The sequence below is a fragment of the Amblyomma mixtum genome, chromosome 7 (genome assembly GCF_055824585.1).
Source record: "Amblyomma mixtum isolate Tamu chromosome 7, ASM5582458v1, whole genome shotgun sequence".
Classification (NCBI taxonomy): domain Eukaryota; kingdom Metazoa; phylum Arthropoda; class Arachnida; order Ixodida; family Ixodidae; genus Amblyomma; species Amblyomma mixtum.
The window spans coordinates 135529218-135601306 of NC_143018.1; the positions used below are offsets into that span (position 1 = coordinate 135529218).

At 47.3% G+C, this 72089-nt stretch overlaps 1 long non-coding RNA gene across 1 annotated transcript; it reads left to right on the forward strand.

Annotated features, from left to right (window-relative positions):
* Positions 1-41054: 41054 nt before the first annotated feature.
* Positions 41055-50690, forward strand: LOC149337657 (uncharacterized). The gene is made up of 3 exons (XR_016284416.1): positions 41055-43595; positions 44856-44963; positions 50564-50690. It is a non-coding gene; the product is annotated as an uncharacterized LOC149337657 (long non-coding RNA).
* Positions 50691-72089: the final 21399 nt, after the last annotated feature.

Sequence of the window (72089 nt, forward strand, 5' to 3'; positions counted from 1 at the left end):
TTGTAATGTTTGTTGGTTCATAACCTTGGTACGGAGCGTTATAACTTTTTGATGCGAAAGGCGACAATATCGATCATGATTTGGTTTATGTGTTTAACGTCCCAAGACGACTCAGGCTAGTGGGACGCCGTAGTGTGAAGGGCTTCTAAAATTTCCACCTCCTGGGGTTCTTTACCGCCCACTGACACCGCACAATACTGTCGTCCAGAATTTCACCTCCACCAAAATTTGACCGCCACGGCCAGGAAAAGCCCACGTCTTTCGGGTCAGCAGCCGAGCGCAATAGCCATTGAACCACAGCGGCTGCTTTTATCTCGAATTATCGCCGTACCGCGCCACCGCTTCAACGACGTGCGAGATAACAGCCACAGCATTTGGACCTTACCTCGAAAGTTAATTTGCCAGCTTTATATTTACCGCAGTTGAGAGCAGCGGTAGGTTGCGTTCTTTAACGACCGTAAAATGTGCTAGCTGCTATCGCTTCCGCCGTACTGTTAAGTACAGTCATGAAGTTGATGAGCGTCATGAGGGGAGCATGTAGCAGATAGCCTCGAGCCCTACTTGCGGCAATACGCCACGGCTGCTTTTAGCAACGTGGTGGAAAGGGTTGTGCCGCCATGCCTGCTCCCGGCACGCCGAAGGACACAGCTCCTTTTCCAGTTTGTTTACGAAAGCGGCCGCCGCGTGTGGTCACGAGTAGAGTTGGAGGCTATCGGGCACGCGCTGCTGTGTTCACGCTCATAAATTTAATGACTGTACTGTTTCGATCACATTTGTATAGAGCGCACCTGCGGGCTCTCGAGATAGTCACTTTAGCTCCGAACTGCGCGTGCGATGTCTTACGGCAGTCATTGAGTTCGAATTCGCTTGGTCAAATGCGTCACGAGAGCAGACGCTACAGCATTCTCGGCGGACCAAGATACAGGCTTGCGCAATTTGCGGGTCGAGATTGCCGAGTTTCCAAGATTCTTCACTGACGAAAACGCGGAACGACACTGCATTCCACTGCGACGACTCCGCACACGAAGTTGAGCCCGAAATTGACGCGATGAGTCTCAAAACACGCGAACGAGAAAAACTGGGACGACATGCCCGAGCCATAATTCGTTACGCGACCGAGCACTGACCCCTGCTCTGAGGCCAACGTGCATTTTGAAGGCAACCACCGACACTGAAGTGGAATTTCATGGCCGCAAGGTTACCGACCGGGTAGTCAAGAGAGGCGATACTGCGCATTTTCTCTGCAGCCATCATGATTAAAATCATGTTTGTTCACGACAGACCCCGAATCCACACTGCAGAAAGGGTACTTATGCGCATTAAAGAGCAACTGCACCACATTTCGAGATTTGCCCGATATTGAAACATTCAAGTCCATATAAGCTGTAGGTAAAGCGTGCCAAGTGTTTTGGGGCTTGCATTAAAATTGTGACGTGATCGGCGATGGAATTTTGGGCTTCACGTCAATGCGCGTGAGAAGAGCGGGCAAGATGGGTACGACGTGACGGAAGGGAAAAATTCAAATTACCACTGCCTTCAAAGAAATCCTCCAGCGCTTCGTTATATGCTGCCAAATAACCCTCAGTGGCTTAGCCTTTAGTGGTGTTGGCTTTTTCCTTTAAAGGAAGCGCTTACATGTTTCAAATGTGCCATCAGCAACGAATGAAACACGAAGAAGAAACCTGAGATGGCAACACAAAAACACCAATGTATTAGCTCCTGCATTAGAAATACAAGCGCTGTTGAATTACACTTCTAAAGAAGAATCTTCATTCCTTCGAAATTTAAATAGCAGGAGCTGGTACACAGCTTCTCTTGGCTAAGAGCTGCACATTTTCCAGTGCGTGGTTGAATTGTCTTGTTCGCGTTTCATTTCTTGCTGATAGCGCACGTACCTTCGATGACGCCATCGTGCGCCCTCCCACTAGGCGCTGCAATCTGTGGAGAAGCTTGAATGCCATCGAGATTTTCATCGGCGATTACGTCCGCCCAAAAATGCTATCCCAAGAGGGTTTTGCATGGTTTTCCTGCAAGTTTCACACATTCGACTCCTTAAAGTGCGTCAACATCTACAACTTATGCAGTTGCCCTTTAAGAAGCATGTTTTGCTCTAGTGGTGGTGAATGGACGTAGGTTCTTGCCCGGCGACCTAGGGCATAGGCCTCCTGATTGAACGTAACAAAAGCAATGACCTTAGGTCCAAGTACGGACTTTCCTTTTAGACGACCCCATATTCTTCGCGAGGAGTTTCGATGAACGCCCAAACGCACGAGGCGGTTGAAGCAAGTGATAGAGGCAGTCATGTTTTATGTATTTACGCTGAAGCCAGAAAGGTTCCGCATCGCCTACCTGAACTTGTCCCCCGTTGTCAGCAAGAAAAAAGTGGGATCTGGCTAAGGAACGGCAGCCGATATTTCATATTTCCCGAGTTGAACCGACCAGGAAGGCGTTTGGAGATGATTTTGGGCTGCACCTCTATCCATGCACATCGTTTCGTAAACTGCCATTGTCGCATTGCCTTTGCTTTTGAGGCACGTGAGAAAAATAGACCTAACGCTTGTGACGCCAGCTTCAGACCCAGACCTTTCTCACCCCCTCTCGTCTTTCCCTCCTCCACCCCGGAGCGTACTGCGGAGCCTACAGCCCATGAGCCGACTACGCCCATATCCTATTCTATTGTCCAGCACACTATCTCCCTGCCTCTTGCCACCTAAACATTCCGCGGCAGTGGGAGGCTGCTTGTCCACCACCGAGCCGAATCTCCATTTTCGGCTTATGACCTGGGCAGAGGACGTCGCGACTATAGGCAAAGCCTGGACGGCACAACCGACAGCCTGAGGGCCACCCGAAATGCTTCATAATTTTTTGAGGCCTTCAAATAAAACATTTTCCCCACCACCACCTGTTTCAAGGACAAACACCGAAAAACGAAAGGTTCAAGGAACTACAATCCCGTTTGCAAACACCACCAGTTCCCGCCCACTTTAATGAAGAAGCCGAAGCCCTCATTCGTACTGACACAGGTAGCTAGAACCTAGGCACCTTGCTCATTCAATGAAAGCGCGGACTAGAGCGAGTAATTTCCTGTGTGAGCTGGGAATGAGAGGCAGAGCGTGACTAGTTAACGCCTGAAAAATAGTATCCCATGATGATCTTCTGTACGTACGAATTCCACTCTTACCTGTACGAAAGACCATTTAAGGATGTCGGCGACCATCAGGCGTTATGCTGCGTTTCTAGTTTGAAAGATCGTCCGCCGCGGTGGCTCAGTGGTTACGGCCATCGGCTGCTGACCAGAAAGACGCGGGTTCGCTCCCGGCCGCGGTGGTCGAATTTCGATGGAGGCGAAATTCTAGAGGCCAGTGTACAATGCGATGTCAGCGCATGTTAAAGATCCCCAGGTGGTCAAAATTTCCGGAGCCCTTCACTACGGCGTCCTTGATAGCCTGTGTTGCTTTGAGACGTTAAACCACCATAAACCATAAACTGAACCTTCACGATGGTTTAGCCTGAAAAATAAAAAAAAAAAACTCTGAAGGAGCAGGATAACAAGACTTTGCTAGGCTAAACCATCGCGAAGCTACTGCTTCTTAGTCGGTGTAACCAAACCTAAACCGCCGTTAATTTTTTCCTTCTTCCGTCATGTACTAAGTTACAGAAGGCGTGACGTCACAGCCTATTACGTAAACGCCGTGTTTAGGCTCTTCGGCAAGCCCAAAGTCGATCACCTGACCAAATTTTAGTTTACCTTGACGTGACCTTGACGTCCCCGGCTTGACCTTGACTTGGCGGCGATATGTTAACTAACGCGAATAAAACATTGGACAGAGACAGAGAATGCGACGGGACAGCGTCCCAGCACCAACGAGCCTAACTTTCTTGTTTAATAGCTGACGGTAATTTGACCTTGGAATGACATTGATCTTGGCCCTTGACGTTGACCCTTGACCTGTCCAATCGCTTGACCATTGGTCTGACCATTGACCATCTGCTGGTTCTCCAAACTTAAAGAGAAGGTTTTACCTTGGCTGAGCATTGAAGGTCATCGGCATGCACGGCTATCTGCAGCCCGAGACTTCTTGTAGTAAAGCGACCGCTTCAGAAGATGTGAACGTCAGACTGCACAACTCACTGTGGTTTCTCCCCGCATAATGTCATGGATGAGGCTGCCTACGTCGGGTGTAATATCAGAGCTGCCTTAACACGCTGTGCAAAACAGCATAGATCAAGGTACGGTGGATGATGTACTACGGTCGCTATCTTTAAAGCTTTCATGAGTACACTCCTGAAGCGCTCGTGTTGTCTCAGTGTGTCTCTCTTTGTCCCTTGTCTGTTTTTTTTTTTTTTTTGCGCTGAATTCAATTTAACATGCTTCACCAACTAGCCCGGCAGCTTGCTCTCCTGAACTCCTGAACTAGACGCCTGCAGAGTCTAGTTCTTACCTTTGTATCTGATCTGCACTTAGATTGAGAACTAATTGACGCCGTGGAAAGCATTCGTGTGTTAGGTGTCCACTCTACGAGTCATTTGAGCTGAGATCACCATGCGACCGCAGTAATAACAAACCTTTCTCGTAACGCATGGTTTATAAATCGGCATAGGCGTCTATATACATATATCTAAATTAGAGCTTCTGTTGTATCGATCTTTATTTTTATACTACCTGAATTACTCCTAGCCTGCGTGGGCAACAACCAGTGCGTTAATAAGAACAAGATTTATCTCATTGAGAAGAAAGTTTTGCGTGCGATATATAACCAGATTTTCTTCGCCCACACAGCGGAGCTTTTTGATCAGTACAGTCAAAATATCTGGCCTGTAACTCTTAAGACTGCTTGACACTTGCAGGACTGACCTAGTTAGGAAAAATATCACAAGCGAACTTTAGGTTTCTCGGGTGCAGTAATGGGAAAGCATTTCTCTTGATGCAGCTGGTTTGGTTCTATGTCTCGTTGCTAGAGCGTCTAGTAAGCACACCCTAGCACTAATTCATTATTAAGTACTTGAGTGAATCATCAGATTGAATTTTATTTCCAGTGAATGTGAGAAATAGGTCACTGATTGTAATAATGAGGTCAGATATTATTGGAGCAATTAATTCAATTCCTTTATTTAAGTGATTAACTGAATGCAAATGAAATTATTGGTTATATAATTATGTAACTACTGATTAAATGAATGAACTAATACACTTTAATTTGTGACAGTAATTCACTAATTCAACTGATTACTTCGTCAATTATTACCATTTCATTAATTACTTTTGACACAAAAAAATGGTTTTGCGTCAACAGCAACCACCTCCGCCATTTAGAAGACCTTCGTACTTACAACCTTCAGTTTCACAACAGACACCCTGAACACTGGTATGTTAAAACAACTACTACATATAGTCCTTTGAAATCCATGGACCCAGATCTGAAGCTCCGGCTTCCATACGGCCTACCACGACGTGATGAAACTTTTCTGTGTCGCCTGTGGCTTGGGGCAGCTTTCACCAACCATTACTCTTTCTTGGTCGGTATGGCTGATAGCCCTGCATCTGCCATCTGCATGTATGACGAGACTATCACACATTCTTCGTGACTGCCCTGCCTACTGCGTCGAAAGGCACTCTATCAGCCGGGCGGTGGAGCGTCTAGATCCACGCCCACTGATGGAAAGGAAGATTCTCGGCCACTGTCCGCGGCGATCGTCGGCGGTGACGGCCTCAAAGGCACTGTTACCCGTTTCTTGCGGACTTCTGGACTGCATGACAGGCTGTGACTTCCCGAATGCTGACTTTGACGCGACTTCAATTTCCTGTTACTCTGCTTTCTGTTTCAATTTCTTATCCACTCACCCCCTTCCCCCCGTGTAGGGTAGCAAACCGATAATTCTTTCGGTTAACCTCCCTGCCTTTCCTCTTATCACTCCTCCTCTTCCTCCTACACATGGTATATAGTGTATTAAAAACACTTAGCCACATACTTCGAACAAACTAAACGCTGTTGATGTGAGCATGGCTGATATATCGGGCAAATCACTCTGAAACTGATCGTAGTCCTGTAACTACATTGAAACTGCTTTCTTTCCCTTGGTTTTCGGTACTCTTGCAGCTCCTATACTCGGCCGTGCCCAAGTGACACTGGGAAAATAATTAAATTCACTTCCTTGAGATGCTGACTTGGTGCGTTTCCTAAAAATCTTCACCTCCGGCATGTTAATTTAGCATCAATATTTGCGAGACTTATTGCCAAGCATGCCAACAATCTGGCATGCTTGAACCGTTGCAAAAAATATTGTCACAGGCCAGACGGAGCACAGTCGTAGACGTAGAGGGGGACCGCAGAACGGCCGAGGCTTTTAATCGCCCAGAACAAAGCCAGCTCGAGGACGCCTCACGCGAACGCGACCACTTCGTCCTCGTCACGGCTTTGTGCGCAGGTAGCTCGAGCTAGGTCCGTGGCATTAGTCCCCCGAAAAAGAGCATCCTCTCGATGCGAAGGTATGTACAAAACAGAAAACGAACAGGAAAAGCAGGAAGACAGTGGAAAAACACGAACAAAAAGTACCCGAACACAGTTTAAAGTGGAGCGTCATCGCTCTCACGCGAGAAGCATGGCTTAAGTCGCATCACATGCACAATGTCAGTCCGTGGTTGCCGATGACCGGTTGCCACAGTTCCAAGCGGAATAACCTCAGAATCCACGTTGCCAACACGACGGAGCACCTCATAAGGTCCGAAATATCGGTGAAGCAGTTTTTCGGACAATCCCTTTTGGCGGACGGGGGTCCACACCCACACACGGTCACCGGTGTTGTAGGGAACCCCCCTGTGGCGCCGGTTTTAACGTCTGAAGTCCGTGTCTTGTTGAGCTGTGATGTGCAAGCGAGCAAGCTGGTGAGCGTGCTCGGCTTGTTCGACAAAGGTGCCTGCATCTGGTGTCAAGTCACCATCCGCGCACGGGATCATGGCGTCCAGCATCATCCGCAGTTCTCTGCCGTAGACTAGACGGAATGGTGTAAAGCGGGTTGTTTCTTGAGTCGCAGTGTTGTACGCGAATGTGATGTAAGGGAGTATTTGGTCCCAGCTTCTGTGCTCCACATCCACGTACATGAAAATCATGTCAGCCAGTGTTTTATGTAGGCGTTCTGTGAGCCCATTTGTTTGGGGATGGTATGCTGTCGTAGTTCGATGGCTGGCGTGACTCAGCTCAAAGATGTCGGGGACAAGCTGAGCTGTGAATGCCATGCCTCGGTCTGTGATGACGACGGACAGAGCGCCGTGTCGAAGCACTATTGCACGCATAAAGAAGTGCGCAACTTCAAACGCTGTGCCTTGAGGGAGAGCCTGCGTTTCGGCGTAACGTGTCAGATAATCGGTTGCAACAGCTATCCATCTGTTTCCTCCCGACGACATGGGAAATGGTCCGAGGAGATCCATGCCGACTTGTTCAAAGGGTGTGTTAGGAGGCATGATAGGCTGCAACATGCCAGGCGGTTTCAGAGGCGGCGTCTTCCTACGCTGGCACTCACGGCAGGTTCGAATGTATCGCTTCACACATGAGGCCAGGTTGGGCCATCTGTGACATCTGGTGAAGGTCGCTTGGGTATTCTCGGCTGATGCTGTATCCTTCCTCGGAGAGCCGAAGCACAAGCCCGGTGCCTCTTGTGCGAACCCCCGTCCATCGTGTCAGCCGCAGGCTCCGCGGCTTGTCTCCGGAATTCGGACTTCGGCCTCAAGACAGCGCACCCATGGTTGCGCCCACGGCAGCAAGGTCAGACACCGCCCCGTTCATTCCTGGCTTGTCTACGGAATTCGGACTCCTGCCTCAAGATAGCGCACCCATGGCTATGCCCACCGCGGCAAGGTCAGACAGCGCTCCATTCATTCCTGCTTCTTTTGTTAGCCTGCAAAATCCCCGGATCCCGAAGCCCTTTCACGGCGGATACTCGGAGGACGCCCAAGACTGGCTTGATCAGTTCGAGCGCGTTGCGCGTTTCAACGGCTGGGACGACAGTGCTAAGATCCGGAACGTCTACTTCAGCTTAGAAGACGCCGCTCGGATCTGGTACGAAAGCCGCGAGACGAGTCTTCCGACGTGCCAGGACTTTCGTCGCCAGCTGTTGGAGACTTACACCAGCAGCGATCGCCGTGAACGGGCCGAGCGTGAATTGACCGCTCGCATTCAGCTACCAAACGAGAACGTAGCAATGTACGTAGAGGAAGTGACGCGCCTCTGCAACCGAGCGGACCCGACCATGACGGAGGAGAAAAAGCTGAGACACCTGATGAGAGGCGTGAAAGAGCAATCGTTCTGCGGTCTTGTGCGAAGCCCGCCCAGAACAGTCGCCGAGTTCCTCTCCGAGGCTGTGCTCATGGAGAGGGCGCTCCAGCAGCGGTACAATTTCTACGACCGGCAGCTAAACACTATCTCGGCTCTACACCCCCTAGATGCTGCTTCTGGGGCCAATACAAGCCCCCTTCGGGACATCGTGCGTTCTGCGTGAGGAGCTGCAGAAACTTAAGGGGATTTTTCCTGTTGACTCTCTGACTAGCGTCATTCGGGAGGAAGTTCAGCAGGCGCTCAGACCACCCGTCGCTCCAGTAGAGCCACCAGCACAGCCAGCTGCTTGGCCGCCAGCGACGTATGTGGAGGTGCTGGGCCGTCCTTGCGGCGGTTCCCTGCGCGCCACCGTATACCCCTTCGGTAGTCGCAGTACACGCCGAGCAGCCGGTTCCCTACTGGCAAGCTGGAGGACAGGCGCCGAGAAAGACCGATATTTGGCGTGCGCCAGACCGACGTCCCCTGTGTTACCACTGTGGCGAGGCCGGTCACATCTTCCGGCGGTGTCCATATCGGCCTCTGGGATTGCGGGGCTTGTCTGCAGGTAGGCCCCGTCCGCGGCTTGCCGAACAGCCTCAGGAGATTGACGAATACGTCACCCGCCGGAGTAGTTCACCACCTCCTCCGCGCCGAACGTCCCGATCGCCTTCACCACGCCATCCCTCGCCTCATCAGTCCGGCTATAGACCTGGTGCACAGCGTGGGTCCTCGAGCCCGCACCGGGAAAACTAGAACAGTCGACCTTTGGAGGCGAGGCCTCCGAACGCCGTATTGCCGAAAAGCTTCCACCGACGCGCCGACTGACCCTTCCCGAATCGACGACCACGATACCGACGACGACGACGACCAAGATAGCGCCGACGACTGGGTCTGGTAAGACCAAGGTTTCCCTTGACATACCCGTGCTGATTGACTCTAAGGAGGTTAGCGCACTAGTGGATACGGGTGCGGACCGCTCAATAATGAGTGGTAGGATGGCTAAGGTGCTGAAGAAAGTTATGATGCCGTCGGAGGGGTCACAGATACGTACGGCTGGTGGCCACGTGGTTACGCCGCTCCGAATGTGTACGGCCAGAATTACGGTGCGCGGATGCACGTTCGTAGCAACGTTCCTCATTCTGCCTGAATGCTCACGAGACGTTATTCTCGCTCTCGACTTTCTTAAAAAAAAAATTACCGACTATTACGTTACTTCCTAATGCGAAATTTGAGCGCAGCAAATAAGCTGTTTCACCTTTTCGATAGATTGAGGCAAAGAAATCGAGCAACACATGTATGCGCTATCACAGAGTTTTTTTTTTATTTTTCACACGTATTCGCAATTTCGGCTCGGGCGGTGCACATATACAGATCCGCCGCCACCGATCTGGCTCTCTGATTGCCACCGCACAGGGGTTGCATTGGAGGAGGAGCGAAGAAAGGAATTAAGTTCGAGCCGGCGCTTTGACAACCGGAGACTCTCAGGAAGAAGGGGGGGGGGGGTCGTCGTGTACACCCAGCGGCAAACGATGGGGGCAGAAGCGCGCGCAGCAAGCGGACAACACGATAAAGGGAGGAGGGAAGAGATAGCAGCGACTGACTGATGCCGCTGACGCCGATAGCGCTGGGGGGATGAAAGGGGGGGCGGAGCTGGTTACGAGGCCGACGACGACGCAAAACCCAGGAACGGACGCCAAAGAGCTGCGCTCTAAAATGGTGCGACTATAGACCTTCGAAATCGATTGGTTACATTTTCAACTGAACTCGCTGCCACCAAACCCGCCCCCGAGACTTGCAGAGCCGCACTGCGTATATCCGACGACGCCGTAACGGTGCCTCCACGGGCGAGTATTCTGGCTAGGGTCACTTGCGACGCGACCACTTCGTCCTCGTCACGGCTTTGTGCGCAGGTAGCTCGAGCCAGGTCCGTGGCAATATTGCGAAGTAAGTCGACAAAAAAAGAATATCCCTAATGCCACACATTCTATTAACTTTATTTGCAGAAGTTGTGTGTTTTCCTGACTACTACTGCAGAAGCTGTGTTCTGGGCTCATTTGCGGACTACGACCATCGTGCGAGGGTGGCGAACACTACCTGAAAAGACCCCTAGCGCCGTATTCACTGATGGAAAAGAATTCGTTAGGGGGGCAGACACCTTCATTGAAAGGAGATGTGTTCATCTGCCCCTTCTGCGGCTACGTTTCAGCGAACGTTGCCGATGTTACGAGAAACATGCACCCTGAGACAGGAGGGGACCCATTTAAATGTTCCGAGGACGCATCGGTGTTTGCGAAATGTGACGGTAAGAGAGATGTGCGGTCTCAAACAGGAGGACGACCGTATGAGAGCACTATGCGGCCTGTTACAGCTGAAGACTCTACAACGCTAACTGTGCACGAACTACGCAGTGGCGGAAATGACTTCAATCTCGACGCGTGTCCTTCTACAGCTGCAGACTCGAGAAATGTCACTCCACAATATAATATGCGCTCTGGCGGAAGCCCCTTTAATCGCGACTTGGGTCCTTTTGCACCTGCAGAATCTAGATGTGTGACTCCACACGAGAGGATGGACACTGGCGAAAGCCCCTTCAATCCCGGCACGTGTCTTTCTACAGCTGCAGGCTGGACAGATGTCACTCCACACGAAAGTATGTACACTGGCGAAAGCCCCTTCAATCGTGACACGTGCGCTTCAACAGCTACAGAAACCAGAAATATCACTCCACAGGATAGTATGCACTATGTCGAAAGCCCCATCAATCACGAGACGTGTACTTCTACACGTGCAGAGTCTAGAATTGTCTCGCACGATAGTATCCACTGTGGTGAGAAACCAAAGTTCGACATGTGCCCTTTTACAACTGAATACTCTGCAGCCTTAACTCGACACAAGCGTATGCACACTGGGGAAACACCGTTCGCGTGCGACATGTGTACTTTTAAAGCTGCTCGCTCTGGCCATCTAGTTGTGCACAAGCGGAGGCATACTCGCGAGAAACCCTTCATTTGTGACATGTGCCTTTTTAGAACTACGAACGCTAGCGACCTCACAATACATAAGCGTACGCACACAGGCGCAAAACCGTTCAAGTGCGATATGTGCCCTTTCACAAGTGCAGTCTCTTCAAACTTAATTTCGCACAATCGAATTCACACTGGGGCGCGACCGTTCAAGTTTGCCATATGCCCTTATGCAGCCTCTCAGCAAGGGACTTTAAACCGCCATATGCTGACGCACGCTAGAGCAGACGGCTATCGCTGTACCCTGCACTCATTTACAAGTTCAAATAGGGAAGACCTCAAAGAGCACTCGTTCGCTCACAGGCAGTGAATGGTTGAGATGGGCGCGCCAGTGTCAGGAATGCGCTTGCCGCTTGAGTCTAGCCCTATGCGCCTTATCAGACAAATAAGCGCCCTCGATGAGTCGTGACGTGAGACGCATTGTTCTTGAAATGCGACTGCCGTCCGTACTCTACGAAATTGTTCTTAATGCCGGGAGATAAATGCAAGATTTCGCACCTTTTATTTATTCATTCTCGATGCGCATTGCTTCAGTGTTTTGCTGATAAGTGATATTTTAGAACTCGACACAGCATCAGTGCTTCGATTTTTATTCGAAGTGTAGAAGTTTGAATACTAGAGGACATTTGAAGCAAAAATTTGGGAGGGCACTTATCACTTGTAACGTGTTTAGAATTTGAGAGCATCGTTTTTTCTTTCTTTTATTTTTAATTTTTATATACATTGCCATTAATTTTGCTTCCTTTTTTAATTAGACACCTATTCGTTAGCATACAATCGTCAGGCAACACATATTTTACGTGCGCCTTCGTTCGCCAAGAAGCAACATGTTTTTGAGCGTATGGGTTGCATGATCTCCTCGCAATCTGAAAGTCGGAAATCTTCGGAATAAATGTTATTTTCCTGTGTACACCACGGTGACGTCATCTGGCAGTTTTCTGACCACTGCTGCTGGTCAACGCTGACCCCGCGTTTCGTTCCCTGTGGACCGCGCAGTGCTTTCGCAGACTACAGCCACCTTGGCCGCTCAGCGCACGCCTTGTTCCTAATAAAGCGTCACTTGATGTATAACATCCATGACAATTGCAGCCGTATTCAGTGTCGCTACGCAGAGCTCGTTTCCGATTACTTGCTTACAGTGAGAATGCTGCGGACATTCGGCATGTTGCAATAAAATTACCACAGCTCGCTCGTGCGTTGACTTCGGCCTGTGGTGTCTACCGTTGTATCTACGCTGCTCATTTGTACTTCGACATTCAATTAAAGAAAATATTTATAAGTACTTGTCGCAAGAATGTATTACAAGAAAATCGTCTGACCATTCGACATTGGTTGGATATGCAGAACAGTTATCGAACTTGCTTCACTACACTATGCATATTCAAAACATCGATCTTCTAGCATACGCGAGGAGTCATACGAAAGCGTACAAGTGTTTCTTCGTTGTAGCTGAATGAATACAACCACAGAAATGAACAGGTGACTACGACAGTCGGTAATGCGAAATTTCAGCGCAGCTCTCTGCACGCCACCTGCCATAGCTGGAAGGTTGCGTGTTACGCTGCCACCCACCCTCCGGGATCCTCCCGTGGCAGCCACCTTCTGGTTCTCCGTTCCTCCGCTATCCCTTTCCCATCAGGTGGCGTTTCGCTCTGCTGCTACCTGCAATGGTTGCCAAGTGGTTCGTTAAGCCAGCGCTGACATAGTCGACTATGATGAGGAATCCAGAAACGGGAGCTTATAGTGGTCGATGTGGAGGTCGCCCAGGAGGCAACCGGGGCCACGTTTATTTGAAGGCTGCCGGAGGCTGCCACTGGTGTACAATCCCATGCGCTTTACAACATAAGCGTCCATGATTAGCCTCGATGCAAGACGTATTTTTCTTGAAATCTTACAGGCATCCAGTAATGATGACTTCGTTACTAGTGCAGACAGGTAAATGCAAGATTTCGGAGTTTTATTCTTTATTCAGCGTTGCAAACTGCTGCATTGTCTTGCTAACAAGTGATCTTTTGCAACTGGACACAGCATCACTGCTTAGATACTTTTCTGAAAGTGAGTTTGTGTACACAATAAGGTATGTCGCAAACTTAGCGGAGGGCACTTACGTCTGTTTGTGTGCTATAATGCCGAAGCATCCTTTTTGTATCTGAATTCCTTTTATTTTAGTTACCTTGTTATTATCTTCTCTTCCTTTGTAATGAGACACCTACTCATTAGCATACAGTCGTAAGGCAATGCATCTACGAAGTTCACCTTTGTTGGCAAAGAAGCAATGTGGTTTTATGGCCTATGGGTATACGCTCGCCTCGCAATCTGAAAGACATGAGAGAAATTCCCAGCACCTTGGGAAGAAATTTTTGTTTTCATTGATATCACAGTGGCGTCATCGGGTACTTTTGGGAGCAGCGCAGCTGGTCAGCGCCGACGCCGCATTTCGTTCCCAATGAGCCTTACAATGATTTCGCATTGATAAACTGCAGACTACAGCTGGTTTGGCCACTCAGCGCATGCCCCGTTTCTAATGGAGCCTCATTTGGTTAAAAGATCCATGACAACTGCGGGTCGAAATCAGTGTCGCTAAAACGAGCTCGTTTACAAATACTTCCTCAGAGTTAGAATGAGAAAGTCGGGCTGCTGACATCTTCAAGTTGAAATAAAATTGCCAGAGCAGTTCGCCACGACATTCATGTATTGAGTTCATCCTGTATTGTCTGTTCTTGTATCTAAGGTACTCCTTTGAACTTCGATATTCAAATAAAGAACACACTTTTCAGTACATGTCTCTAGAAAGTGTTGCAAGAAAATCGTACGTCGTACTACTTGACATTGGTTGGATATGGAGCATAGTTCTCACACTATGCTTACCCAGCACATCTATTTCTTGCCCATGCGGATTGCCAGCTAAAAGCGAATAAACGATTCCCTGTTTACGCTAAATGAATAAAACCACAAAAATTGAAGGTCCGCTACGATAGTTAGTAATGCGAAGTTTCAGCGCAGCTCTTCGCACGCCACCTGCCACAGCTGGAAGGTGGCGTGTTACGCTGCTAGCGACCTTCCGGGATCTTCCCGTGGCAGCCGCCTTCTGGTTGTCCGTTCCTCCGCTCTCGCCGTGGCAGGTGGCGTTTCGCTCTGCTACTACCTGCCATGGTTATCAGGTGGTGTGTTAAGCCAACGCGGACTCAGACGTCTACAATGAGGAACCCAGGAACAGGATGCAAATGGTTGGTTTTGAGGAGAGGAAATGACGCACCAACTGTCTTGCATATCTCCGTGGACACCGGAACCGCGCCGTAAGGGAAGCGATAAAGGAGGGAGTGATAGAAGAAAAGAAGAAAGGCTTGCTGCGGTAGAGGTCTCCGGAATAAGTATGACCATCTGGGTATTTTTAACCTGCGCTGACACCACACAGCACACGGGCGTCGCCTCCATCAAAATGCGGCCGCCCTACTCGGGTTCGAACCCGGGTTCTCCGGTTCAGTAGACGAGCGCATGATTGATGGGGGGGGGGGGGGGGGGTTGAGGAGAAAGATCTAAGGTTTTAAAAATAAGTTGGGCATAATTCCTTATGCGAGCCTTACATTGCATTGGATAATAAGCGCTACGAAGCAGACGTGTACCACTCCACCAGAACAAGGGCCTAATTTCCGCACCAATTTAGTGGAAAAATATTTTTTGACAGCCGTTTGTCATTGCGTCCCAGGCTTCTCATAGCGTCAAAATACCGTCTTGTCGCACCTGCAGTGGTACTAGCATCCCTTCCGCCCTCCGAAATGGCGTAGTTAATAGGGCGCTCGGCTGGAGAAACCGAGGATGTGGGTAGAACCCAGCATTGGAGGCTTCCTTTAAATGGAGGTGAAACGGAAAAGAATTCGCGCGATGTCAGGTGAAACTATCCACGTGATCCAAAATATTCTGAAGCCCTCCAGTAAGGCACCTGTGTATTTCGTTGTTTTTCCACCGAATGTTTTGTATGTCCAACTTAAACACAAGAAAATGGTTTTCACTTCACTTTTATTACGCACTCCATACGGCACATTGTAAGCACTGGAAGGAGAGCATTTCGGGAGAGATCTGCCTGGTCGAGATCCGAATTATAAAGAAAAGACTAACGGTTCAAACAAATTCTGCAGTCCGGTGCCGACTGGGCACCTTCTTTAAGGTTGATAAGGGGCTAAGATGGGAAGACTCACCTTTATTGCGAAAGCATTACTAGTCCCATTAGAAGAAAAACAGGCAGTGTGTGCGTGTCGCGGTGGGGCTGTGGTTATGGTGCTCGGTTGCTGGCGCGAACGACGCGGGTTCGATCCATGCCGCAGCTGTCGCATATCGGTGGAGGCTAAACGCTAGAGGGTAGTGTTTTGTGCGATGTCAGTGCGCGTTAAATACCCACAGGTTGCCTAAATTACCTGCAGCCCTCCACTATGGCGTCGTTCATAGCCTGAGTTGCTTTGATACGTAAGACCGCATAAACCATCCTGCCGATGGGGTTGCTCATTAGTTATGGCGCTTGGCTGCTGACCCGGAAGAATCGTGTTCGATCCCGGTAGCGGCAGTCTCATTTCGATAATGGTAAATGCTAAAGGCCCGTGTATTGTGCTTTGTCTCAGCGCTTCAGAGAACCACAGGAGGCATAAATTACTTGGAGCCCTTCACTACGGTGTCCCTCTTGGCCTGAGTTGCTTTGGTACGTCAGACCCTATAATCGATCCTGCCGGTGGGGTGGCTGTGTGGTTACGGCGCTACATTTTTCATGAGATTGTATTAGACATAACTAGAGTATATACTTCTGCACAACGCCGAGTAGATTTGGTATAGGGTCCGCATACGAAAAGAGACGTTAAAAGTCTAGGGAGCGGGGCGGGGGTTAAAAAAATGCACAGCGATTTGTATGATAAGCCTACTGAAGACAGGTATCGCTATCTAACCTTCTCAGCCGCTCCCATTTGCTCACCTATGAATCTCGCCATTTGCCCGCCTTTGAATTTCGTCTTTTAGCATACGAAATAAACCAAAAAGAATTGAAGTCTTATACGCAGTATAGCAGAACACGAAAGAACATGGGCAGTAATATAACAAAGCGATTGCAGTCCCTCAGGGCAGAACCAATGCATACAAGATCTCTCTCTTTTCAAGTACGATAGCCTATTAGAATTGGTTACTCACGATGTGGCCACCCGATCATCACCCGAAGCATTTTGATCTGCATTTAGATCAAGCCAGTAAGTTTTATGTAGTTGGATTCTTTCTTGGGGAGTATGTTTTTGTTGTTAACTGCCGTGCATGTATCTGTGGCTCTTTTTTTATTTTTGTTTCTGGGCTGGTTTCTTCCGCAGAATTTGAGTGTATGCCCATTTTCGTTCTTACCATGTTGTTTGTTATCTTTTGAAGACCATGAATTTGTACACCTCATATATCCGCTCCTTTTATGGCTATTAAAAGGCGTAGGGCAGCATTGAATAAAAGAAAACAGGACGAAAATAAAACGCACTGAGCAGCCTTGTTGCTCGCGGTGGCCGCATGGTGGCACCACAAAAAAGACTTGAGACAACAGGGGCGTGGTGTTCAGACAAACAGTACGGGGCGCAACAGAGAACCACAGAACTTTTTAACACTGGCGACGGTGTGTGTAGCAGCCGCACTGGCTGCTTAGTGACGCATTTGTAGCGCGTAGTACAGCGTCCACTTTACACTGAGTGAGCAAGGAGGACTTGAATGCCGAAGACCCAACTCTAGGGAGACCCAGTGTGTCTTTTACGGATTGTGCACTTCCTTTCTTTAGTGCCCGGGTAGTGTTTAGCTATCTTTCAGCGCGAATATCTATTCCAGGTGACATGAAATGAATGGTTTAGTGGAACTCAGTGTTTCTACCGTCTCTGTTCATTGTTGACATGCCTGTCGTTGTTGCCCTGTTTTATGTGAGCGTACCAACTGTTCCTACCCAGTTTACGGCTGCATAACGAAGTGTGGCCTAACCCGCGCCCCGCAGTGTTGCTTCGTCCTTGCCCTTGGTATGGATCGGCAGTCAGAAAGTGAACTTTTTCTCTCGCGTGGCTTGTCCAGATGCTCCACAGGCAGCCAACCCAAGCTATTCTACCTCGATCTGCAGCGCCCACTTTACACTTGAAGAACCAAATAGGACTGGGACGCCAACGACACAACTTATGTGAGTACATCTGTTCTCTTGCACATCGCTCGGTTGGCGTTTTTTGTGCGGATGTCGCCGAAAGCCGGTCGCTCTCCTACCTGTCCCATACAAGCAGCACGCGTTTTGTATACAGCCAGGAAGCCTTCATCAACTATCATATTTTCTGCCCAGAATATTCTCGAGAAGTCCGGTGCGGGAATAGAATTGTGAAGTTCCTAAGATATGCGTTCTCTAACCTAAAACTGGTGCATCAGCTGTCATTCAGCGAATGCGTTCCGGCGATGAAAATTCGGCGTACATTTTTAGCGGCGGCTTGTTGAATTGTATAGCGCGAAGTCAACAGAAGAAAGAAGTTGCGCCATTATTTGTGCATTCAGTATATGATCGTGAAGTGTTGCATTGTTTGTTCGTTTATAACCTTGGTACGGGGCTTTATCACTTTGTGACGCGAAGCGCGACCATATTTATCTTGAATTGGTTACGGGTTTAACGTCCCAAAGCGACTCTGGCAGTGGTGATGCCGTAGTGAAGGGCTCAGGAAATTTCCACCAGTTCGGGTTCTTTAATTTGCTCTGACATCGCATAATTCCCCTACTTCCAGAATTTAATCTCCATCGAGCCGGGATCGATCCCGCGTCTTTCGGGTCAGCAGCCGAGCGCCGTGACCACTGAGCCAACGCGGAAGCTTTTATCTCGAATTATCGCAGTTAGGCGCTGCCGCTTCAACGTCGTGCAAGGTAACAGCCATAGCATTCGGACCTTGCCTCGAAAGTTAATTTGCCAGCTTTAAATTTAGCGCTGGCTGAGAGCAGCGGTCAGTTGATTTCTTCGACGAACGTAAAATGTGCTAATTGCTGTCGTTAAGTGCAGTCAAGATGTTAATGAGCGTCAAAACGGGTGCGTGTGGCGGATAGCCTCGAGCCCTACTTGTGGCAATACGCGACGGCTGCTTTTATCAACGTGGTGGAAAGGCTTATGCCGGCTTGCCTGCTCCCGGCAAGCTGAAGGACGCACCTCGCTTTCCAGTTTGCTTATGAAAGCGGCCGCCGCCCATCGCCACGAGCAGGGTTCGAGGCTATCGGGCACGCGCTGCGATGTCCACGCTCATAAATTTGATGACTGTAATGTTGCGATCACATGTCTAGAGCGGACCTGCAAGCTCTCCAATAGTCACTTCAGCTCCAAAGTGCGCGTGCGACGTCTTGCGGCAGGCATTGGGCTCGAATTCGCTTGGTCAAATGCGTAACGAGAGTGGATCCTACAGCATTATGGGCGGACCGAGATACAGGTTTGCGTGATTTGCGGGTCCCGAGGGCATAGTTTCCAAGATTCTTCCGAGGAAAAAGCGGGACGACACCGCATTCCACTGCGACGACTCCGCACGCGAAGTTGAGGCCGAAATTGACGAGATGAAAGTATGAAATGACGTGAACGAGAAAAAATACATGCCCGAGCCATATTTCTATATGCGACGCAGCACTGACCCTGCTCAGAGGCCAACGGTCATTTCGAAGCCAATCATCGAAACTGAAGAGGTATTTCATGGCCGCAAGGTCACCGACCTGGTAGATAAGAGAGACGGCGCTGCCATCAGCGCACTCCCTGCAGTTATCATGATTAAAATCAGGTTGATCCCCAACAGACCCCGAATCCACAGTGCTGGAAGGTGTCTTAATACACATTAAATGGCAAGTGCGCCACTTGTTGAGAATTCCGCGATATTTAATGATTCTAGGCCCTATAGGCTGAAGGTAAAGCGTAAGTGTTTTTTGCACTTGAATTAAAATAGTGCCGTGACCGCTGATTGAATTTTGGGCTTCTCCTCTTTGCGCCAGAGAAGTGCGGGGAAGGTCGGTGCGACGTCATGGAAGGGAATATATCAAATTACCTCAGCCGTCAACCAAATCCTGCTGCGCCTCGTTTGATAATGCCAAATAACCCACGGTGGCGTTGCCTTCAGTGACGTCGGCTTTTTCGTTCAACGGAAGCACTTACGCGTTCGAAGTGTAGGTGGCAACACAAAAGAACCTACGTATTAGCTCCTGAATTGGAAATACAAGCACGGTTGAAGAACACCTCTAAAGAAGTCTTCGTAGTCTTCGTGCCTTCGAAATTAAAATAGCAGGAGCTAGTGCTCAGCTTACCAGGATAAGAGCTGCACATTTTGCAGTCTGTGGTTCTGTTGTCTTCTTCCCGTTTCATTTCTTCCTGATAGCACAGGTACCCTCGATGACGTCATCATGCGCCCTCCTACTTGGCGCTGTGTGCTGCGGAGAAGGTTGAATTCCATGGGTATTTTAATTTGCGGTTACGTCAGCATTTGAAATGCTAGCCCAAAAGGATTTCGCATGCTTTACCTGCAACTTCCACACCTTCGACCCCTTAAATTTCGTCGATTTCTAAAACCTATGCAGTTGCCCTGTAAGGACCATGCTTTGCTCGAGTGGTGGTCAACGGACGTACTTACTTGCCGTTTGACCTTTGTTGTCCTGCGGCTGTGTTCCCAGAACCTTATCGGGGCATAGGCTTCCTGACAGAACATAAAAAAAATCAATGAGATTAGGTACAAGCACACCTGCCTTTCGACGGACTTTCCTTTTATAAGACGCTGCATTCTTAGCGAGTAGTATCGACGAACGCCCAAGGAAGCTGAAGCGAGTGAAAGAGGCAATCATGTTTTATAGAGTTAAGCTGAAGGCAGAAAGGTTCCGCATCGCGTACCTGAACTTATCCCTCGTTGTCATCAAAGAGAAAGTGGGATCAGGCCAAGGAAGGACAGTCGCTGTTTCATATTTCCCGAATTCAACTGCCAAAGAAAGCATTTAGAGATATTTTTGGGCTCCACCCCTACCCATGCACACCGGTTCGTAAAGGGCCATTGTCGCATTGTCATCGTTTTTGACGATGGTGGGAAAAATATCCGTAACAATTGCGACGCCAGCTTCAGACCAACACCTTTCTCACCCCCGCACGTCTTGCCCTCCTCAACCCCGGAGCGTACTCGCCGGCCTGCCGCTTTGTGCCAGCCCAAGAGCGGACTACGCACATGCCCTATTATCGTGCCTAGCAGACTTGCCCCCTGCCTCTTTACACATAAACAATTCTCAGCAGTGGAAGGCTGCTTTGTCCAGCACCATGCCGAATCTCCAGCTTCGGCTGATTACCTGGACAGAGAACATCGCGATAGGCACGGCCTGGGCGCCAAAACGAGCAGCCTGGAGGCCGCCTGCAATGCTGTTGCATAATTTTTTTAGGCCTTCAAATACGTTTTTCACCACCACCACTAGTTTCGATGGTAAACACAGCATATCTTCAGGTTCAAGGAACTTCCATCCCGTTTGCAAGCACCACCAGTCCCCGCCCAATTTAATGAAGAAGCCGAAGCCCTCATTCGTACCGACACAGGCAGGTTAAACCTCGGCGTCTTGATCAATAAAAGAGCGGACTAGCGCGAGTAACGGCAGCTTCAACCGACGCTGATCGCTTCAATTATAAGGCTAGAGCGTTACAAAAAATTGACGGTGCTTTATCTTTGGTTAAACCGAGTGAGAAGCGGTAGCTTCACGATTGTGTTCGAAGCCACCGCGGAGGCTCACTGGTTACGGCACTCGGCTGCTGACCCGAAAGACGCGGGTTCGCTCCCGGCCACGGTGGTCGAATTTCGATGCAGGCGAAATTCTAGAGGGCCATGTTCTGTGCGATGTCAGCGCACGTTAAAGATCCCCAGGTGGTCGAAATTTCTGGAGCTCTTCACTACAGCGTCCCTCGCAGCCTAAGTCGATTTGGGACGTTAAGCCCCTAAAAACTATAAGCGAAACCTTCATGATGGTTTAGCCTGGAAAATACCCAAAAAAAAAAAACGTTCAACGAACAGCATAAGAAGTCTTTGCTGGCCTAAACCATCGTGAAGCTAGCGCTTCTCAGTCGGTTTAACCAAATCTAAAGCACCATTAATTTTTTCCAAGTCGCGTCGGCGCTCCTTCCGTCATGTACTAGGTTAAAGGAGTGACGTCACGCCCTATTACGTTTTGGCTAATTGGCAAGCCCAAAATCATTGACCTGACCAAATTTCGGTTGACCTTGACGTGACCTTTACGTCCCCGTCATGACCTTCACTTGGCTGCGACATGTTAACTAGCGAGAATAAAACATCGTACAGAGACAGAGAAGCAGATGGGACAGTGCCCATCGCCAACTAGCCCAAGTTTCTTGTTTAATTGCTGACCTTGACTTGGCTTGATTTTGAAATGACATTGATCTTGTCTCTTAAACTTGACCCTTGACCTGATCAATTCCTTGACTGTTGGCCTGACCACTGACCATCTATCGGTTCTCGAAACTTAAACAGAAGGTTTGATCTTGGCTGAGCATTGAAGGACATCGGCAACGAATGGCGATCCAGCCAGAGACATCTAGTGGTAAAGCTACCGCTTAAAATGATGTGAAGGTCAAACTTCACCGCACTGTGGTTTCTCCCAGCACAATGTCATGGATGACGCTGCCAGCTTTGGTTGTAATATCAGAGCTGCCTTAACACGCTGTGCAAAACAGCATACCTCAACATTCTGTGGATGATGCACGACGGGCTCTAGTTTAAAAGCTTTCATTAGTACACTCCTGAACTAGACACCTGCAGAGTCTAGTTCTTCCATTTGTATCTGATCTGCACTTAGAACGAGAACTAACTGAAGCCATGGTAAGCATTCGCGTGTTATTTGTGCACTTTACGAGTCATTTGAACTGGGATGACCACGTATCCGCAGTAATAAGAAAGCTCATATCACATGCGTTTTAAACCAGCATAGGCGTCTATATACATCTAATTTGCAACATCTGCTGTGTCAACCAATATTTTTCTGACCCCTGAATTACTGCTAGCTTGTTATCTTCTGTGGGCGGCTACCGCTGCATTAATAAGAACAAGATTTACCTGCTTCAGAATATTTTTTTGCGTGCGACATGTAACCAGAGTTTCTTCGCCCACACAGCCGATATTTTTGGTCAGTATAGTCAAAATATCTGGCCTATAACACTTAAGACTGCTTGACGCTTAGAGAACTGACCTGCTTAGAAAAAGTATGAGATGCACTTAAGTTTTCTTAGTTGCAGAAATGGGAAAGCATTTCTCTTAATGCAGCCGATTTGGTTCTACCACATGTTCACATGTCTAGTTGCTGGAAGGTGTAGTAAGCAAACCAAAGTATTAATCCATTATTGAGTAGTTAAATAAATAATTAGTTCGGTTTAATTACCGATGACTATGAAGTAAGCTACTAATTGAATTAGTTAGGCCGGTTATTTATTCACACAATACATCATTCAATTCATTTGAGTGATTATTTTAATGTAATACAAATTAATGGTTTATATGATTCTTTAATGACTTGTTCGCCGATTCTGTTAACACATCTTAATCTGTGGCAGTAATTGATAAAATCAACTAATTAATCACTTAATCCAATTATTTCTATTTGAATAATCACTCGACACAGAAAATGCTTTCGCATTATTAGCAACCACCTCCGCCACTTGGAAGACCTTCGTACTAACACTCGTCAATTCCCCCGCAGACACCCTGAACACTGTTATGCTAAAATATCTATTACATATGGTGCATTAAGTATCAAAATCATATTACGACGTACTTCGAACAAACTAAACGCTGTTAATGTGAGCATTGCTGAAATTTCGGGCAAATCACCTTGAAATTGATTGTACTCCTGCAACTACATTGAAACTGCTTTTGTTTCTTCCCTTCGTTTTCGCGCACATTTTTCTTCTTTATTGTCCGTTTCTTTTTGCTGTCTCACACTGCAGGGATGAGTGACTTCTTTTCATCTCTGTATGTTTTGTATCAGAGTGCTTATTTTTGAACACTGCTGTCTGCTGAAACGCTCTGTAGAGGGCCGCCGCGGTGGCTCAGTGGTTAAGGTGCCCGGCAGCTGACCCAAAAGACGCGGGTTCAATCCCGGCCGCGGCGGCTGGAATTTCTTTGGAGGAGAAATTCTAGAGACGCGTTAACTGTGCGATGTCAGTGCACGTTAAAGAACCCCAGGTGGTCGAAATTTCCGGAGCCCTTCACTACGGCGTCTCTCATAGACTTAGTCGCTTTGGGACGTTAAACCCCATAAACCAACCAACCTCTATAGAGGTTGAAGCACTCGACCAGCTGCTCTTGCAGCTTTTATACTGGGCCATGCCCAAGTGACACTTGGAAAATAATTCAATTTACTTGCTTGACATATTTAGTTTGTGCATTTGCTGAGAATCTTTGCCTCCTGTGTGTTATTTTAGCGCCAATTTTTTTAAACTTATTGCTAAGCGCGCCAACAATCTGGCATGCTTGAAACATTGCAAGAAAATATTGCGGTGTAAGTAGACAAAAAAAGGAATTTCCCTAATGCCACACATTCTATTACCTTTATTTCCAGTAGCGTTGTGCTTTCCTGACTACCACGACAGAAGTTGTGTTCTGGGCTCGTGGCGGACAAAGAACATCGTCGAAGGGTGGCGAATACTACGAGCAAAGACCCGTAGCGCCGTATTCGCTCATGGAACCGAATTCAGCTCAGCGGGAGCCACCTGCATTGAAAGATGTGTTCAGCTGTCCCTCCAGCGCCTGCGTTTCAGCGAACATCGCCGATGCTACGAGGCCCATGCGCCCTGAGACTGGAGGAGAGCCATTTGAATGCTCAGAGGACCCAGCGGTGTTTGTGAAATGTGAACGTAAGAGGGATGTGCGGTGCCAAAAAGGACAACTATATAAGAGTGCTATGAGCCCTTTTACAGCTGAAGGCTCAACAACTCTATCATGGCACGAACCTGCCCACTCTGACGAAAGCCCCTTCAATCTCGAAACGTGTCCATCTGCAGCTGCAGACTGGCGGAATGTCACTCCACATGATAGCATGCGCACTGCCGACAGCTCCTTTATTCGCCACACGGATCCTTTCGCACCTGCAGAGTCTAGATATGTCACTCCACAAGATAGCATGCGCCCTGGTGCCATCCACTTTAATCACCACACGGATCCTTTTGCACCTGCAGAGTCCAGATATGTCACTCCACAAGATAGCATGCGCACTGCCAGCAGCTCCTTTATTCCGCACACGGATCCATTTGTACCTGCACAGTCTAGATATGTCACTCCACAAGATAGCATGCGCACTGCCAGCAGCTCCTTTATTCCGCACACGGATCCATTTGTACCTGCACAGTCTAGATATGTCACTCCACAAGATAGCATGCGCACTGCCGGCAGCTCCTTTATTCCGCACACGGATCCATTTGTACCTGCACAGTCTAGATATGTCACTCCACAAGATAGCATGCGCACTGCCGGCAGCTCCTTTATTCGCCACTCCGATCCTTTCGCACCTGTAGAGTCTAGATATGTCACTCCACAAGATAGCATGCGCCCTGGCGCCATCCACTTTAATCACCACACGGATTTTTTTGTACCTGCAGAGTCTAGATATGTCACTCCACAAGATAGCATGCGCACTGCCGGCAGCTCCGTTATTCCCTACACGGATCCTTTTGTACCTGCAGAGTCTAGATATGTCACTCCACAAGATAGCATGCGCACTGCCGGCAGCCCCTTTATTCCCCACACGGATCCTTTTGTACTTGCAGAGTCTAGATATGTCACTCCACAAGATAGCATGCGCACTGCCGGCAGCTCCGTTATTCCCCACACGGATCCTTTTGTACCTGCAGAGTCTAGATATGTCACTCCACAAGATAGCATGCGCACTGCCGGCACCCCCTTTATTCCCCACACGGATCCTTTTGTACTTGCAGAGTCTAGATATGTCACTCCACAAGATAGCATGCGCACTGCCGGCAGCTCCTTTATTCGCCCCACGGATCCTTTCGCACCTGCAGAGTCTAGATATGTCACTCTACAAGATAGCATGCGCACTGGCGCCATCCACTTTAATCACCACGTGGATCCTTTTGCACCTGCACAGTCTAGATATGTCACTCCACAAGATAGCATGCACACTGGCTCCATCCACTTTAATCACCACGCGGATCCTTTTGCACCTGCACTGTCTAGATATGTCACTCCACAAGATAGCATGCACACTGGCTCCATCCACTTTAATCACCACGCGGATCCTTTTGCACCTGCACAGTCTAGATATGTCACTCCACAAGATAGCACGCACACTGGCGCCATCCACTTTAATCACCACACGGATCCTTTTGCACCTGCAGAGTCTAGATATGTCACTCCACACAATAGCATGGACAAAGGCGTAAGCCCCTTCAACCCCGACACGCGTCCATCTACAGATACAGATTCGACAAATGTCACTCCGCAGGATAGTATGGTCACTGGCGAAAGCCCCTTCAGTCCCGACGCGTTTCCTTCTACAGCTACAGACTGGACAAATGTCACTCTACCCGATAGTACTCACTTTGGTGAGAAACCCTTAAAGTGCGACATGTGCCCTTTCACAACTAAACACACTCGAACCTTAACTCGGCACAAGCGTATGCACACTGGGGAAAAACCGTTCACGTGCGGCTTGTGTAAATTTAAAACTGCTCGCTCTGACCATCTAACTCAGCACAAGCGAACGCACACTGACAAGAAACCCTTCATTTGCGACTTGTGCCCTTTCAGAACTGGAAACGCTAGCCTCCTCACTCGACATAAGCATTTGCACACAAGCGAAAAAGCGTTCAAGTGCGATATGTGCCAATTCCGAAGTGCACACTCTTCACATTTTAAGCGGCACATGGGAATTCACACCGGAGAAAGACCCCTCAAGTGTGACATATGCCCTTATGCAACGTCTCACAAGTGGAATTTAAACCGCCATATGCTGACACACGCTAGCCCAAAGGTATATCGCTGTACCCTGTGCTCATTTACAAGTTCAAATAGAGAGGACCTCAGAGGGCATGTATCCGCTCATCGGCATTGAAATCATCGGATCGGAGCGCCAATGTCAAAGAATACGCTTGCCGCTTGAGTCCAGTGTTATGTGCCTTAACAGGTGAATAAGCGTGTTCGATGAGTCCTGACTTGAGACGCATTGTTGAGACTCTACGACTTGGTTCCTAATGCAGGGAGATAAATGCACATTTCTCACCATTTTATTATTTATTGCTCGATGCGTATTACTGCATTGTCTTGCTGATAAGCGATATTTTAGAACTGGACACAGCATCAATGCTTCGATTTTTATCCGAAGTGTAGAAGTTTAAATACTGCAGGAGATATTAAGCAAAAATTTGGAAAGTCACTTAAGACTACTTACGTGCTTAGAATTTGAAAGCATCGTTTTTGATAGTTTAATTTTTTATTTTTACATATATTCTCATTATTTTTGCTTCAATTGCATTTAGACACCAATTCTTTAGCATAGAGTATTCAGGCAACGCACATTTTACGTGCGCCTTTGTTCGCCAAGAAGCAACGCGTTTTTGGGCCTATCGGTTGGAAGATCGCCTCGAAATCTGAAAGTCGAAAATCTTTGGAGGAAATGTTATTTTTCTATGTACACCACGTTGACATCATCTGGCAGTTTTGTGACCACTGCTGCTGGTCAACGCTGACCCCGCGTTTCGTTCCCTATGAGCCACAAAGGGCTTTTGTATTGACAAACTGCAGACTACAGCGACATTGGCCGCTCAGCGCTCGCCGTTTTTCTAATGGAGCGTTGCTCTGTGTAAAACATCCATGACAGCTGGGGCCGAATGTAGTGTCGCTTCGCAGAGCTCGTTTCCGATTACTTGCCTACAGTGAGAATTCTGCGGACATTCTGCCTGTTGCAATAAAATGACCACAGCTCGCTCGTGCGTTTACTTTGGCCTGTGGTGTCTGCCGTTGTATCTACGCTGCTCATTTGTACTTCGACATTGAAATAAAGAAAAGATTTTTAAGTACTTTCGCAAGATTGTATTACAAGAAAATCGTCTGACCACTCGACATTGGTTGGATATGCAGAACAGTTTTTTAACTTGCTTCACTACACTATGCATATTCAAAACATCGATCTTCTTGCTATGCGAGGAGTCATACGAAAGCGTACAAGTGTTTCTTCGTTGTAGCTGAATGAATACAACCACAGAAATGAACAGGTGACTACGACAGTCGGTAATGCGAAATTTCAGCGCAGCTCTCCGCACGCCACCTGCCATAGCTGGAAGGTTGCGTTTACGCTGCCAGCCACCCTCCGGGATCCTCCCGTGGTAGCCAGCTTCGGGTTGTCCGTTCTTCCGCTATCTCTTTCCCATCAGGTGTCGTTTCGCTCTGCTACTGCTTGCCATGGTGGCCAAGTTGTGTGTTGAGCCAGCGCTGACATGGACGACTACGATGAGGAATCCAGAAACACGGGCTTTTAGAGGTCGATGTGGAGGTCCCCCAGGAGGTGACCGCGGCCAAGTTTATTTGAAGGCTGCCGGAGGCTCCCACTGGTGCACAATCCCATGCGCCTTACAACATAAGCGTACCAAACACAACGATAAAACACAGACACATCGCGATAGCCCTCACAAACCCGTACGCGCATGTAGCAGACTGCAAAAACCGCCTCATCCCAACAAAGCCATTCAGCATCTTAGCACATGACAAGACCCTGCAATCATCCTGTCGCTGTGTAAAACACTCGTCCTGTGTATCGCGCTGTATTAAGATGAATCCGTTCCAACTTGCCCAGTTTTCTGTTCTAGTTAAAAACGATTAAGCCGTTGCATGCGCACTGCGCGGTGCCAAACTCAGACTGAACCTTAATGAAAAATTTTAGGACGGCCATCGAAGTAAATGCCCCAGCTTGTTCCCAGCAACCATCCCACTTCTTAAACTCCACTCGTGAACAACTTCATAAACTGTACTTCCGCGATAATTAGTTCGAAGTGAATCTACATTTAACTAAACATTGGTATGCTGAAAATATTCAGGAATGTTCAAATATACTGTAAATATTATGTTTCATATACTATGCCGTGTTGAGACAGACGGCATTGAAAAGTCAAAAAGAATGTGAGTTGTATGCAGCAAGTGGTTTTCTTCGTACCGCAAGAGCTCGTAATTGGCACTTTCATTGCGCTTACGAGACGCTAATTTATGTGACTCGTGGTAGTCAAGCATGTCGCATTTCTTTCTCGTGTTTTTATTCAATAACAAAGCGTTGAAAAATTGCGAACTTAAGAGCGCGCGCATGTGCCAGCCAACTGCCCGGACGGCGAGCGAGCGGTGGCCAAAAAAGCGTGCCGTGTGCAGCGCGCGCAGCCGGCGGGCGAGGATATTCGAGGAGGAAAACGCCGGAGTAGAGGAGAGTGTCGCTACTTTCAAATTATCGAGGGGCTTTATAGCGAACTAAAGCCCCTGAAAATACTAAAGAATGACTTTTGTTTTCTTTGTGATTTCATGTGACTGCGGTGGCGACCTCTAGCCCGCTCCGAAGGAACTAACGCCCCTTTTCAATTAGTTGCGCTGGATTCCCGTGCTTGCCGAGTTATTCTCTATGTATCCGCATTTACCGTGTGTTCCGCTGCATAAGTACATCGATCACTTAGGAGAAACATTTGCATGCTTCACTGAATCGTCTGAAGGCAAAAATGAGCACGCATAGATGGATTGTTTTGGTAGAGCCGCACGCGCACCGTGTCCGGGTGCGCCGGGCTTTATGCGGCGCGCCAAGTTTGATATCGAGGGTGGGGCGTGCATAGAATGTGACCGTGAATCACGAGGCCATAGAATGAATTTGCGGTGATCTGGTTTGGTGAAGAGGAGTATACAAACTGTGCGATGTCAGTGTACGTTAAAGAACTAAAGGTGGTCGAAATTTTTCGAGCCCTTTCCTACGGCGTCCCTCATAGCCTGAGTCGCTTTGGGTCGTTCATTGTCATCACCGTAAACATCATCAGCCTAACTACGCTAACTGAAGGGCAAAGTCCTCTCCCATAGTAGTAGTAGTAGCACAAGACCTTTATTCGGCCATAATTTACAGGCCGAGCATGTCGACCGCCTGGGCGACCAGAAGTCGCTGTTCTTCCTCGTCTTCAGCGCCAAGCCAGTCGAGCCAGGTGGTGATGGATAAAGAAAGTGGGGGGTAGGAACCCGACTGCTGAGCAGCTGGGCAATAGAAGAGGCAATGGGCCAGGTCCGCATAGATACAGTGGCAGTTGGGACAGGAAGGGTCTTATCGATAGCGATAGAGAAAGAGCCGAGACGGGGTGATAACTGCATTCATTTGGATGTGCCGAAGAAGGCGAGCCTCCGGCACCGTGAGCGATGGATGAGGGGGAGGGTAAAGGCGTTGGTCTAGGCGGAGCTCGAGGTACACCTCTTTTACGGTGCGGCGAAGAGTGAGTCTCCCACCGTCCTCCGAGGGCTTGGGCCAGGGGATCAACGGTGCCCGGAAAAGTGTGTCGCGGACTAGCTGATGGGCCAGCTCATTGCCGTCAATCCCTGTATGCCCAGGGACCCAGCGGAGGAAAACGATGGAAGGCTGCAATACGGAGACCGCTCGTTCGACCTCCTGTCGGAGAGAAGGGGTTAGGGTGCGTTTCTGTATGTGGTGTATAGCGGCTTGTGAGTCTGAATAGACTGTGTACTCTTGAAGAGAGGGAGGGAGAGCAAATGACTGAAGGACATGCGCAATGGCGAGAACGTCGAGGGACAATGCATCCGGAGGGTGTAGATACGGCCCGCTGGTGTGGGTTTCAGGAGCAGGGAGGTGTGGACGGTACAGGGCGTAGCCGCAGGAACCTTGAGGAGCCACGAAGGAGACATCCGTGTAGGCTACACCCTGGGTATCAAAGAGAGGGGAATGGTGCTGCGCGGCCGCATGACGACGGCCGGCGTGCAGGAGGGGGAGGATACGAAGATTGGGAGCCGGGGTTGGAATAGCAGAGGTAAAAGGGGCGATTGGAATAGGCGAATAGGCGAGATACCCGCTTGAGTCAGTAACCACTGACCCTGACGGGTAAGGGAAAGCCGGGCAAGCGGCGAGTCACGATGGAGAGAGAGAAGAAAACGGAGAGGATGAAAGAGGCCTGTGGCAAAGATCTTAGTGATAGAGGTAGTGATAGGGAGGTTGAGAGCTGCCAATAGAGGTCCACAAGGGCAGTCTCGAGAGTGTTAAGTTGAGTCTGATTGAAGGAAATCTAAGGTGCAAAGTACAAGACCTTGTTGAGGGCCAGCGCGTGGGCAACTTGGCATGCATGAGCCTCGTGGAGACCTGAGCGCCGAGTGACCACGCGCCGCAGGAGGTGAGTTTCGGAGTGGCAGGTGGTGACACCGTGGTGGAGGGCTTGCACGTTCTTGGCCGCATGCAAAGGAAAGCCAAGAACTTTGCACTACGTGACGACAGGAATGGGAGAGCCAGAAAGGTGGAGAGAGACGAACTGGTTGTGTGAGTGCTGGTATGAGGAATGGTTGAGAAGGAGAAGCTCGGATTTTTCAGGAGCAGGAGAGAGGCCAGCGGTGGTGAGAAAGGAGTCAGTGAGATCTAGGCCAAGTTGCAGGGTGTCCTGTACGTGACCCTGAGAGCCCGACGAACACCACAGAGTGATGTCATCGGCGTAAAATATATGTTGCAGGTCGGGAATTTCAGCTAGCTGGGAGGCGAGAGGGGCCATAGTAAGATTGAAAAGGGTAGGAGAGAGAACAGCACCTTGAGAAGTGCCACGAGTGAGGTGGTGGGGGTCGGACAGATGGGTGTCTACTCGAAAGCGAGCCACACGTTTAGAGAGAAATGAACGGATATAAGAGTACATGCGGGGGCCATAGTTCAGGGAGTCGAGGTGGGAAAGGGTGTGGTCGTGGCAAACACTGTCGATGGCCTTGCGAACATCGACGGTCACAAGTGCCTGAATTTGAGTGGGGGTAGGTGACAGAAAGGTGTGCTGGAGAATCAGAAACATGTCCTGTGCAGAGACGCGGCGTCGGAAGCCGATGAGAGAATGGGGGAAGAACTCTTTCGCCTCGAGAAAATTAGAGAGGCGAGCCAGGGCCATTCGCTCAAGGGTCTTACCAACACACGATGTCAGGGAGATTGTCTCTAAAATTAGCCCTGTCCTTTGCAAGTTGCGTCCACGATAACCCCGCAAACTTCTTAATCTCATCCGCCCACCTAACTTTCAGCCGCCCCCTGCTACACTTGCCTTCTCTTGAGACGTTAAACTCCCATAAACTTCAAGTCTCTGATTGTACGTTTAGAAGAACAAAGAACTAATAGAGAGCTTTGCGTCGGGGCGAAGGCTTACCTGAATAATTGCCTCTTTTATTTTATGCTGGCGCCCATTCAGCATCAAACTTTACGGTGAGAGCTCTTATACAGAACTCACGCTGACTATTCTTTTTACTGTTGTCTGTAGAATATCGGAGGTTCCCTCAGATGTGCCCACTTGCGGCTGCTCCGGAGGGTTCTCAGAAGTTTCCTCGATTCCCTGCAATCTTCTAGCGGCTCTGGGTAAGCCGCGCACCCCCCCACCCTCTTTCTCATAAAGCACCACTACCCGTCACCGAATGGCTCACCCACCCTCCACAAGCTTGGCTGCATATATTAGTTCAAATTTTACACGTACACATGCACGCAGACACAGCACGACTTCTCCGACGAAGGGGTGGCCTTCAGTTACCATTTTTGACGAGGTTCGTACTTGGAAGGCGTAGAGAGCGTCAGCAATAAGGAGCCGCCGCCTACGCGTCAGATTTCTGATCACTTATGGCACTCTTAAGATCTTGTAACAAACCCGTGGCGTACTGTTGTGCGCGTGGTTGCGTCTCCCCGGAGCGCTGGCAAAATGAGGGAAATGTGCGTACGTGTGTGCGTGCTGGCAAGCCATCCAGCGAGCAGCGGCGACAACATGACCGACGGCCGTTCAGAATGATGAGGGGTTCGAAATGAGGCGGCGGAGAATTTGCCAGGAGAAGGAGCAAAACGCCAATTACTTTTCGTACTTAGAGCAACTCTTCACGCCGTGGCTGTGACAAAAACGGGCCCCGCGGATTGCGAGGTGCGGAAACTCGGAGCGATAGCCGCACATTTATTTATTTATTTAAAGATACTGTCAATCCACTGGGGATTTTAACAGGAAGGGCGCTGGAACAAGGCACATCAAAGAATAAACTGCAACAACGTCATGAATAATGGACACAAAGAGTGAACAAGAAGAAGGATCGAAGGGCAATATAAACGACTACAGTGTCGCACTTAATTAAGGTTCAATACATAAAAGTCACGGGTACAGCAATAGGATCGTCGGATTGTACAGTTAGTTCAAGACAAGATAACATAATCAATACATGGGATATATATGACATTAGAAACGAACAAGCACTGGTAAGAAAAATAGCAAGGCAAAAAAGGAAGTTGTCAACAAGGGTTCAGAATTCAAGTGGGTTTACGAATGAAGATAAATTTCTACTGACTGAGTGAAGATATCTAGTGATGTGCTGTGGGTAATAGAGTGGTCAAGGGTGTTCCATTCTCTTATTGTGAGTGGAAAAAAGGAGTATTTCAGGCAGTCAGTACGAAATGTGTGCTCTTTTAATGTTTCTGAATGTCTGTGACGTGTAGGTCTTGTCTCTGGGGCCATAAGGTACCTAGTTTTATCAAGGTTAAGCTGATTATGGAGTAACTGGTAAAGTATTTTTAGTCGTGCAAGTTTAGCTCTATTTTCCAGAGTGAGAATGCCGGCTGTCTTGAGTAGTTCGGTGGGTGAGTCAGTAGCCCTGTATTTATTAAACATAAATCTTACTTGCCTTTCTTTGGATAGCTTCTAATTTTCCTATGAGATATTTAGTATGCGGAAGCCATGCAACGTTCGCATATTCGAGTACCGATCGTACGAAAGCGTTGTATGCAATTAGTTTTGTTGGAGGAGAAGCTTGATGAAGATGCCTTTTGAGGAACAGGAGTCTTTTAACGGCGGCTGATGTGACATAGGTGATATGTGAATCCCATCTGAGATCATGGGATATTATTATACCCAGGTATTTATAGCTGTTAACTCGAGTGAGGGGGGCGTTGTTGACAACGTAAGTGTAGGACGACTGATGTTTTTTTCTGGTTATTGTGAGGAGAGCGGACTTATTAATGTTAAGGGCCATCTGCCAGTCTTTACACCACCTAGATACGGCTTCTGCAGCTAGGTTTAGGGCCATGTGGTCATCTGGTGTGTTAATTTCGCGGTAAATTATACAGTCATCAGCAAAGAGTTTAATATTAACATTGACATATGAGGGCAGATCGTTGATAAAGATTAAGAATAAAACTGGAGCTAAGACGCAACCCTGAGGTACTCCTGATGTTACACCAACGTTTTTAGATCCCTTTCAGTTTGAAAGCTGCGGTGCGCGGATTGTCGCCTTTCCGTTTCCTGCCGCGCGGTGGCGCTCGCCACGCTGTTTGCGCGACCAGCGTGGCCCTTCGCGTCTACGCCATCGTCGCCGCCGCCTCATTTGGAGCAGCCAGCAGATATCAGCACGGAAGATATCAGCTCGCCTGTGCCAGTTGTTGGCAGTGACGCTTATCTTACAGTATACAAAAGCTTCAAGCAAGGGTGCTTAAAGCATCCCACCAAACAGATGCTAGAGTTTACCAACATTGTAAACAAAGCAATCTCGGTTTCTTTGAAAGAAGGTCCCGTTTTTGGGGACGTTTTTTGAGAGGTGTAGACGAGCTGGAATTGCAAAACGTTGCTCGGCTTGGATATGCAGAGCATATGGCCACTTTTACGTGCCAAGTGCTGCATTTTGTCATAGTGACACGCATGCACTTCTATGCGAGAGACGTGAACCGTCGGCTGGAGAACAGAGAAAAGGGTATCATTGCAAATAAAAAAGCTCGCCTTCTGTAGCCATGCCCTCCGTGCTTGATGTCGTGTTCGTCGACCAAGCGACGCCAGGCTGCTCCATTAACACTTCCGACTTAGTGTGTCTGCATTTAATGCTTGTCTGTGTTCAACGAAATTAACATTCTAAAAATGAAAGTGCAGGACGCTGCTTTCGTCTGTGCGATCATTGCAAATAAAAAGCTCCTCTATAGGTTATTCGCTCCCTGCATCCAGCTCAGTGTGTCTGCATTTATACTTGTGTTCACTGAAATTGCCAAATGCTGCTCGTTTGTGCGGTGCTTCGTTGATAATATAGCGCGGAATTTCGTGATTGATCTAGAAGCGGAACATCGCTAGTTTTAACCATTCATTAATGTTTCGTGCATTCTCCCGAAGAAATATTGATAGCTTTACTCCAACACACGCATATCATCAGCGCTAAACATCACAAACGCGATGCGATAAAGCGCAATGCAAACGATTGTTGTTTTCCGAACTGGCATCAGTCTGCTCTTTATCTCAGCCTTACTAGCCAGGCGAAACATTTCTTTAACCATGAGACTGAAGTTTCAATGTGACAGCTCTAAAAGTACAGCAAATTTGAGTTCGACGTGTTCGTTCCCAATGTTATCGCGGATGACAACGGGCTGTCACAGCAACTGGCAAGCGCAAGCGCTCCGGCGGTTCCGGGCAACACCACCTAGAAGATGTTGTTCCGAGCCGACAGCGACAGCAGCGCCGCGTGGTGAGTGGAAGCGGACGGGGGCCGCTTTCTCGGGCGCGGCGCGGGGGAGCTTGCAAACTGAAAGGGATCTAAAAACGTTGTGTTACACGTCCTAATGAGGAAGGCTGGTGGTTAATCACAACGTATTGGGAGCGACCAGAGAGGTAGTCCCCAATCCAGTTAACAATGGGGCTGTTACCAAGTGTGCATTCTAATTTTTTGATTAATTTTTTGTGTGAAACGCGGTCGAATGCTTTCGAAAAGTCGAAAAAAATCATATCTACCTGTTTTTGGTTGTCAATGCTCAAAGACAGATCATGTACTAGTTCCAGGAGCTGAGTCACTGTTGATAAGCCCCTTCTAAAACCATGCTGGAAGGGGGATAGAATGCGTTCTTGTTCAAGGAATGTGGTTATATGCTTAGTAATGATGTGCTCAAGAAGCTTACATAATGCCACATTCCTGGACATTGTGGTGGCGCCGTCTCCTGGCCGAACTGTCTTAACCGCCATCCTGGCTAGCCTTAGCCATGGTGGCGGGCGGGGCTTCTTCGTCGTCTCTTCTTCGAGTTCCGCTCGGGAGTTCGCTGCTACCTGGCGCTGTTCAGTAAAACGTGACCTGGCTGTCCCGACTGTATAGCCGTGACATATTTGGTGGAGCCGGCTGGGTAACGTCCCATGTACACTGACTCTGAAGACACCTTTGAAGCCAGCCCTCAGTGCGTGGACACAACCCCCGTCCACAAAGCGAGCCGCCGCCTGCGAGGCCTACAGGCAGAGTTCAGCGGCCTGACAAAACCGGCAAGAGATATGACATCAACCACAGCTAGCCAGACCACTCAACATTTTGGAGCTGACACTCCCTTCGTACTTCACGCGCCCAGGTCACCGCGACGTTCCACGGTGACAGGTTCGAGGATGTTGAAGACTGGTTGGCCAGTTTCGACCGTGTGGCAGCCTTCAACCAGTGGGACGGTGAGCGCAAGTTGAGGAACGTTTACTTCGCGCTAGAGGACTCGGCAAAGATCTGGTTCGAGAACCACGAGTCCTCTTTTGCCACCTGGGAGGTTTTTCGTCGCGAGCTGCTGGCGACATTCGAGACCAGTGAACGAAAAGAGAAGGCGGAAGTCGCTCTGCACTCGAGATCGCAGCAGCCTAATGAGAGCGTCACCATGTTCGTTGAAGAATATTAACCTGCACAATATTGTGCAGGTTAACGATATGGGTCTGAAGTTAGAGGGTTCGTTCTTGTTTCCAGATTTGTGAACAGGGATAGCCTTGGCGATTTTCCATTCTTTCGGTAGAGTGCAAGTCGATAATTATTTCTTAAATAGTAAGTATAAGTACTTAGCGATCCATTCGGCATATAGTTTGAGGAATATGTTAGGGATGTTGTCAGGGCCAGGCGCTTTTTTTGTGTGTAAGTTAAGTAAAAGATTTAACACACCTTTTTCGCTTATACTTGTCGGTGTCAAAGGTGTTCTATATACAGTACTTAAAGGGGGGATAACACCATCATCAACAGTAAAAACGGATTTGAAGTAATTGTTCATAGAATTAGCATAATTTATATCTTGTTCTTGGGAATTAGGGTTCTTACGTCCTTTATTAGGCTTTAGAAAATTCCAAAATTTTAAGGGAGAGCTTTTTAGAAAATTGGGCAGTGTTTTCGAGAAATAAGTGGTTTTTGCTGACTTAATCTTTGACTTTAAATCACTAATAGCCTTGGCAAGGCGACCATTGTTTCGAGGTTTGCTTTTTGTCTTCAACGATTTTCTCAGCCGTTTTACTTTGCGTTTGGCATGAATCACATCGCGTGTTATCCAAGGGTTATGTTTCCTAGTTCTTTTTGTTTTAGTTGGTACGTAGTTACGGATGCAGAAGAATACGGTATCTTTGAACATGGACCATAAAGATTCAATATGTGTGGAGGGCTTCTCATACATTTCTTCGAATGCCGAGAATTCATCAGTGAGGTGATCGATTATGTCAGAATCTTGAGCATTATTGTAGTCGAGGTATGTAATTTTCGAACTTGGAGGAGCATCTTTGTTACATGTAGGGATAGCGCATAGAACTAGCTTGTGGTCTGATATGCCATCAATGATTTCGAGTTCTGCTGTGTGTACTGAAAAGTGATCACTTAAAAATATAAGGTCAAGTATATTAGACGTTGTTCCCTGTACACGTGTAGGTTCGCTTACTATTTGATAAAGATTGAACTGGAGCATAATATCTAAAACGACTTCAGAGCTAGGGGAATTAAACTGCAAAGTTTGCCATTCTATATCTGGAAGATTAAAGTCTCCTAGTAAGATAAGTCTTGAACCTAGCGTGTGACGCTGCATATATTTATACAATGAAGTCATAGCGGAATGGTCAAATGAAGGGCTACGATAAACACACCCCACTGTGATAAAGTACGAGCCAAGCTTCATCTTGCAAAAGATTGCCTCTGCATCCTGAACTTCTGGCAGAATAGAGAAGGGAATGTGCTTTTTCATTAGAATAGCCACTCCTCCGCCACGTGTTGGCCTGTCCTTGCGAATAATTACGTAATTCGGAGGTGTAATCTCGGTGTCCAGGATATCAGCCGTTAACCAAGTTTCTGTTATAGCCAGAATGTCTGGCTCGATACCAAGAAGTAACGCTTCGAGTGAGTCAGATTTGTTCAGGATGCTGCGGGCGTTAACGTTTGCAAAACTTATCTGCGAGGATGTTGCGGCCGTCGTGGGCGTAATGCGGGTCCCTCGCCTTGTTTTTCTTGCATGTTTTTTTTTGGCTTTCAATGATGTCAGTTTCAAGTTGGCCTTGGTCGTCTAGCATGTTTTTTCGGCTGTCAGTATTGTCAGTTACAAGTTCCATGTGTACTGGACAACCTTTCGTGTTATCCCAGCGATATAATTGCCCATTTAGGCGTAGTTTGTCATACGTTAATGACACCTTGTCTCCCTCTTCCTTATTCTCTTTTGCCCAGTTCCACAACTTTTTTCTTACTTCCCTCACACGTACCGAGAAGTCCTCGCCTATCGAGTAATTAGAACCCTTCAACTTACGACAATTTCTTAACACATTTACTTTGTCGCGGTAGTCCAGTAGTTTAAGTATTATCGGCCTGGTTTTATCTTTGACCGGCCGACCTAACCTCTGTATCCTTTCAATGGCAACTGGATCAATTTTAAGAATTTTCTTGACAATTTTTTCATTCATTAGCTTATCGAGTGATTCGGTATTTTCTTCTGGGTTTTCTCGGACACCGTATACTATCAAATTCGAGCGTCTAGAACGATTTTCTAGGTCCTCCAGTCTTGATTCGAGGAAATTGACTACCTTCTGCAGGTTAGCAACTTCGTGAACACACTCTGATAATTTGCTGTCCAGAGCAGCTAGTCGTTCCAGCTTCGCGTCGATGGAAGCTAAGCGCCCATCCTTAATTTCCCTGATATGTTCTGAAATCTGTTGCAGTTGGCGTACGAGTTGGTAATTATCGGGTCCGGGGTTCGTCTCAACGTCACTGGACAGCAGCAACACTTTCATAGCTAGACAGGCTAAATCATATGCAAGCGTACAAAGCAGGCCAGGGCACGGCAGCACAACCAAACACAGGTCGTCCGAACGAAAGCATTTTCCGTAACGTTTTCTTACCTGCATGAAAAAGACGAGCGGGTTATCGATCCGCATACTGGTCGTGCTGCCGCGCCCATTCCATGCTACTAGAGCCCGCGGAGCCCGCTGGCTCCCTGCTGCGAATAAAGCGTCTACGGAAGTGGCAGCGATCGAGTAAGCGCGTTCGGTGAGAAGAATCTCCGAAGGAAAGAAGGTTCCGGAGAGACTTGGTCATAGTAGAAGATGTCAGGACAGCGCACCTCTATACCGAGCAAATCAGCGTCGCGTACCCTCGTAACGTGAGGGTGACGCCTGTGACCAGAAAACAATTAGGCAAAAAAAATCAGGAACTCTGTATATTGCTTTCCTGATTAACTGTAGTTGATTTTCATCAAGGGGCGCCAAGAAATAAAGCTATATTTCAGCTGCTTACAATTTCATCACCCATATCTCTTTCATTAGAAACACCGCTATCAACTATATGGTTGAGAGGTGTTGAACGTTGACAAACACTCACTCTTCCGCTGTCAACCATATGGTTAACAGGTGTTGAAAGTTGACAGATACTCTCTTTTCGATTATCCTATTTCATCTTGAGTTAGACGACCAACTGTATTATTTTCGTCCGGTTGCTCGAGAGCAGACCTACAAGAAGAATTGAAACCACCGCTTGGAATAGCGTAGACTGATGGGCGAGTTGGTACAACATTCTAGGAAGATGCAGCGCACTAGAACTAACACGAGGGAAGAAGGGACGAGAGACAGCGCTAGAGTATAATGGAGTATAAGCTGAAAAATACTACACTTGGAGTATTAAAGGCCGAACCACAAGGCAGCGTTTCTTTGGCGCTGTGTCAGTGTCTCATGTACCGGCGTCGACACCCGGAGCCAGCAGGAGAGGGCAACTAAACACATGAGAGCATACCAACCAGACCCCAGTTGGGTGGGGAGAGATCGCACCCTCTCACCAAGCCGCTCAGCAGTCTGATCTTAACAGTGTTCTAGAATGATGCAGAATTTCGATAATGACCCTAACTCTCAATAAAAGTAAATTCACTTCATTCTCTCGCGGTAACAGTCATTTTCTCCTCCCTTATGCTACACTAACCACGCCACTAGAGCTAGTGCAATCTTGTAAGTGACCCTTTCTCACGATGTCTTGGCGCGAACACGTTAGCATTATTATCCCGATATCTAAAAAGAACTCAGGCTTATTGCAAAAACATATACGAAACGACTCGCCACATGATAAACTATTCGCGTACATGACACTTGTTAGCCTGAAACTCTAATACGTCTCGCCCATTTGTATGCCGCATAAATCATAACCTATCGACTCATTGGAATCAGTGCAAAATCGCGCTACTAGATTCATTCACAACTTATACTCTACGACGTACGCGTTTCATATTAAAAAAGTGGACACTTAAGCTCCGCCTTAAGAATATTACGCGGTAGCGCAATGGGTTGATTCCCATATATGTATTACTGGTCACTATACATTCATAGACCCCTGGTAGTTCACATACCACTCCTGCCCTATTGAAAAAACTCTGCGTGAGTTTGCACGAGAACAGTGATTTTTGTACGATCACGTTCATTTTGCACACGAATGCGCAGAAATTGTGCGTTACCTGTACGCATTTGTGCGTCCTGTGTGTACATGATCGCGTACTGTGAGCTGAAAGACGTACACGCACACTCTTTGTGTGTAAAAAATCGTGGACTCTCGTGGACAACTCTCTGTGCGTGGACATCTGCGTGCTGAGAGGGGGCTTGCCGAAGCTGTGCGTGCTTATGTGCACACTGAGCAAGCTCAGTGAGGCTGCGTGTGGCCATGTGTGCGTTTGCTTGCTTAGTAGCAACTTGTCGAGACTGTAAAGGCCCATTTAGGGTGAAAGCAAACAAAGTTCGAGCATTCAGTTAATGATTACTTCTCAATAATGAGCAATAAGCTCACGTTTTGCTGTTTTATAATTTTCGTCTTGGCGTAAGTACCCATTAATCATTTTCAACTTCAGCAAACAAATAACCAAAAAATTATCTTTTAGTGCAAAATGGTTCCCTTCGAAACTGCAGGGACCTGTACATGACAACATGCACACTGAGCAAGAACTTGTCAACATTGCAAGTTCATTATAAAATAATGTAAAAAACAAGCTTCTAACGACTCTTACAGCATCCTTCAGTTCTTCCTTTAACCAATTCTGAAAGTTACAGATATCTTATAGATGCATGATGAAAGCCATCCAGAGCATTTATGTTGTCGCCCGTCATGCAGACAGCCATATTTCGAAATCAGAAGCAACACAACCATTTGTTGCTTGCACTCGAAAGGAGTCAATCAATGGAATAACTCTGAAAGGGCAACAGTGTCTGTTAGGTGCAACAAACAAGCTTGGGGATATAATCAGGTTCAATCAAACATGACATGCAGAAAGCGAATTGTGAGCTGTAACAGGAATGTTACGAGGCAATTTCTAAAACCATTTCCAAAGCAATTTCCAAAGTCATTAGCATAAATTTACATACACGTAAAAAAGCCATGTAAGCCTACATGAAAAGACAGTTTTGAATTCACAGTTGGTGTCAAAAGTTCAGAAATTAGTGCCCTCTCTCAATTTCAGTGACAAATCACAGATCGATTAATTAATTCCCAGTATGGCTCCAGAACAAATCCAATGAATCTCAAATGTGCGAAGTATATATACCACACATGTTGCCTGATTAGCACCAGCATTGCATGATGCATGACGAAGTATCACACTCTTCATTCTTCTTCAATCTGTTTTGAAATTTGCACTACCACAAAGACCATCTGGATGGACTATGATTCCATCATATTGCTGAGAGTCACATTTGGAGACCAAGAGCAACACAACAGTGTGCTGCACATGAGTGGATATAATGCACTGGGACAACTGTGCACAGTAAGGAACGCTTGTAAGGCGTCAGGTATTTGCTTGGGGAATGTAATCAAGTTCAGTCATGTTTCATGTGTAGAAAGGAAGATAAAAGTTGTAGCAGAACTATGAAATCCAACATCCAATACTGAACTTCCCCACGTGATCTACACACACATAAAAAGCACGAAAGGATAAGCTCAGCGGTACTGTTAAGTTTGATGCCCTTTGAGGTTTGACTTGCGCGTCTGTATGCAACCATCAAATACCATCTTGAAGTTACCAGAATGCCCAAAACAACTTTGTTGAACTGTTCTACTCTAAACTGAAATACTTTTCCTTAAAACATTTTTTTTGCAACATGCTGTGTAGCTAATTATAAAATAAAGAAAAGAAGCTGATAAAATTTTCTCATCTCAAACGTACTGATAAGTACACAAATCTGAGTGCTTTCAAGAGAGGTGACGCACCCGGTATTCAGTGTCCAGAAGCATACATAATGCTGCAGAATCCTATAGCAAGAAAATTTCTTTTAGTTGACAAATGGCTATGTCTGGTCACAAAGTCAATACCAAGTAAGGCGCATATCCTAACCTGCAGTTACATGAAGCTGCACGTGCTTCATAGGCTGTAACTCCGCCAATAACTGCTACATATTTCCCACCTCTAGCACGAGTGCGGAATCAATATACAGCATGGAAACAGCAGTTTTGTTGCTTTAGCTTCTTTACTATGCTGTTTAGGCAAGAGACGAGTTGAAATATTTGCATGGGCAGTTCTCGATTGAAGTAACGTAAAAAACATCCGCACTCCTTTCTGCTGAAGCGACTGGTGGACCACTTTTGCATGTCGCATCTCGTATGACTTGCTAAGGGTCCAGACTGACACACGCACTTCGTCAAACCTTCACAGAAAACACTCTTCGCTTTTGCTATAAGCTCCGGCCACAGGCAGTAAGTGTCCCGTCACCGTTCACATCGCAAAAGAAGGCAGCGCTCGCAGGCGGTCAGTTTGAGCTGACAGCGACAGGCGTTGCAGGCACACCGCCGACTAAGTTTCCAAGGAAGCCACACTGTAGAAGGGCGCCGTCTTGTAATCGAAACACACCACAGAAACAATGGCCACTGTCGCTGCTTATGAGCCAGGCATTTTTGCAACGAAGTTAGCAGAGCAATAGGCCGAAAGGTTCGACTCATCAAACGACGGCACCGCACTGCTGACCTCATTATCGTTGTCGACCAGACAACCATAACACATATGCCCCGACGGATCGCTTAATTGGGAGCTGCTACTACTCTTGGATGAGAGCGCGCCCACCGGCAGCACACACCGGTAATCCTTCTTCTTTTGCGATTCCAGCACAGTAACAGCGGCGCACAAGACCGCCCAGCAGCAGCACCAGAAAACAAGCGAAGCTCACGGCGGTGATCTCAGAAACCATGCAGCATGTCGGATAGGCTTTGGATTTGACGCGCTAGACCTTGCCCACTCACGCACGCACGCACGCACGCACGCACGCATGTACCGACACGCATATTCATGCGTCCACGCGTCACAAATTTCTCAAGTTTTTAATGCTAATATGTGCACAAGAACTTAATTATTTTTGTAACGAAAGTTTCATTTGGTTTTAATCCTTTGCTATCGCACTGCCCAAAAGCATAGAGCCCGAAAGAGACGACCTGGAGGAATGCCTGGAGGCGATGCCTTTCTAAACGGGCCGAAGGAAGCCGGAACTGGCCGAAGCGCTAGCCAACGAACGCAGCGTCTGGGGAGGGACAGCATGGCGGACAGCGTTGCTACGTTTGTCGTGGTCGGTCGTGGTCCTCCTTTGTGGTGCCGAGGGCGTGAACCATCGCTGGCATGAGCATTTGTCACTCTTCCGATATGTGATGTGCCGACAGCAGTGAAATTCGCTAAACCTGTGTTTATAGCGTGCGTCAGCGGGCTCGACGGATAGCGCGTCGTCCTTTGCGCGCCTTCACTGGAAACGCTATGCTGACGGCGGGGCTCATTTCCTCCATGGCGGAGCAGCTGGTGGGAGACCACTACCCGGGTGACATCTCGCATCTTGGGGGTAAGTTAATTTTCTTCGAACCTGTTCATTATTTCAAAGCCTTTGCGCACAACTGGCCACGTCAACACAGCTAGTACAGAGACGCGAAGACGCAGTGCCTATCGCGGCAGCACGCAGCGCTGAAAGGTTGTTTGCTGGCGGCACACGGGCATGAATGCGCGTGTAGTGTCAGTGGTCACACGGTCATGGTCAGTATGCCATGCAAATATGCACAGCTGATCCGATCGCGGGGTGCACGATATCGGCGCCGTACTGCCGCCGTACTGCCATTCATCTCTCGCCGAGAATGGAATATGTGCCCGCGAATAGATCTTCGGCCCGGGCTTTGCATTCTCGCCGCATGTTACGCTGTAATTGAAGTAACAGCGCTCGAGCAGTATAACTACGTAGACTGCGATTCAGCTGTATGCCTTAGGATTGAGCTTCCTCCTCTTTCACTTGTATTTCACTTGTACTTTTATAAATTGTGTATTTAAGGTACGAAGCTCCGTATGATCCAGCTGCGTTCGTACTTATAGCCGAGCCAGTGTAGTCGAGCCTTGAATAGCAGAACGGTGAGATAAAAACAAATTGCTCTGAAGTTTTTCGCCTCTATTTTGGCATTCGCTTTTTCATACTTTGGCTCGGAGCTGAAATGGTACAGACAACTGCAAAATGCACACAAGTGCCCTAGCTCCATTTGGCCTAAATCCCGAAGTTGCAGTGAAATTTAAGGGTAATTGAGCCTTTAATATGTACGAAGAATAAACTTAATTGTTTCATGATTATAACCAATGGCGCAAATAAATCTGACTTTGACTTAAATATGCTGAGGTACCTCTCCAATACCTTATTTGATGTTAAAGGAAAAAGTGTGGTTTTTCTGCAATTGGCACTATTAATTCATCATACCTGTGAGAATGTGAAATCAGTGCTAATCATGCCAGATTTCAAATTGAGGGACGCATGCAGAATTTGAAGCAAACCAGCCTTCTACTGAAAATATCGTTCTGCTGTGGTCTGTTCTTTTGAATGGTGGCATGTATTGTAGAAACGATGCTGGATATCGATATGCAAGTGATGTCTCGTCTGAGGCTAGCTTGTGAATGACTGCCGTGGTTATGAATTTCTTGTTGCCTGGCCCACTTCGAAATGTGGTTAAACAGTCGTGTTCCATTCTGCGACCGGCTCCTTTTTGTGCCTTGCATTTTGCCTTACATGCTTGATTCTAGTCCATTTTTTGCACTGTGCTGCTGTTAAATGTGTCTTTTTACCTTGCAGCAAGCTCCACATAGCTTTACCAGCAATGCCTCTTCCAAGCTCTCCAGTATAGCTGTGCCAGCCTTTCACTTGGTGCTAGGATGCCCAGCAAGCAAGCAGGCTTTTGAGGTAAGCACTGAAGACATCTTCCGACACAAGTAGCTTTTATTTTCCTAGTCCACTGCTACTTGTGTGACCCCTCGTTATGTTGATTTTTGCAAGTTAGGTTGCCTATTAAGGGCTCTCTTTTGTTTTTCACCTGCTGCTGTGGCCTACTGCATTGGTGTTCGGCTACTGAGCCCAAAGACGCGGGATTGAATTGTGGTGGCTTCGTTTCGACAAGGCGAAATGCATATTTGCTCGTGTGTTATGCAATGTCAGTGCATGTTAAAGAATCTTTGGTGGTCGAAATTTATGCACAGCCCTCCTCTATGAATGGAGCTATTGTTCAACTTTGAGGCATTAAAAGGACACTGATGGCAAGCTGAAGTTGACCTGTGATGATGAAGTTCCGCATCCTAACCACAAAGACTACACTTTTTCTGAAAGTGGAGCTTTATAAGCCAGAGAAAGCAAAACATACAATTGTCATCAGCACCGGCTGATATCGGAAATAAATTGCGATGCGCTGACTCCGTTTTTTTTGGCACAGATTCCAGAGGCTAGGCTGAACTGCCATTCACCTCAGAACGGTTATCATGGAGTCCTTTGTGTAGACTTCATGAGTTCAAATCGAGTGTCGGGAAAATTTTTAAATGTAATTTTTGCGCCAATCATTGTGTTGATGGCCTTTGCGCTGCTGTTAAAACCCGGGATAGCAGTATGGTATCCCATAAAACTAGGTTCAGGACTTGCAGGAAGTGGTTTATCACATTCCGCTAGCTTGTGCAAGAAACTACTTCAGGGATATGTGCAGGTGTCTTTAATGTGTTCCTGAGTGAGCACTAACTCGTTAGGGGGAAGGCAGCTTCTAATCTGGCACTACAGTGCCAATGTCGTGAGTGTAAATCATAAGATGACCCATCAGTGTGTACGCCTGATTTCTGTGACACTTCAGTGGTGTATAGAAGTGGTAAACAAATCTGTAAGGTATTTGATGCATATCTCCAAGGCAATGGCTGTATGAGTAGTGAAGCCATTAGTCAATCTTCAACGGAAAGAATTTTCTCTTTTAGATGACGTGCTTGTATATCAGTGACAGTTATTTGTTGTCCTGCCTTTCGCTGGTGTGGGTCATGTGTGGCGCATCTTCATGCGAGCCTTCTTTTCCTTCACAAAAAATTCAATTGATAGTCCAACCTGTTTTCTTCTCTTTTCCTGTGTTGCATCTTTTGGCTGGTTTTAAATCTGTAACTGAGCTCAGACCGTGATAACTACAGCCGGAAAACAGGGCTACTGAATGTGAGCTTGGCATACATGCGTACTGTATGTGTGAAAGTGCAGTTTACAATATTCAGAAATGCTTGATAGCCTTACAAGAATCTAAAATTTTGTTGGTATTCCTATTTGTTCTCTGTTCAAGTGTCGAGAGTTTTTCCGCTTCATCGTGTGATTAGAGCCACTTTGGTACTTAAGCTGAAATCTTTTCTTAAGCCTGCATGTTTCTCACTTTTGGGACAGAAATGTGGAGGCTAATTAAAAGAGTTCAGCTTAAAAGAGTATAGACACCTAATCTTGGTGGCATGTTTTCTTCTCTATAATGCTGCGGAAGACACTACTATGCATGAATCACCATCTGGTATTCGCGTGAGACCGCTGAATAATTTATAATCAACTTTTTCTGCCATCCTGTTTCGGTGAACAATTTGACTATGGCTATGACATCAAAGAGAGGTTATAGGTCACGTGAGGCGTGGTAAAACTGCACTTATAATCGCTGCTTCATCATTTTAATTCGCTACAGCGCTGACACCAGCATTCCTTAAGAGCCAGAAGTACCAATTGTATTGCAGTTTTTCATGCCTCACGTGACCAATAACCTCGCTTTGACGTCACAGCCATCATTCAGCTGTCGAAACCGAAACAAATACAGCAGGAGAAAGAAATTTGATTATAAATTATTTAGCGGTCATAGGAGGATGCCATGTGGTAATTCATGTATAATACTTTATGCCTTATTACAAAGAAAAAAACACGTGCCAAACAATAAGGACAGCAAAGTGTGCTATGGAAAGAAAAATGATAAGTCTAACATTACGAGACCAAAAGGGGGCGGAGTGGGTGAGGGAACAAACGCGGGTTAATGACATGCTACTTGAAATTAAGAGGAAGAAATGGGCCTGGGCGGGGCTTGTAATGGGAAGACAACATAACCGCTGGTCCTTAAGGGTAATGGAGTGGATTCCAAAAGAATGCAAGCATAGCAGGGGGCGGCAGAAACTTAGATGGGCGGATGAGGTTAAGAAGTGTACGGGGATATGGTGGCCACACCTAGCAAAGGACAGGGTTAATGTGGAGACATGGGTGAGTCCTTTGCCCTGCAGTGGGCCTAGTCAGGCTGATGATGATGGTATGTGTCGCACCTGCTGCTTCGTGCTATCAGCTGGCCCATGCTTGGCCGACCAGACTAGCCAAATTTGTGATGTGGGTTTTCTATTGCACCTGCATTTGTGTACACAGAGGACTTGAATGGTAGCAGGCGATCCTGTGCATGTGTTCACGCCACAGCACACATGACCCACACTGAAAGCTTCTCTGCCTTTAGTAAGACAGCTGCATCAGTCTGGGGCATAACGTATCCCAGTGCTAGAGTATGAGTAAATTGCTCTCGAATCTTAATCTGGTATCAGGTAGCATAGCGCAAAAGAAGGCTAGCGCGGCTGCCTAATATTCTCTTGGGCAGCTGTGTTGGATTTTCAGTGCCTGTTAGTGTAATCCGTGAAAGTTCACTGTAAACCATTCGTTTCGATGTAAATTAGGAAGTCCTTAGAGCCCTGTACTTTTTAATGATAACAAGGTAATGCAGTAATTCAATTGTACCTGTTCTCTTTCAACACAGTAAAGTGCTGCTGGGTCGAGTTCACAGTTTTATTTTGTAGGTGTGCTCAGGCTGTCATCATCATCATCAGCAGCAGCAGCAGCCTGACTACACGCACTGCAGGGCAAAACCTCTCCCATGTCTCTCCAATTAACCCTGTCCTCTGCCAATTGTGGCCACCGTATCCCCGCAAACTTCTTAATCTCATCCGCCCACCTAATTTTCTGCCGCCCCCTGCTACATTTACCTTCTCATGGAATCCACTCTGTTACCCTCAAGGACCAGCGGTTGTCTTGCCTTCGCCTTACATTCCCTGCCCGAGCCCATTTCTTCCTTTTGATTTCAAATAGGATTTCATTAACCCGCGTTTTTTCCCTCACCCACTCCGCCCGCTTCCGATCTCTTAACGTTAGACCTATCATTTTTCTTTCCATAGCTCGCTGCGTTGTCCTTGAATTAAGCTGAACCCTCATTGTTAGCCTCCACATTTCTGCCCCATAGGTGAGTACCAGTAAGATACAGCTGTGTTAGACTTTTCTCTTGGGGGATATTGGCAACTGGCTTTCACGATCTGAGAGAACCTGCCATATGCGCTCCAGCCCGTTCTTATTCTTCTAGTTATTTCCCTCTCATGATCCGGATCAGCGGTCACTACCTGCACTAAGTATACATATCCTCTTACTACTTCTAGCACCTCGCTACCAATTGTGAACTGCTGTTCCCTTGCTAGGCTGTTGAGCATTACTTTGGTTTTCTGCGTGTTCATTTCTAGCCCCACAATTCTGCTCTGCCTGTCTAACTCATTCATCATGCTTTGCAGTTCATATCCTGAGTGGCTTAGCCAGGCAATGCCATCAGGGAATCTCAAATTACTTAGGTATTCTCCAGTAACTCTTCTCCCCAACTGTTCCCATTTCAGGCCCCGGAATACCTCCTGTAAACAGGCAGTGAATAGCATTGGTGAAATCGTGTCTCCCTGCCTGACACCTTGCCTTATTGGAATTTTATTGCTGACCTTATGGAGAATATGGTAGCGGTGCAGTCGTTATAAATATCTTCCAATATTTTCACATAACACTCTTCTACACCCTGATTCCACAATGCCTGCATGACAGCTGTGGTTCCACCGAGTCAATTGCTGTCTGGTAGTCAATGAAGGCTATATATTGGGGTTGGTTGTATTCTGCCCATTTCTCTATCACCTGATTGATTGCATGAATGTGGTCTCTCGTTGAGTATCCTTTATGAAAGCCTGCCTGATCATTTGATTGATTGAATTCGAAGGTTGTCCTGAGTCTATTAGTGATTACCTTAGTAAATACCTTGTAGACAATGGATAGTAAGCTGATCGGTCTGTAAATCTTCAAGTCCTTGACATCTTCTTTCTTATGAATTAAAATAATGTTCGCATTCTTTCAAGCTCCTGATACGCTCGTGGTCACGAGGCAAGCGTATGCAGGGTGGCTAGTTTCTCTAGCATAATCTCTCCTCCATCCTTCAACAAATCTGCTGTTACCTGATCCTCACCAGCTGCTTTACCCCTTTGCATTGCTCCTGAGGCTTTCTTTACTTCCTCCCTCGTTACTGGCTGGTGTCCCATTGCTGTGCTCTACTGCCTCTCTCTGTAACCTTCTGATTACATTCACTACTGTAGAGATTTGTGTAGAACTCTTCGGCTACTTTAACTATCTTATCCATATTGCTTATGACATTGCCCTCTTTGTCTTTCAGCGCATACATCTGGTTTTTACCAGTGATTAGTTTTCTCTTCACTGATTTTAGGCTACCTCCATGCTTTAGAGCATGCTAGGTTTTCTCCATGTTAAACTTTCTTATGTTGGCTACCTTGCACTTATAATTAACTTCGATAGCTCTCCTAGTCCTATTCTATCTCTGAAGTTAGACGTCCTGATGCTTTGGCGTTTCTTCATCAGATCTTTCGTCTCCTGAGATAGCTTGCAGGTATCCTCTCGAATGATCTGACCACATACTTCTGCAGCATGCTGCAATGAATTTAAATATGTATTTAAAGATAACAGTTAAGGTGGGAGATTGAGCTTTGAGATTTGCACTTCAACTCGGGAGTTATGCCGCTGCTACACAGAATACTTGATCGCCGTAGAGATATTTCATCATCTCGCACCAAACTGCTGTGGAGCCACTGTCACAGTTGATAATTTTGCTGGGAAGCTGTTGTAGCACTCACGCAGTTTTGAAAAGGTGGTATTCATTGTTTTTGTGCTATTGGCAACAGTGATAATCCGCTTGCTGCAGTGTTTTGTGGCCAGCCTTCTTTTTTTTCAGTGAAATAAGTTGTACATTTCATGTTGAGTATTCTTTCAGCGATTAAATTGCTTTGATTTTATTCCTTAGTGTAAGTTGCGAGTGCTCCATGTCTGAGTGCAAATTTCTACCACTGAAAAGCCTTCAAAATCTTGATAGATGTCCACACTGTTCTAGGGACTCTGTGGCTATTGGAAATGCCCATTTAGCTGCATTCAAGTGCCACTGAGTTGATGGCCATTTGAAAGCCTTCAAAATGCCTGTGTGACACGGTTATTAGATTTTGTGCAGGTTTGATGCTGAGCAGCCTGCGTGCTTGAGTCGGGTTTTCCAATGTCTGTATTTCAAACCTGATACTTTTCGAAATCATCATTAGTTCATTAATGGAAGAACTACTTGTGCCCTTTTCTGGAATTTCGAGAAAACAAATTAACTGAATTTTTTTGCATATACTGCTACCTTTTTGCAGGTGCTGCATAGTGAGAACCTGGATCAAGACGCCAACCTGCTGGACTTGGAGAAGCTGAAGAAATTGTTTAGCCACTGTGTGGCACCCGTCATGAGGGATGTGGCATTAATAAAGCCAGTTAAGGTGACCTTATCTATGTCCTTTTGCAAGCATGCTACACACATGAGAGTCATCCCACGAACATTGCTGCAAAGCTTGTTATCTCACAACATGCATGCTGAATGAGGCAGTGACAGACAGGTGAGGAGGCCTTTAGGTAGGGCATTGGCGTAACGTGTTGAGCAGTGATGTAGGAGCCTTGCAGCCATGCAAGGTATTATCGGTATCATGATGGTAACTCCATTTGACACTGTCTAGTGCTCTGTGAGCCAGACAAGGCTCTTGAACATTCTGGGACTCACCCTTGGCTCTCGGACATTCTGGAAGCCCCACCCGGCTTGCGCATATCACGCGAGGATGTCTCCTGCTGTACGAGCCTTACGCGGCTTGCGCACTTTATGTGACAGATGTGTCGCATTTGCGAGCTTGCTCGGCTTGCGCAAATTCTGTGAAATATGTCTCGCGTTCTGCGACCTCGCTCAATCGTCACAATGTGCGTGGCAATAAACACGCAAAGATAGGCACGCAGAATCCACGTTCAGTATTTTCAATAGGGTGGTGCCGTGGTGCAGCGGTTAAGCGGTGCGCCGCTGCCCTGCGATGGTAGTTGCAGCCACAAGTGGGGCTTGTGCGACCGAGGTTGCTCTTACCGAGCGACCAACCATTAATTTAACTGTCTCCTGCCACGGGAGGTGGTATGCTTACTCTCCGATGGGCATCTCTCCCGAAGATCATGTTGCGCACACGGCGATACTCGGCTTCACCTAGCAGATTTAAGTCGTCGCTTCTCAGTGACAATCCGGCTTGCGAACGCTCTCCAGTCGACGCCGCATTGCCAGCCTTTTCTTCCCTTAATCAAGCAAAATTCGTCGCAGCAGCGTCCCGCTTATCCCACCACACCTGCCATCAGTTTCAAGCTGCGCGCCCCCGAGCTGGAACCGCCTCATACACTGGTTGCTCTTCCTTCCGAACCGCCACAGACTGGAATGGCCTTCTCCCGACATTGCTGCTACCATGTGCCCGTCTTCATTTCTACAGCTTGTAAACGACCATTTTGTACAATGATGGCTTATGACGAGATGTTTTTTTTGCATTATTCAATTATGCCCTGTCACTAGCTAATCTTCCTAATCAAAGCTGACGTCAACCTACTACGGGGGCAAAGGTGAAAACAGCAAGGATACAGAAGGGGCGCTGTTGCCTTCACAGAAACGGGCCGCGGGTACTGCAACAGCATGCATTAATCCGGAAGTCAATGGCAATGCACGGGTAGTCATTGGTCTCCACCAATCCCCACCTACGATTTCCGGCGCCGACGCTAAGAATGGCCTCGCCAAATATCCGCGTCTCCCTGCGTCGCCTCGGTTCTAGCGCCAGAATTTTTCCACCGGTGACGCCAGTAGCCGAGACGCTGACGCAGCGCCGAAGGAACGCTGCCCTGTGATTCGGCCTTTGTTATATGGGCTGGGATGACAAGGGAAAAGGGCTGCAAGAACACGGCAATGGAAAGCTATCGCCAGCACTGAAGAATACAGCTGTCACAGACATAAGCACCTTCTCATATTAGAGTGCTTCTAAAGTTATGCTTGAGGTAATTTATAATATTCAACAGAAAAATGTCACACTAGCATCACCAAGGAAATAATCTGCGGTTTTAAATCATGTATGCCATTTCAATACCTCACAGTGATGTAAATCTTACTTGCTTACTCTGCTCTCCCGTGAACATGGAAGGAACTGCGATAAAGAGCTTGACGAAAGTGTCGGGGTGAGTCCTGGTCCTGAATCAGGTCCTCCAGCTTGTTAGACACCCGAACGCACCTTCCGTTCACCAGCAGAAGCTTGTCCATATGGTGCAAGTACTGGCCTTGGTTACAGACCACAATTCGGGTCCGAAAAATATCTAAAACACCCTGCAAATAAATGCTTTTGACTTTGTAGTGCTTGAAATGCAGTTAGCTCGTAGACCGCAGCGGTGGCCTAGTAGTTTCAGCCTCCCCCTAGCATGCGAGACGTACGGAGTTCGAAGCCCTGTGCCGCCGGGTACCCACCGCTGATATAATGGGTACCAGCTTTCCCCTGCCTGGTGCTCGGTTTCTTTTAGCCCGAGTCACACTGCGGAAACACAACAACGACATGAACCAAACATGCTCGCAAACGAGCCGTCAACAAGTCGCCCAACCAACTCGTCCCACAACTTCTTGTCACACTGCACGGACGGCAGGGAAACGAGACAGGTTGCTGGGATGTTCCCTCGGTATGACAGCTTCCGGGAACCGGTACAACAAATAAACAGCGTTCGTGGACCCGGTTGGCGCTGTTCGCCGGCCGGGCGAATTTCCAGGCGACACCGCACGAACCAAACCAAACACTTTGCTGTGATTCACCGCTTTTGTGCCTTTATTGTAAACGTCGTTTTCAAAGTGCAAACATGAACATTTTTTTCAGAAGGTCGTGGTTTTTTTTCGTCGCAATGGTATCTGCCGCGTACGGCGTCTTGCAGGCGGGCGCATGAAGACGCCGTGGCCACCACCGGCTGGCGGATGCCACCGCCGTGGAGAAGCACATTTCCTACGTTCCCCGTCGCATTCTTGTGAGCAGTGACGATTGTGGCTTTGTAGGGAGCCAAAAGGAATGTTTTGTGCCGTGTGTAGAGCCTACCGCGGCCGCGAGCACTAGCAGTTTCTTGACGGGGTTGTGCGCGAGGTAGGACCACTCGCGCGACAGCATACGAGTGTGCCAGTTGCTCCCGCAAATATGCTGCCGTCGTTCTCCAGCCGCCAGGAAAGTGACTTGATCGGGATGGTTGAAGAGAGGCGTTTTCCATGGGATATAACAGACTCAAAATATCAACGGCGTGATCTGACGGAATCTGTGTTTCAAGAGATCGCTAGTTGGGACTGTATTTCACAGGTGAGCGCGAGTTACCAGTTACCTATCCTGCTATTTTTGAACTTGAGATGAAGAAGAAAGCAGTGCTGCATTTTTTCTTTGAGATAGCAATCAGAATAACTTTACTGGGTTCCCATTTGATTGCAAGAATGATGCGTACAATTATATCTTTTTTTAGTACTCTCAGAGCGTGGAACAAACTGGATGAATCTGCCGAGATTGTGGCATGATTTGTAGTGACCGGCCGGGTTGATAATGCATTGTGGAATAGCAGCGCAAAACACAAAATGTGTAGAAGTAGACACAGGGCACACAAAGTAGACGCATGTAGTCCGTGCTTAATTCTTTCGCATGCAGTTTTCGAAAACGCAGCGCGGTTTCTCGGCGGTGGCGGCTGGTCGTCCGAGTCAGAATCGAGCAAGGCTGCACCTCAGCCGCCACGCACACTCATAGTTCGTCCGATATTCTGCAAAACCGTCAGTAGCTACGACAACGCAAGGTGTCTCCAGTTTCCGCGGTTGTGCACACGCACGGAGGAGAGCGCGCGAGCAAAGGCAGAGAAGCGCAGGGGAACGCGATTGAAGTGGTTTTTCTGGTGTGACAGGGTGTTTCTGAACAAGTGGCGCACATGTGGCCAACACAGCCTAGCGGGAGACAGCGACACGTTTACCCTCTGTTCGTGTTGACGCGGTGTGACAGGATCGCCAACCCGACGAAAACACTGTTTTGTCGGACGGTTTGGCGGACTGTTTCCGCAGTGTGAGTCGGCCTTTAGGGTGAAATGCTTAGGACATGGGTCTTTGACCCTACCTCGAGTAAAAGAGGAAAACCTTCTGCAATGGCGCTCTTTTGCGAGAGATGCCCTTGCGTCACAAAAATTCATCATCATCATGACCATGATAATGCACTCGGAATACCTAGTACCCGTAAGCATCACGGAGAAAACAGAAAGCAGGGTAGCGTCAGCAACTTCATGATAGGCAACGCGCTTAAGTTTCTTGCATGTTTGATTAGTGCTTTCAACAATACCCTCCTTGAGAATGCCACTATTCATTGCGAAATCCTGACAGAGATGAGGGCAAACTGAAGTGGTTTCAAAATATCGGTTTTGTGTTCAATAACGAAAGTCGACCACTTCCAAACAAAAACCTATCCTCAAATGATTACCATCAGTGCGCTTAGTACTGAGCACGTCATCTGCAACAATGAGAAACCTGTGTCAAAAATAGGTCGCTTGAATTTCGGAAATCACTGGTTGCCTAACTTATCACACAGTTAACCATTTAATCACGAACCCCGAACTGTACTCGTCATGCGGGACTCTACATCTGGAAGCAATATGAGCGGGAACACGAGAGTGCATGGGAGTGCCGGCCATGCATACTGGGCATGCCATTTGCTACTGATTCTCGCCGCATATGAGCGGCAGTGGTCCTCGAACTGCGGTGGCCAAGCGCTCCTGTGTTCCAGCTGATATCTCTTCCAGCTGTACCGACATCGCGAATGACTAATCACACTCGTCGTGCACAATTTTGTGCGGCTCCCAACACTAAAGACCAGTTAGATTGGCAACTGCGTTACTTCCAAATTTCAGCACGAGAGGATGGTAATTGTGAATGAAAAAAAAACGCCTTTCGTGTCTTTAGCGTGTGCTTTAAGGCTGCCAACAGTAAACTAATAGTGGCGTTATACATGATACATGACGGTGGCGGCCTTGTTTCGAGTAAAAAGAGGTGATTGTCGGTGAAGTTCTGACAGCAGCGTTGCTGATGATCTTGAACTTGTTTCCGACAGAAACTGTGACTTCTGTTGCGAGCTGGAGACCGCTTCAGACGACGACGAGAGCGACGACGACGACGATGGTGACGCGCGCGGAATGCGCGTTACAGATGGAGCGAAATAAAGACAATACATTTTAGCACGTTGTCGCCCATTATATCCGTCGGGGTGGCGCCGTGGTTAGGGCGCTGTGCGACGGAGCCGGAGTACCCGGGTTGGAACCCGGCCTCGGCGACCGTGCTTCAATGGAGGCGGAACGCAAAAGGTGCGGTGTCAGTGCACGTTAAAGATCTCCAAGTGGTCGAAATTATTCCGGACACCTTCACTACGGCGCCTCTTTCTTCTTTCAAACCCACCTTACTCCCTTCTCTTAAGGCGTGGTTCGGGTGCCCGCCGTTTGGTTTCCTGGAAAAACGATTCTCTATTTTTTCAACCGATTACCACTGCATGCACAGGCGAAAAGCTGCCCTCAAGACCGGTTTTTAGTTTGGAAATTTTCTAAGTAATTATAACCAAAAACTATTGGTGTAATATATTCTCACCATTAGATTTAGCTGGAAGAAGTATAGCTACCTAAAAAATTGCCAATGTTTGTTCGTTTTTCGGAACATAATTTGTCACTCAAAAGTCAACTCTATGGCGAACATAAGCAGCAAAATGAAAATTATTCTTCCTCGATGGCGCGATCATTTTGCAGTAATATGGTGCTGTGAAAGGGAGGAATCTGCGTGCCTGGTTGATAAACACCCGACTTTGCAGAAGCACAGAAGTATTAGTGAGTAAGCACTAATCCGATGGCTACCAATTCCGAGCAGATCGACCGTTGCCTATTCCGTCGTTTGTTCGCAGCTTGGCTACTGTTCTAGCGCTCCGTCCTGCAGCTCTGCCAGCTTGCCGTCGTCTTTTACGTAGCACAAATTTGTTTTTCGCATTGATTCGAATGTAGTAAACATTATCTGTAGTTTTTTGAACTCTGTTTACTTAGAAAAGCTATTTAGAAAAGCTGAAAAGCTATTTACAAAATCGTCCACAAATAATCAATATTGGTGGAAGCTTTTCCCAAGCTATTAACCAAGGTGTTCCTCAGGGCTCTATTTCAGGACCCTTGCTATTCTTACTGTATATTAATGACCTTCCTAATTCTATTCGGCACGGCAGCACTACCAGGATGCGGAGCAATAACCCGTTCCTCGATATCGTGCAGATCGTGGTCGGTGTACTGCTTCCAGTCAACACCCCCAGCCACGAAGGACCCGTGAAGATTACAGCACAATCAGCCGGAACCACCGGCTTCCACGTGCGGGATCTGCCATCGCTGACAGCACAAGATCACCCGTTCCACCGGCCAACAGGCACAAGTGTGTTCATCGGAGCACATGACCTGCTGCAAGCGCCACCACACTGGGATATGCATACGCGCTACGAAGAATCTGCTAGTATTGGGCACGGCAGCACTACCAGGATGCGGAGCAATAACCCGTTCCTCTATATCGTGCAGATCGTGGTCGGTGTACTGCTTCCAGTCAACACCCCCAGCCACGAAGGACCCGTGAAGATTACAGCACAATCAGCCGGAACCACCGGCTTCCACGTGCGGGATCTGCCATCGCTGACAGCACAAGATCACCCGTTCCACCGGCCAACAGGCACAAGTGTGTTCATCGGAGCACATGACCTGCTGCAAGCGCCACCACACTGGGATATACATACGCGCTACGAAGAATCTGCTAGTATTGGGCACGGCAGCACTACCAGGATGCGGAGCAATAACCCGTTCCTCTATATCGTGCAGATCGTGGTCGGTGTACTGCTTCCAGTCCACACCCCCAGCTATGAAGGACCCGTGAAGATTACAGCACAATCAGCCGGAACCACCAGCTTCCACGTGCGGGATCTGCCATCGCTGACAGCACAAGATCACCCGTTCCACCGGCCAACAGGCACAAGTGTGTTCATCGGAGCACATGACCTGCTGCAAGCGCCACCACACTGGGATATACATACGCGCTACGAAGAATCTGCTAGTATTGGGCACGGCAGCACTACCAGGATGCGGAGCAATAACCCGTTCCTCTATATCGTGCATATCGTGGTCGGTGTACTGCTTCCAGTCAACACCCCCAGCCTCGAAGGACCCGTGAAGATTACAGCACAATCAGCTGGAACCACCAGCTTCCACGTGCGGGATCTGCCATCGCTGACAGCACAAGATCACCCGTTCCACCGGCCAACAGGCACAAGTGTGTTCATCGGAGCACATGACCTGCTGCAAGCGCCACCACACTGGGATATGCATACGCGCTACGAAGAATCTGCTAGTATTGGGCACGGCAGCACTACCAGGATGCGGAGCAATAACCCGTTCCTCTATATCGTGCAGATCGTGGTCGGTGTACTGCTTCCAGTCAACACCCCCAGCCACGAAGGACCCGTGAAGATTACAGCACAATCAGCCGGAACCACCGGCTTCCACGTGCGGGATCTGCCATCGCTGACAGCACAAGATCACCCGTTCCACCGGCCAACAGGCACAAGTGTGTTCATCGGAGCACATGACCTGCTGCAAGCGCCACCACACTGGGATATGCATACGCGCTACGAAGAATCTGCTAGTATTGGGCACGGCAGCACTACCAGGATGCGGAGCAATAACCCGTTCCTCTATATCGTGCAGATCGTGGTCGGTGTACTGCTTCCAGTCAACACCCCCAGCCACGAAGGACCCGTGAAGATTACAGCACAATCAGCCGGAACCACCGGCTTCCACGTGCGGGATCTGCCATCGCTGACAGCACAAGATCACCCGTTCCACCGGCCAACAGGCACAAGTGTGTTCATCGGAGCACATGACCTGCTGCAAGCGCCACCACACTGGGATATACATACGCGCTACGAAGAATCTGCTAGTATTGGGCACGGCAGCACTACCAGGATGCGGAGCAATAACCCGTTCCTCTATATCGTGGAGATCGTCGTCGGTGTACTGCTTCCAGTCCACACCCCCAGCTATGAAGGACCCGTGAAGATTACAGCACAATCAGCCGGAACCACCAGCTTCCACGTGCGGGATCTGCCATCGCTGACAGCACAAGATCACCCGTTCCACCGGCCAACAGTCACAAGTGTGTTCATCGGAGCACATGACCTGCTGCAAGCGCCACCACACTGGGATATGCATACGCGCTACGAAGAACCTGCTAGTATTGGGCACGGCAGCACTACCAGGATGCGGAGCAATAACCCGTCCCTCTATATCGTGCAGATCGCCGTCGGTGTACTGCTTCCAGTCCACACCCCCAGCCATGAAGGACCCGTGAAGATTACAGCACAATCAGCCGGAACCATCAGCTTCCACGTGCGGGATCTGCCATCGCTGACAGCACAAGATCCCCCGTTCCACCGGCCGACAGTCACAGGTGTGTTCATCGGAGCACGTGACCTGCTAAAAGCGCCACCACACTGGGATATACATACATGCTACGAAAAACCTGCTAGTATTGGGCACGGCAGCACTACCAGGATGCGGAGCAATAACCCGTTCCTCTATATCGTGCAGGTGAGAAAACTGTTTGGTAAATGTGTCCGCTCAAGTGACCCCTCTTTGTTTGTGCTGGCGTGCCCGCAGCAGTTGTCTTGTATAACTGTTGTACTGCGCAAGTTGTTGCTCCTAAGCGGAGATGTTTGAACTAACCCAGGCCCGGACCTAGCCGAAATTGCCAAACAACTAAAAGATATCGCTAGCGACATAAAAGACATAAAGGAAGTACGCCTCGTTGATATAGACAAGAAACTTGGTGCCTTATCACAGCTTGAAAAGAAACTCGCCACCTGCCAGAACGAAATTTCACGCATGGACCGCGTAATTGAAACAATGGAAAAGAAAATCGATGAGCTGGAAAATCGCAGCAGACGATCCAACTTAATTATATACGGACTACCGGAGGAGGAGGAAGAAACTAATGAAGGTCTTGAAGAAAGAGTGAACAAAACTATCGTGCAAGACACCCTCGAACTAGACGCTGTCGCCATCGAGCGAATTCACAGGCTAGGTAGACCAGAAAAAAACAAGACTACGCCACTTATTATGAAGTTGCTAGATTCGAGACAAAAAACACTAATATGGAAAAACGGCATCAAACTAATAGACACCGAATACGCTATCGGTGAAGATTTTTCTGCCAGAGTTCGAGATGTTAGAAAGAAACTGTGGGCGAGCGCCAAACAAGAACGAGAACGTAAAGAAAAGGTTGCGCTAGCATTTGACAAGTTGATCAAAAATAAGCGTGTTTATATTTGGGACGAAGAAAAAAATAGCAGAGTTCCTATGCAAAACAAGGACACCGAATTCAGCCCTCGAGTGACTCGTCAGAAAACTCAGTCAGAGTTGTACGTCATAAATATAAATGCAAGAAGCATAGTGAACAAAACACAGTCACTTGAAAGCGTCTTACTTTGTCATGAACCAGACGTAATCGGAATCACCGAAACATGGCTTTCACCTGAAATTTCAAATCACGAAATCGCTCCACCGAACTATTCCGTCATCAGAAAAGACCGTGGTTCACGAGGAGGGGGCGTGGCAATACTGATTAAGAAGCAGCTACCTTTCGTTATTCTTCCTGAAGTTCCTTGCGCGGAAGCTGTTTTCTGCAAGATAATTTGTAAAGATACAGACATAGTTACCGGCTGCATTTACTGAAGTCCTTCTACTGGACATGAAGCCATCACTACAATTCAGGAATTCCTTCAGAACCATGCCCGAAATTCACGGGTTATTATCATGGGTGATTTCAACGTCCCTGAAATAAACTGGACAACAATGCACTATACACCAAGAGCTTCAGAGGCCCTCATCGATTTAATGTTCAATTTTAATCTTCATCAAATCGTTTCAACACCCACACGCACCCACGGAACAATTGGTAATATCCTAGATTTGATACTAATCAGTGATCACTTTCCTGAAAACCGTGCTCAGGTTGACGTCATAGAAGGCCTCTCGGACCGCAGTATACCTACCTGCCGATTATCATTACAGAGCAATATATTATATCAGATAAGCATGCAGATCGTCACTAATTTTGCTAAAGCAGACGACACTACCATTGTAACACATCTTGCGCACGAATTCGAATTATTTTTCGACATTGCTTTGCGTGAGACCACCGATGTGAACACCTTGTGGGAACAGTTTAGAAATACGGTAACTTATTGTGTAGGTGCATTCGTTCCAAGAAAAATAAAACGGCCTAAGAAAAACAACCCGTGGATCACAAGGGACGTAATGCACGCACAACGACAAGTCAAGCGGCTCCGTAGCTCAATTAAAGAAAAGCGGCGAAATGCTACCAAATCATTAAAACTGACCAGTGCAGTCGCAAGGATAAAAGAAATATCAAAGCATGCAAAGGAACAGTACTTTAACGTGACCTCCCCTACACTTCTTAGGCATAATCCCCATAGATTCTGGAAATATTTTCGCAGAGACAAGACAGCCACATCCAACCTGTCCATGGAGGAAAAACAGACGAAAGCTAACATGCACAACGATTTCTTTCAATCTGTTTTTTACAAAAAGTAACGGCATTCTCCCTAACAGTTTCTGCACATCTACGCCATGTATCGGTCCTCTCCACATAACAGATGATGGTGTTCTTAACCTTCTGCTAAACCTAGACATAAAGAAAACAAGTGGTCCAGACGACATCCCAAATCAGTTCCTTAAACGATATGCAGAATGGTGCAGTAAATATCTCGGTATCATTTTTCGTAAGTCTTTATCAACTTCGAAGCTACCCGACGACTGGAAAAAAAACAAACGTTCTACCCATTCATAAATCCGGAGATACAAACTCACCCTCCAACTATCGACCCATTTCACTTACCAGTACGTCGTGCAAAAGCATGGAGCACATTGTAGCAAAACTCTTAAAGCACTTTCTGGAGACCGAAAACTTATTATCACCCCATCAACATGGCTTTCGTCGTGGCTTATCAACTGTCACCCAACTAACAGAGGTTGTGCATGACCTAGCCCTTAGTATTGACGAGTGCAGTCAAACAGATATAATACTACTAGATTTCTCTAAAGCATTTGATACTGTCAGCCACAAAAAACTAATATCAAAATTACGTATCATAATTGGAGATAGCCAAGTGTTACTCTGGATCACAGATTTTTTGACGAACCGCTCACAACTTGTAACTTTCGAACAAGTTCAATCAAAACCAGTTACCATTACATGAGGAGTCCGGCAGGGATCTGTTCTAGGACCAGTGTTGTTTTTAGTTTTCATCAATGATATTACCAACAATATTGACTGTAACATAAAACTTTTCGCTGATGATTGCATTCTGCATATAACAATAAAAAATCCTGAAGTCTACCTCATGCTAAGCAGCTCTCTTAACAAAATTGTTGAAAGGTGTAACACCTGGCAGATGACGTTAAACAATAAAAGATCCGTTTGCATGACAGTCACCAGGAAAAAACAGCCATATAACTATGACTACAGTATCAATGATTCAACGCTTTCAAAGGTCTCTGAACATAAATACCTAGGCTTAACTTTAACTTCCGACCTCAGATGGGACGCGCATATTGCCAATTTTACCTCTACTGCCTTGCGAAAGCTGTTCTTCCTTAGAAGATGCTTGCGTTTGGCCTCTCAAAATACCAAGCATTTTGCCTACACTACCCTCGTAAGGCCAATCTTAAAATACGCAAGCACTGTTTGGTTCCCGCATTCTATCACTAACATCACTCGGCTTGAGAGAGTGCAACGAAAAGCTTTAAGATTCATTCATAACAAATACAAACACTCTGACTCCCCTACCGATCTTGAAGCACCATCTGGCCTTCCATCACTATCTAGGGCAAAAGAATCCCGCTTGAAGTTTTTATATCAGTTATTACACAACACCTACAGAATAGATGTGTCTAAATATGCACCCTTCTCACAGTCACGGCAATCCCGGCACAAGCATGCGCACACGCTGACTGAATACTCAAGCATTCTTTCTTTCTTTTAGCCATCAGCGAATGGAATCAGCTCGATCCATCGATTGCCATGTCGGACTCACTATCTTCCTTCACCTCAAGAATAGTAGAAAGCAACAAGAATCAGTAAATTACCAATAGTCCTACATTTTACCAGATGACTGCCCAACAGCTACTTATTGACATTTCTTGACATGTTATTTTTAAGGATGATTGCATGCCTATTGGCACCCGTTACCTTCTTTTTCGCTTTCTTCTAGTTTCTATTGCAAAATACTTCTAATAGTAGCATGTTTGCTGGAATGAACGACTCCTGCTTACTTGATTTCTTTTTGTTTCAGTTCTGAATCTTCAAGATATTCTTTGCTAACCTGCCTACTAGTAGTTATGTAACACTTATGTAAGAGTTCTCATTTTTGTTGACCTGCTTGTAATTTATCTTTATTGCACTGAACTCTATATTGTACTGATTGCCCGCCTGCTACGGTTTCTTACTGAGACTGGCAGTATTGTAAATAAATAAATAAATAAATAAATTAGTCCAACTCACTGTGTCTTATATGCTGATGACACTACCGTGTCATTATCTAATACATCCATAGAGGATCTCACTCTTGAATTGAATGCCATTCTAAGTAATGTAGCCAAATGGTGCACTGATAATCAGTTGTTGATCAATCTCTCTAAAAACGACATTCACAGTGTTCAAAAGTAGCCAGAAAATTCTTTCGTGTCCTCCTACATTAAACCTTTGTTCTTGTAATATTCCGCCTTCTGATAACACCAACTTCCTCGGCGTTATTCTTGATTCAACTCTTATATTTTCTGTCCATATCGCTCATCAAAAATGAAGATGTATGTTTGGCATCAGAGCTCTAATTAAGGCGCATCCATATTTTCCATGCAACCTACTCCTATCTTTGTATTACGCCTTCATACATAGTCACATCACTTATGGGATTATTGCATGGGGAAATACTTATCATTGCCATTTATCGTCTCTGCAACACTTATAAAACCAGGCCATCCGCATTATTACCCGTAGCCCTTTCTCAACTAATGCTCGTTCTTTATTACAGGAGCACAGTATTTTACCAGTCCACCAGCTTTTCCAGTGTCACCTTGCAATCGTGTTCTTTAGATTAGTATATGGCACCGTACATTTTCAGTTTGTAGACCCCATTCAGCTCATCAATCACAACCCTACCAGATTTACAGCAAGAAACAATTTTCTGCTCCCCAAAGGATATACCAACGGTAAATCGACGTCGTATTTTCAAGCCATTTTGATTTGGAACACATTGTCATCCCATCTAAAAACATTAATTTCCTTGCCTGAATTCAAAAACAAGCTCAAAGTATGCTTATTGTAATGCTGATGTGATATTCTCTTTTTGTGTATATTACCTGCGTTATTGCGATTTTTGACCTTGTTTTTTGTGAACCATTGATTTGATATTTTCAATATTTTGTATTTATCCGCTAACTATGCAGCAACCATTTCTTGTATTATTGATTTATCGAGGGTGCCGGTGCAGTCTTTGACTTTGGGACCCTCTTTTGTATATTTATGATGTTTTGTATATTTTTTGGGGACCAAAAAAGCCTAACTTTCTTCTAAAAAAAAGGCCACAAAGCTTGTCATATCAGAGAAAATCTGTCAATGTCCATACTACGCACACCTGCATGTTCATATTAGAATGTTTGAGGACGTGGCAAGGATTTATAACATCCAAAATCATTACTATAAGTTTTTCGGATTGCCGTTTTGCAGGTCTTCCGATAACATTCGGCTGCCCGAGGTTCACTACCCTCTACTATCTTCAAGTACAAATATATAGCCGTAAAATATCTTCCTTATAATGCTGCACCCACGGCCCGGAGCGTACCGGCGACCCACGTTCCTATTCCATGCGTGGCAGTTGGCGACATTTACGCGTCATTCTCCGGCTCTAGGATTAACCACTTTGGTAGGTCACTTGCCCGTTTTGAGGGCTCAAATCCCCTAGCGAGTAAGACATACCGAATGTTTACAAAATTCTCAGCACATAGCTCTTCAGTCCCAAACGAGCGCTTGTGAAGGCAATATGATGTGAACGAAAAGCAGACTATTTTCGCAGATGTGCAAAACAGAACCATTTCGCAGCGTCAACGACACCCCCCCCCCCCCCCCCCTTGCAGTCTGGGAGATTACTGAAATCACGGATTTCGGTTATAATTTTAGATTTAGACTACATTTATATTAGTCGCATTTAGATTCCGCGCTGACAACTTTAGAAACAGAAAGAAACACCATACATTCGGCTGCACTTTACCGCGGGAACAATTGATGGCAGTGTAGTTGTAGTATGAAGCATACCAGCGCGCAACATAACTGTCTCCGCGGGACGGATAGCAAATAATAAGGTCGACTGCTTAGGCAACATTGCCTTCGCCTTCCAGGGTCCGTTTCTTTCCTGGCGTAACTAGAGTCATTTTCTCTTGGGGCTTACACGGCAGAACGGTGCCACGCTACACCGGGCGCCAGTGTGTCCGGTGCGGCCCCGCATCGAAACGAAGTGGCGCAGGCCTAGGCGGACCTAGGGGCGATGATCCGCGTCGTCAACTACAGCGCTCGAGTGCAGCACCCGCTGCAGCGGATATCCCACATAGCTTCGATACGGGGCCGCGCTGGACGCTCTTGCAGTGAGCCGAGCGCGGTCCCACGTTCCCGTGTTTTTCCCAAGAATGGACCACCATCTCCATTGGAATGTACAGATTCCCTAAGTTTTTCCATTCTCCCAAACGATCATCCGTTCGGTGTAAGGGCAGGCAAAACCCTTTATTGTCAATATTCTGAAAATGCTGCCATTGGAGTAGCCACTCCCGAAACTTGTCATATTTTTCAGTTTTTGAAACAAATCTAAGAATCCGTCTTTTATACGATTACACAGAGACTAGCAAAACGAAATTTCGCATGTAAACGCATATCTCTCTGATGCTAAGAAGACTAGCATCGTCTCTTATACTTAAATTTGTGCGCAGTAAGCGGCAGCACAAAAAACAACCATTTCACGAAAATTCAGGGAAGACATCAAGTGAAACTGTAACATGAGCTCAACACATCGTAACAATGGACGGGGGACCGTTACGGTGCGAACCCAACGTTTCGACACGGGGATTTGTCTTGCCGATGATAAACCCGCTTGTCAAAATGTTGGCTGAGAATTCTAGGGATCCCTCCGCCTTTTTTACCTTCGTTTTCTGTTGCCAAGTGACCCATCCTCCTGCCTTCTCTTTACAACAAGGAGCTCCATGTCTCGAAATAAGTAACGAAATATTTTTACTGCATTGCGTTAGGCAGACCTTATAGATATATTTTACTTCAGTATGACGCCCAAGAGAAATACAATTTTAAGCAGGTTTTCGGGTACTTTGCTACGAAGCAGCATCGACGCATGGTTACATTCTTGTTACTTATTTTGGTTGCGTAGAATGAATGATTCGTACAGTTACCTGTTATTTTCAGCGAACCATCAGGATAAGCTCACGTGGTGCATCAGCAACTGACCTTGTCTTTCAGCAAGCCATGCTTGCTGATGACCTCTCTGAAGAGACGTCCGGCAACAGTGGCATCGAGGCTACTAAGCGGGTCGTCTAGCAGGTACCCATCGCTGCGGCTATACACAGCCCTGGCGATGGCGATGCGCTGCTTTTGGCCACCGCTCAGGTTGGCGCCCTGGGGAAATTCACAGTAAGAGCAAAGAGTGCCTTCTTAAGCGCAAAATCAAATATCGTTTGGCATAACCTACTTACTAGGAGGCAAAATCACACTAAACCAGGAAGAAAATGTTCACGTTGCATCACAAATTTTACATATCTATGGCAGTGCTCGCCAACAGAGACTGAGTGCGCTAGCCACAGGAAAATACTCGGCCCACTACCGCGAGCCGATTGTAGCTGTGAGCAGCCGACCACCTGGCGGCAATTTCTGAAAAGCGCAGCATTGTTCAAGCGGCGAAAAGCGCCAGCGTTGTGGTGGAAATGGGGATGACGTAATGGGCGCAATGTGTTTCCCCGCGTGTACAGCCAATTAGTTCTTGCCGCTTGTTACCTGACGTGATGGTGGGACTACCGCTACATGGCGGTCGGTTGCGCGCTCCTGTATTATTCCGCGGAGCGCCTGTACTTGGAAGTGGAGAGAATTACAAACTTCTTCAATCACCCTCACACAGACGTTGGAGATACTCAGGCCGCGCTGCCTAGTTGTGCGGGGAATAAAAATTTATATACAATTCTTTTTACTTGTCCCAACAAACGTTTGTCCTTAAAGATAACTGATTGCGCGTAATAGAGTAGATATATAGGTACCTTGTTATCAGCTATCAAGAGAATCAGGAGAACGGGTGGAAACAGAGGGACGAACATTGCGTGCCAGCTTGTGGTGGCTTGTGTTGTGATGCTCTCTTTCGTCCTAGCTTTCGGGCTTTTGTGCTAATTTCAAGAGTAGCGAGCCATATGTGGTGTTACGAGCCGGATAGTCTACTTTAAATTTATGTTGACAGTCCGACGTAATTTTTGTCTTTACAGACGACTCTTAACTTTCCACAGTGAGAAAATGAAAAATCGCGCAGTCTTGCAAATTGCAGAAGCCGTCTAACGTGATCACGATCCTTATAGTAGGGCCTCTTCCCGTGTAAAGAGCTCATTAATAACATTTACTATCCTGAACCACCGCCTAGCTCTTCCGACTGCCGGACAAACGTCTCTTCATTATCCGTTCAATTAATCCTGTCCTGTGCAAGCTGAATACCCCTTATCTCTGTAAACTTTCTAACCTCCACCGCGACATGACTCTCAGACGCCCCATCATACTTTTCCCTAACTTGGAATCCATTCCGTTACCCTTAACTACCATCGGCTATCGTGCATTCGAATTACATGACCTGTCCACGCCCTTTTATGTTAACTCCAATTTAGATGTTATAAGCCTAACACATTTCATCTTCCTTTCGTAGCTCATTTCAGTGGGCTGAATTTAAGCACAACCATTAACGTCGCTTCCACGTTTCAGTTGTATAGGTGGGTAAGAGTAAGACGTCGCTAAAATATCCGGTGTTTCAAGGATGCGTTGCAAATATTTTAAAGCATAGTGTTTTTAAGATACAGATAGCTTTCGCGGTATAGTTATACTAGTACAGGCGGACCACAGATATCAGGTGAATAATGTTAACTGCTGAGCAGGTTAAGTCACTTCTCAGAATTACCTTCTCACTACAACCGAAAGACGCCTGGTTGCAATTGCAGAATTGTAGCTGGCCCTAAGTAAAAGGAAAATCAGTATTTCGAATATCAAAACGTAAAAAATTCTGCTCAGTGACGGCCACCAATGGACTTTACTCCAAAACCCCAGCGTGCCCTTCTCTGCCCCGCCTGGACAGTAGCAGTGAGCAGCGATGAGCACTGAACCGCTAGTGGGAGAACGTAGTCCCCGTTGAAAGTGCTTTACCTCACTGAGTTCAATCACTCGTTGCACTGGGCGACGGAAAAATTAAGAACTTTGAAGGAGTAAAGAAATGATAACAGATAAGAACGTGATTTTTCGATAGGAAACGGCGACATGCAGCTTCCATTGCTGATATCCAATCACGCTTACCTTCTCACCGACCTCAGTGAGGTCTCCCGAGCTCCACCTGCTGAAGTCTTTCATCAGCTAGCAGCACCGAACAACTTGGTGATAGTACTCGGTATTCATGGTTTTGCCGATGAGGATGTTGTCCTGATAGTCATATTGTACACTGTAGGCAGCTGCGGTACGAAGTCTATGCGGCCCTGACATTAAAAAAGAATGCTGATGAGTTGTACCGTCTTGAAGAGTACCAGTGCGCTTGTACGTTCAACACCCTATTGTATGTTCGAAAACGAAATCAAATCTACCCTACTGCCACCATCTCATTAATGTAATTTTTGGGGCAGGTTGGCAATTGCGGAATTTGACAGATGCCACCTTGTGCAGCTCTTCGGTAAAAGCTGCTGGGTGCACTACGACTTTGGACCGAGAAGAATTTATTGCCGGCCAATGTAAGAATGTTCAGTGCTTGAAGAGCTTTTATTTCATGATAAAGGGAAGGAACAGGAAATGTACTGAATGCAAAACTGTGCACAGAACTGAAGAACTCTCTTTCCCAGAATGATTTCTGTGAGCACAGTTTACTTGGTCAGGCCGATATACACTGGAGAGAATAAATTAAGATGAATTAAAATAATAACAAGGCAAAATGAATGCTCAAATTACAAATGTGCATTCACTGACTCTCCAGCGGAACTAAAAACTGCGCTGTCACCTACCAGTGTAGCAATACGCACTCATAAATTTTAGGCTCCTCCCCGCTAAGGTTTGTCTTTTGCATGAATTTCTCCTGCAAGTCTCCTTCATTGCTGTCAGCTGATGCCTGTACCCCAACTCCCGTTGAATCATATTTCGGCAGATTTTTTTCTCAAATATGTTCTGAAATACGTAGTTCTGCGGGCATATATAATACAATATTCCATTTTGCACGCACTGTATATTCAGCGATACGTCGGGGCATTACGGGATTAATAGCCTGCCGTTTGCGAAAAGTGGCCAGGCCTCGTTGCTTGTGTCTTAGCCGTATGGCGGAGCACTTCTGACGCCCATCAAGCGTTGTAGATTGTGAGGCAAGAGAACCGCTTTGCTCACCCTCCGATTCCTTTCGGTCTTCAGGGGGACAGTAAGGGATCCAATATACCGCTGAGAAGCTAATACCGTGACATAGTTAATTTTGAAAAAGGCAGGAAATGTTATTGGGAAAGTGTTATATAATTCATTAGCATTCGCACGAAATTTGGAGGATGCTAGAACGCCGGTTTACGACATGATAACAAATGCAAACGCACATATATAGTCACGAATGATGAAACGTAATGTAAATGCAATATGAAGGACATGACTGCTCGCCATAGCCATGACTAATGGCTCACACTCATTCTGCACTGTATCACGACTCAATGCTTTCGAAGGTAATTAGAGGTGTACAGAGTTTGTACAAAGTACCTGCAGTCATGGTGCGTCATCCTAGTCATGACTCAATCATTATGCAACATAGCATTATTCGGCACTTTGCAATTAGCTCAGTATATACGCAAAGTCATAATCATGACGCATGAGTCAGCCCCACTTCTGCACGTATTATGACCCAGTACTTTACAAGTAACGCAATGTAAGGTGTATAGACCTTGTACTAAGTATTCATGGTCATGACTGTTATTTATAGTCATTACTCATGACACATAATCATTCTGCTACGTAGCATGACTTGGCCCTTTAGTGCTTCAGTATTTTCAAACTTAAGCAGTCTTAAGTGACTTTGTTTAACAAAACTTCTGTTTGGGCTAGATGGTGCATAGCTTATTTTGAAACGAATTCAAGCGCACAACAACACGCACACAAGAGAGGAAAGACACACACAGGACAGGCGCTAACTTCATCTGATTTATTCGCAGGTAAGAGAGCAGATTATATACATAAATGGAGACATGCGCAGTAAAGAAACACATCGTCAGTTCACAATGCGTGCTCGAGATACCTGTACTCTGCGTGCAAAAGATTAACAGACGTGTCACTCACACAGTCATGCCCCCTCTTCCTTATGTGAAAGGCTTCTAATAGTTCACGTGCCGTCTTATCACCGCCTCTGCCAAGTATCTTTATCTCTTTCAGCCGCGGCTCGCACGCTCTGCAGTTCGCACAATGCTCTGCCAAATGTGTCCCTCCGCCCCTTAACGCCCGCAAATGTTCCCCCGCCCGGTCATTGACACACTGCCCGGTCTGGCCTATGTAAGCCTTCCCGCAGGTCAACCGTATCTCGTAAACGACACCGGTACAGCAATCGATATACTTTTTTGAGTGCTTCTTCCTGCAGCCACTCTTCTTTTCCGCGCACGAAATGCGTGAGCAAAGTTGGGCAGGATTCTTCGGTGCGGAGAACACCAAAGGAACGCCGTGTCGGCCTGCCACTTTTTTCACATGATGGGCAACCTTGTGAATATACGGTACCAGTACCGGTTTAACCGAGTGCCTTTCCAGTGTTTTCGCTTTGCCGAACATGACCTGCTTGTTTTTCCGAAGTAGGGCCTCGGCCACAGAAACAATGACCGCGCAGGGGAACCCGGCCGTAAGTAGCCGGTCTACTTGCTTATTAAAGCTACACTGCATAGCATGCGGGCACGACTTCGAGAGAGCAGACCCAAGGCATTGGCTGGCTATAGACCTCTTAACAGTTTCTGAGTGAGCGGAATCAAAAGGTAAAAGCTCTTTCTGTGCCCGCGGAGCGTACTCCCAACATACATGATCAACCCCTGAAGTAAAATTGGAGTCTAAAAACTGCTTTAATCCTTCCTGCTTTCCTGCTTTAAAAAATTAAATCCTACATCGACGCAGGTAACTTTGCTGGTGCATTATTTGCTTGGTACTTGGTAGCGGCGGCGGCGACAGAGGCTGTTGGCTCATACACATCTTCTGCTATTCACAGCAAAAGTCGATCACTGCATGCTGTGCACCTTATCACCTGTCCCACCGACCGACCGACTGCTTTGGCATCGCTGAAGAAACTGCCATGCGCAATACCGACGCTTCCAAGCTTCACCGCCAGGCCCCAGAAAAGATATAAAAGCCCCGGAACAAGCCCCAGCCAGCACTTGGTAGCGGCGGCGACATAGGTTGTTGGCTCATACGCATCTTCTGCTATTCACAGGAATCGTCGATCACTGCATGCTGTGCACCTTATCACCTGTCCCAGCGACCGACCGACTGCTTTGGCATCGCTGAAGAAACTGCCATGCGCAATACCGACGCTTCCAAGCTTCACCGCCAGGCCCCAGAAAAGATATAAAAGCCCCGGAACAAGCCCCAGCCAGCACTTGGTAGCGGTGGCGGCGACAGAGGCTGTTGGCTCATACGCATCTTCTGCTATTCACAGCAAAAGTCGATCACTGCATGCTGTGCACCTTATCACCTGTCCCACCGACCGACCGACTGCTTTGGCATCGCTGAAGAAACTGCCATGCGCAATACCGACGCTTCCAAGCTTCACCGCCAGGCCCCAGAAAAGATATAAAAGCCCCGGAACAAGCCCCAGCCAGCACTTGGTAGCGGCGGCGGCGACATAGGTTGTTGGCTCATACGCATCTTCTGCTATTCACAGCAAAAGTCGATCACTGCATGCTGTGCACCTTATCACCTGTCCCACCGACCGACCGACTGCTTTGGCATCGCTGAAGAAACTGCCATGCGCAATACCGACGCTTCCAAGCTTCACCGCAAGGCCCCAGAAAAGATATAAAAGCCCCGGAACAAGCCCCAGCCAGCACTTGGTAGCGGCAGCGGCGACATAGGTTGTTGGCTCATACGCATCTTCTGCTATTCACAGGAATCGGCGATCACTGCATGCTGTGCACCTTATCACCTGTCCCACCGACCGACCGACTGCTTTGGCATCGCTGAAGAAACTGCCATGCGCAATACCGACGCTTCCAAGCTTCACCGCCAGGCCCCAGAAAAGATATAAAAGCCCCGGAACAAGCCCCAGCCAGCACTTGGTAGCGGTGGCGGCGACAGAGGCTGTTGGCTCATACGCATCTTCTGCTATTCACAGCAAAAGTCGATCACTGCATGCTGTGCACCTTATCACCTGTCCTAGCGACCGACCGACTGCTTTGGCATCGCTGAAGAAACTGCCATGCGCAATACCGACGCTT